We start from the raw sequence: 72,089 nt of genomic DNA, 5'->3' as shown, positions 1-72,089 counted from the left end.
GCGCACACCCAAAACATGCGTCTACACTACCGCAGGCCATTTTCAGCGCGCCTTTGTAAATGGGTCCCCTTAGAGGGTAGTTTTAGATCTTCACACCAAAATGGATTTATCATCCCCTCTTTCAGACAGATTGTATTATTAGACACCATTCGAAGTTCAATTTGACCAGCTCTCTGGAATATGCACCCTATACATCTTAGACTGCAGACATCCCTTCAAACATTCAAAGTCGATTTCAAAACATTTCTGTTCTTAGATGCCTCTACCTGATCTCCTTCTTTCTTTCTTTCTTTCTTTCTTATTTATTTGTTACATTTGTACCCCACATTTTCCCACCTATTTGCAGGCTCAATGTGGCTTACATAGTACCGTAAAGGCGTTCGCCAGTCAGTTGATAACAAATACAAGGTTATATTGAGGTCGTATGAGGTAGGTATGTATCAGGCCCCATGAGGGTCGAAGGGAATGAAGATTGTATATTGTCCAGTACTATCATTGGTTATGTTGTGTTGCTGGGTGTGGGGATTTACATTGGATTGGTGGGGTAAGCCTTTTTGAAGAGGGTGGTTTTTAGTGATTTCCTGAAATGTAGATGGTCTTGGATTATTTTTACAGCTTTTGGGAGACCATTCCAAAGTTGTGCGCTTATGTAGGAGAAGCTGGATGCATAAGTTGTTTTGTATTTAAGTCCTTTGCAATTTGGGTAATGTAAGTTTAGGTAAGATCGTGATGATCCGATTCTGTTTCTGGTTGGTAGATCTATGAGGTCTGTCATGTATCCTGGGACTACGCCGTAGATAATTTTATGGGCCAAAGTGCAGATTTTGAAGATGATCCGTTCTTTGATTGGGAGCCAGTGCAGCTTTTCTCGGAGGGGTTTAGCTCTTTCAAAGCGAGCCAATTGTGAAACCTAACACGCAGTATGTCCCTATTGTTTTTTCCTTCCCTAATATTGCAGTTCTACCTCCTCTACTGCTAATTCTAGACTCCGTTCCTTTTATCTTGCTGCACCTCACGCCTGGAATAGACTTCCCAAGCCTGGGCGTCTAGCCCCGTCTTTGGCCGTTTTCAAGTCCAAACTTAAATCCCACCTCTTTACCACTGCTTTTGACCCCTAACCACTACTAACTTGCCCTGTCCTTTATCCTCACCTATTATTCCCCTACCCTTAATTGTTCTGTCTGTTTACCTGTCTTATCTAGATTGTAAGCTCTTTGAGCAGGGACTCTCTTGTTTTGTATGGTGTACAGCGCTGCGTATGCCTTGTAGCGCTACAGAAATTATAAATAGTAGTAGTAGTAGTTGTGCCTCACTGATGATGTTGTGTGCACTTCTTCCCTTTTCTTCCTGTTTTTAGATTGTCAGCCGCTCGGACGTCTTTCTTTGATGGGAGGGATAGGAGGTTCTTTAATAAACTTGGAAACTTAGGGGCCCTTTTACTAAACCTCAGTAAAAAGTGGCCTGCGGCAGTGGAGGTACACGTATTAGGCGCGCACCGGGCCAGTTTTTACCGCGTCTGCAAAAAGGTTTTTTGGTTTTTTTTAATGTGACAGGAAAAGGGCATGCAGTAAAACTGAAACCAGCGTGCGTCTAAAACCAGCCTGAGCTCTTAACACCACCCATTGATCTAGCGGTAAGGGATCACGCGCTACATGTGCGGTGACCGGTCTGTGCATGCCAACTGCCGATTACCGCCAGTAACGGCGTGCGTTGGAGGAAATAAATAATTCATCCAGGCATTATGGGCGCATGCCGAATCCGAAATTACTGCTGGGGGCACGCCGGCCTGGTGGTAGTCTCATTTGGGTGCGCGCTGCATGCGCGTAGAGCCTACCATGGTTTAGTAAAAGGGCCCCTTAGTTATATAAAGCATTTTCCATGTGTAAAACATGTTTCCAGCCTTTGATAGCAGACACCTTACCGAGCACTTGCCGGCATTGCAGGTTTTGCTGTTTTGTGCTGCTCATGCTGGTTTTTTTGTAAAGAGAATTCCTTTTATCCTTGTCCTGACATGCAATTTATGACCGTTCTTATTTAAGAAAGATACAGATTAGCCCCTGACGCAGGCCTATTGTTGGGCGAAACACGGCCTGTGTCGGGCAATTATCTTACATACGGTATCTTCAATAAAGTTTCCTGGATATTATATCGATCTGCTGGTTTGTGTTCCACGTTGGATTTTGCAGATCGTCTGCCTTGTTGTTTTAAGGGTATGGATGCACAGAAACATAGAGGGCAGTGAGGTAAAATAGATGTAAACATTTGCATCCTAAATACAATTAGAATAATGGCTTTATAAGGTTACACCTACAGTGGGCGCACTTTAACACTATTGCTCAACGCTGGAATGTCCTTGAGAATTGTAAGAATTAATTGCTTCAATTCTCAAGGATATTTCAGCATTGAACAATAATTGGAATAATGGCATACACATGCGTATATATTCACATAAGCATGCAAATGCCAGAAACCTGCCTAAGCATTATTCTCTAACTACACTCGTAACATTACCCTGGATTCCATAAAGGTCATCCAAATTACTCGCCAAAATTTGGGCACAATCACAGAGCTACCGAGAGACAAAGCTGTGCCCAGGACAAACAATCTTCAGGGCCCCGCCGCCACTTCCGCCGCCATAGCCCCCCACCACCACCGCTGCTACCCTCTGCTGCTCTCTCCCCACGCAGCGAATGAGAGAGTGCTCTGCTACAGGTCCTTATGAGAGCGTGCTCTGCTACAGGTCCTACTTCCTGCCACATCCCGCCTTCTGTGAAGTAACTTCCTGTTTCTGCATAGGCAGCACGTGGCAGGAAGAAGGACTTGTGGCCAGCAGAGCAGTCTCTTTTGATCACTAGCGCTGGGCCCCCCTTGGAGGCCGGGCCTGGGGAATCTTGCCCTCTGCTCCCTCCTCCCCACCTCTGTGGTACTGCATGATCCTGAGATGCATCCACAACTTAATTAGTTAACGAGCCTAGTAATGGCAATAACTGTGCACTGACAATCAATTATTTTATCTATTTATTGCATTTGTATCCCACATTTTCCCACCTTTTTGCAGGCTCAATGTGGCTTACAATGTATCGTTATTGGTGGATAGTAGATTAGGAGATAACAGTGTTACATAAAGAATAGCATAATCGAAATTCAAACAAGCAGATATAAGCAAAAACAGTGCTGATAATAGGTAGGGTGGCGACGTATTACATTTATAGTTGCTGATCTTATTGCTTTACCTTGTTGAAGAGGTGGGTCTTCAGGGATTTGCGGAAGTTAGTTAGTTCATAAGTAGTTTTTAAGTTGCGCGGCAATGCGTTCCATAACTGTGTGCTCAGGTGTGAAGTTCATTGGCACCAATTAAGATTTATGCATGCAACTGTCCTATGTGCGATTCTATAAAGCACCATGCCTACGTTCTCTCGTGCACAACCCAAAAGGGGGTGTGGCCACAGGAGGGGAATGGTTGGGTCATGGGTGTTCCCAAAAGATATGCTCAGTCAGTGGCGGCCCTACCACTATGCCAACTGAGGCGGGGGCCTCAGGTGGCACTCTCCAGGAGCAGCACACTCCCCTTCCCTCCTCAAACCTCTTCCACACATTCACCTTCATTTTTTAATTTCCAAAAGATGCCAGTGGCAGCGATTCCCATAGGTTGCCCTACTGCCGGCACCAGCCTCTTCTCCCTACTGCAGCCCGCCTCTTGATGTAACTTCCTGTTTCCTGAGAGGCAGGACACAGTAGAGCGAAGAGGCCGGCGCTGGCAGCACCATGGCAGGGCAGCCTATGGGAATCACTGCATAAAATCATAAGTACATAAGTAATGCCACACTGGGAAAAGACCAAGGGTCCATCGAGCCCAGCACCCTAGCCACTACAGCGGCCAATCCAGGCCAAGGGCACCTGGCGAGCTTCCCAAACGTACAAACATTCTATACATGTTATTCCTGGAATTGTGGATTTTTCCCAAGTCCATTTAGTAGTGGTTTATGGACTTGTCCTTTAGGAAACCATCCAACCCCTTTTTAAACTCTGCTAAGCTAACCACCTTCACCACGTTCTCCGGCAACGAATTCCAGAGTTTAATTACGCATTGGGTGAAGAAAAATTTTCTCCAATTTGTTTTAAATTTACTACACTGTAGTAAATGCCCCCTAGTCCTAGTATTTTTGGAAAGCGTAAACAGACGCTTCACATCCACCTGTTCCACTCCACTCAATATTTTATAAACCTCTATCATGTCTCCCCTCAGCCTTCTCTTCTCCAAGCTGAAAAGCTCTAGCCTCCTTAGTCTTTCTTCATAGGGAAGTCGTCCCATCCCCGCTATCATTTTAGTCGCCCTTCGCTGCACCTTTTCCAATTCTACGATATCTTTCTTGAGATGCGGCGACCAGAATTTAACACAGTACTCAAGGTGCGGTCGCACCATGGAGCGATACAATGGCATTATAACATCCTCACACCTTTTTTCCATACCTTTCCTAATGATACCCAACATTCTATTTGCTTTCCTAGCCGCAGCAGCACACTGAGCAGAAGGTTTCAGTGTATTATCGATGACACCCATCCCTTTCTTGGTCCGTAACTCCTAACGTGGAACCTTGCATGACGTAGCTATAATTCGGGTTCTTTTTTCCCACATGCATCACCTTGCGCTTGCTCACATTAAATGTCATCTGCCATTTAGCCGCCCAGTCTCCCAGTCTCGTAAGGTCCTTCTGTAATTTTTCACAATCCTGTCACAAGTTAACGACTTTGAATAACTTTGTGTCATCAGCAAATTTAATTACCTCGCTAGTTACTCCCATCTCTAAATCATTTATAAATATATTAAAAATCAGCGGTCCTAGCACTGACCCCTGAGGAACCCCACTAACTACCCTTCTCCATTGTGAATACTGCCCATTTAACCCCACTCTCTGTTTCCTATCCTTCAACCAGTTTTTAATCCACAATAGGACATTTCCTCCTATCCCATGACCCTCCAATTTCCTGTGTAGCCTTTCATGAGGTACCTTGTCACGTCTTTTGAAAATCCAGATACACAATATCAACCGGCTCCCCTTTGTCCACATGTTTGTTTACTTCTTCAAAGAATTGAAGTAAATTGGTCAGGCAAGATATCCCCACACAAAAGCCATGCTGATTTGGTCTCAGTAATCCATGTCCTTGGATGTGTTCTGTAATTTGTTTTTGATAATAGCCTCTACCATTTTCCCCAGTACCGACGTCAGACTCACAGGTCTATAATTTCCCGGATCTCCTCTGGAACCTTTTTTAAAAATCGGCGTTACATTGGCCACCCTCCAATCTTCCGGTACCACGCTCGACTTTAAGGATAAATTGCATATCACTAACAGTAGCTCCGCAAGCTCATTTTTCAGTTCTATCAGTACTCTAGGATGAATACCATCCGGTCCAGGAGATTTGCTACTCTTCAGTTTGCTGAACTGCCCCATTACGTCCTCCAGGTTTACCGTGAAGTCAGTAAGTTTCTCCGACTCGTTCTGCTGTTCTGGGATCTTGCCTGATTTGGCCACTGTTGGAGACAGGATACTGGGCTTGATGGACCTTTGGTCTGTCCCAGTATGGCAATGCTTATGTTCTTATGCCGCCTTTTGGAAAATAAAAAAATAAGGTAAATGAGGGGAAGAGGTTTGAGGAGGGAAAGGGGAGATGCCAGACATGGGCATGGGCGGCGTCTCATCCCTGCCTTGGGCAGCAGATTGCCTTGGGACACCCCTGCGCACAGTGTTACAAAATTGGGGTGATGTGTACCCAACTTGTGCAGCAGGATTTACACCTGCTTTCAGCAGGCATAAGTGGAGGAGTGGCCTAGTGGTTAGAGCACCAGTCTTGCAATCCAGAGGTGGCCAGTTCAAATCCCACTGCTACTCCTTGTGATCTTGGGCAAGTCACTTAACCCTCCATTGCCTCAGGTACAAACTTAGATTGTGAGCCCTCCTGGGACAGAGAAATATCCAGTGTACCTGAATGTAACTCACCTTGAGCTACTACTGAAAAAGGTGTGCACAAATTCTAAATAAATAAGTCCTGGTGCCTTATTTTAGTTGTGGGAATTGGTGCTCAATGCTTTCATAGATGCCTGGCATTTGCAGCCTATCCCGTTTCTTACCAGTTTGGCAGTCCCAATCTGGAATAATCCACTGCTGAAAATAGACAATAGATTGATTTTTTTGGAAAGTTTGGGTTAGCAGGGGCATATGGTCCATTGATCAAATATTCCACTCCAGATCACACCCTCCCTATCTCAGACAACCTGAAAATTCTCAGAGTTACAATCAACCAAAATCTCACACTAGAGAGTCAAGTGAAAGCTACAACAAAGAAAATGTTACACTCAATGTGGAAGCTCAAACGAGTGAAACCTTTTTTCCCCGAGGGAAATATTTCGCAACTTGGTACAATCCATGGTACTAAGCCATCTAGATGACTGTAATGGAATCTATGCGGGATGTAAAGAACAAATCATAAAGAAACTCCAAACTGCTCAAAACAAAGCAGCCAGGCTTATACTCGGAAAAACAAGATTTGAAAGCGCCAAACCTCTACGAGAAAAATTACACTGGCTCCCAATCAAAGAACGTATCGCGTTCAAAATCTGCACCCTGGTTCATAAAATCATCTACGGCAAAGCCCCGGGATACATGACAGACCTCATAGACCTACCAACCAGAAACACAAGATCAACACGAACATACCTAAATCTCCACTACCCAAGCTGCAAAGGACTCAAATTCAGATCAACCTATGCATCCAGCTTCTCTTATATAAGCACGCAACTATGGAACGCGCTACCAATCGTCGTGAAAACAACATACGACCACCTAAACTTCCGGAAACTCCTAAAGACTAACCTGTTCGAAAAGGCATACCCTAACGATCCAGGTTACTTCTCTTGCAGAGGCAAGACAGAAGTGAACATTAGTAAGTTAAGGAGATTGGTGATGTATTAGAGCAATTAAGGAGTCCTTTCACGAAGCTGTGGCAAAAGGGGGCCTGCGTTGGCGTCGGCATGTGTTTTTGACGCATGCCGAGGCCCCCTTTTTCTGCAGTGGGTATCACCCATTTCGGGTGGGAGCACTTACCAGCACCCATTGAGGTGGAAGTAAGGCCTCCTGCACTACCCCGGCGGTAACTGGGCAGCCCACGGCACTGCCCAATTACCACCAGGTGGGTGGGAACTAGTGCCAGGCTGCTGCGGTAGCCCAGCAGTACTTCCGCTTTGTAAAAGGGCACGAGGGAGCCGTTTATTGGCTTGGTTTACTGAAACATAAGCTCTGCTGCAGTTGCAGGCTATACTGAATCCTACTATACTCCTTTCATAAATTTATGACATTTGTCAGTACTTGAGCTTGCCTTAAGATATATTAGGATTGGTTTGTTTTTTTGTTTGGTTCAGGGCCGCTGAGGGAGGGGGAGCATTGAGGCAAGATTCCCCTAGGTTCAACCTCCAAGGGGGGCCCGGCCCCAGAGTCTGTCTCTCTGCTGCTCCTGACAGGATCCAATCACCTGGGGATTTGGGGCCCCTGGTTTGGCTGGCAGGGGTCCCCAAGCCCCGCCAGTAGAAGCCATCCTTCAGCGCTGTTCTGTGCCGCATTGCCCGCCCTGCTTCCCCTCATGTCGTGCATGCTTGCCTTGGATGAAATTGAGTGTTCATAAAGTGAGGGGAAACACCAAACAGAGCAGGCAATGCGGCAGAGAACAGTGCTGGAGGAAGATTTCTGCTGTCGGAGCTTGGGAACCCCCGCCAGCCACGGTATATGGAGTTACGGCAGGGGCAGAGAGGTGGGGGAAAATGTGCACTCCCCCAAATCTTTCAAGTCTGGCTATGCGTATGGCAGGCAGGGGCGACCCAAATAAGCAAGCGAGAGAGGGGCGGCAAATGCGACTGCATCCTTGGGGGGGGGGGGGCGCAACGGTGGCAGTTCTGTCTCTTGGCAGCCCTAGTTTGGTTTTGACTATTAGTGCACAGTCATTCAAAAAAAAAAAAAGAAATTACCACACGAGCCCTTACTTCTTATTTTGTAGACAGTAGGGGCTCCCACATTATTTGTGTGCTAATCAGTTAGCACGTAGCAATGTAGATGTGCTAACACCCACTCTCTGCCCCTGACATACCCACTACAAAAATTCCCAAAAATATTTACCACACGGTTAGCACAAGCACGTGCAAAAACTAACTTGTGATACTCTAGTGTGTCCCACATTAGGCCAAAATAGCTGAGTAAAATGACCCCTTTTAGTTATGCTCATAAACTGACCTCTTTGAAAATTACCGGGGCCGAGTGCATACATTTATACTCAAAATGTCATTAAAATCTTAGGGGGTCTTTTACTAAGCCGTGCCAGTGTTTTTAGGGGCCCTTTTACAAAGAAACATAAGAGCCTACATGCGTGCATTACCGCCTGGCTAGTGCATGAACCTGGCGGCAAGTCCGAGTTTGGTGCACACCAAAAACAGACAGTAGAAAATAATTTTCTATTTTTTACCCCAGCGGTAATCGGAAGTTGGTGCATGCTGGACGATTACCACGTTGGTAACGTGTGAGCCCTTACCACTAGTCAATGGGTGGCGTTAAGGGCTAAGGATGTAAATAGACACACACTACATAAGTACATAAGTACATAAGTAGTGCCATACTGGGAAAGACCAAAGGTCCATCTAGCCCAGCATCCTGTCACCGACAGTGGCCAATCCAGGTCAAGGGCACCTGGCACGCTCCCCAAACGTAAAAACATTCCAGACAAGTTATACCTAAAAATGCGGAATTTTTCCAAGTCCATTTAATAGCGGTCTATGGACTTGTCCTTTAGGAATCTATCTAACCCCTTTTTAAACTCCGTCAAGCTAACCGCCCGTACCACGTTCTCCGGCAACGAATTCCAGAGTCTAATTACACGTTGGGTGAAGAAAAATTTTCTCCGATTCGTTTTAAATTTACCACACTGTAGCTTCAACTCATGCCCTCTAGTCCTATTATTTTTGGATAGCGTGAACAGTCGCTTCACATCCACCCGATCCATTCCACTCATTATTTTATACACTTCTATCATATCTCCCCTCAGCCGTCTCTTCTCCAAGCTGAAAAGCCCTAGCCTTCTCAGCCTCTCTTCATAGGAAAGTCGTCCCATCCCCACTATCATTTTCGTCGCCCTTCGCTGTACCTTTTCCAATTCTACTATATCTTTTTTGAGATACGGAGACCAGTACTGAACACAATACTCCAGGTGCGGTCGCACCATGGAGCGATACAACGGCATTATAACATCCGCACACCTGGACTCCATACCCTTCCTAATAACACCCAACATTCTATTCGCTTTCCTAGCCGCAGCAGCACACTGAGCAGAAGGTTTCAGCGTATCATCGACGACGACACCCAGATCCCTTTCTTGATCCGTAACTCCTAACGCGGAACCTTGCAAGACGTAGCTATAATTCGGGTTCCTCTTACCCACATGCATCACTTTGCACTTGTCAACATTGAACTTCATCTGCCACTTGCACGCCCATTCTCCCAGTCTCGCAAGGTCCTCCTGTAATCGTTCACATTCCTCCTGCGACTTGACGACCCTGAATAATTTTGTGTCATCGGCGAATTTAATTACCTCACTAGTTATTCCCATCTCTAGGTCATTTATAAATACATTAAAAAGCAACGGACCCAGCACAGACCCCTGCGGGACCCCACTAACTACCCTCCTCCACTGAGAATACTGGCCACGCAATCCTACTCTCTGCTTCCTATCTTTCAACCAGTTCTTAATCCATAATAATACCCTACCTCTGATTCCATGACTCTGCAATTTCTTCAGGAGTCTTTCGTGCGGCACTTTGTCAAACGCCTTCTGAAAATCCAGATATACAATGTCAACCGGCTCCCCATTGTCCATATGTTTGCTTACCCCCTCAAAAAAATGCATTAGATTGGTGAGGCAAGACTTCCCTTCACTAAATCCGTGCTGACTTTGTCTCATCAGTCCATGTTTTTGTATATGCTCTCCAATTTTATTCTTAATAATAGCCTCCACCATCTTGCCCGGCACCGACGTCAGACTCACTGGTTTTCATTTTGCCGCACATCTATTTCCCGGCTCCAACCCCCCCCCCCCCCCCCCCCACACACACACTTTTTTCCCCAGACGTGCTGGAGAAATGATCCAGCGCGCGTCCAGTACACGCGCCCACACTACCGCAGCCCACCTTTTTTGGCATGTCTTAGTAAAAGGGCCCCCTTAGTTTGCGGTAGAAATCATCTGGCGGTAAATGCTGAGATGCCCCTTATATTCCTATGGGCATCTCGGCGTTTACGGCCTGCTGATTTCTACCACGAGCTAAAAACGCTAGCAGGGATTAGTAAAAGATCCCCATAATTTATTTTAAACTTGCTTGTTTGGTTTTTAAGAGTTTATTTGGGCTGAAATCAGATAATGTGAGTCAGCTCTTGATTATTGCAAGTGGTAGATTTCATTCAAGAAGCAATGATTAAAGTTAGATTTTCTATCTTTGAAGAAAGTTAATCATAAACTTATTACAGAACGCTCTATTGATTTTCAAAGCATTAGGCAAGTGGTTCCCAAACGTTTTCAGTTCACAGCACCCTTTGTGTCCAAGCAATTTTCACGGCACAACCCCCGATCTTTCCCCCAACCTGGCCACACAGGTCTCCCCCTCTTTCCCCCCCCCCCCCCAGCCACATAGGTCTCCATCAGTGTTGCCAGGTGGGCGGTTTTCCCGCCCAATTGGGCGGTTTTCTGCGACCCGCCGCGGGAAATTTTTGCCCGCGGTGGGTTGCTGTTTTTTGGGCTTGTTTTGGGTCTTTCAGGCGGTTTTTTGAGTGGTTTTTTGGGCCGCGGGGGGCGGGCTAGTGACGTTTTGGGCGGGGTTAGTGACGTTTCGGGCGGGGTTAGTGACATTCTGGGTGGGGCCGATGACGAGGAGGCGGGGCCTGTGATGGAAGAGGCGGGGCCGATGATGATGGGGGCGGGGTTGATGGCGGGGGTGGGGTGTCAGGGGCGGGGTTTGACTTTGGGCGGGTTTTGGGCTGATTTGGGTGGGGAAAAAATTTTCCACCTGGCAACCCTGGCCATCTTTTTCTCTGCACAAATACAACAGTGCTAGGGTGTCCCTGTAACCAGCCCCTCTAAATGACACACTACAAATTACTACTCTACCCATGAAAAGTTATTCCGTTATTATACTTCTTCTTTGTACATCTGTATGCTGCACAAGTCAGCATGTTTAAAAATATATGTGAGATTAAATTTAAAAAATGCTACCAATAATAAAGAATGACAACTCAGATGCAGCACCTCACAGGTTTGCTTGCTTTTGGGAAACAGAGACGGGCCTATTGGCTTCAACTTTTTGACTTCATCCCGTCTCCTGTTTTCATCCAACCTCCTTGGCAGTCGCCTCTGCGAGTCCCAAACACCGTCTGATCCCTGTCCCCAGTGGCTGCAAAAAACAAACAAGTGCGGAGCTGCACCAGCCTTCAGGCATGTGCTGTCGGCTGCTGGTCCTCTGCCCCCGTTGATGTCAACTTCCAGTTCCGGGGGCAGAGGACTGGCAGAACTGACAGCACGTGCTTGAAGCTGCAGCCCTGTGCTTGCTTTTTGTTTTGTTTTGGTTGTTTTTCTGCTGCTGCTGTCTGCAGTAGCGGTTCGGGTGGGAGAGAGGTCGGCATTTTCCGCGGCACCCCAGAGAATTCACTGCGGTGCACCAGGGTGCGATAGCGCACAGTTTGGGGAATGCTGCATTAGATTTTGGAAAAGGATTCCAGTTATTCTGCGTCAGATTGATTCCTATTTCTATTCAGATTTCTTCCTATTTCCTAGGCAGAATTTGTAATTTTTATCTAATTGCGATTATGTATCTTTTATAGACTACGTGTTTGGTTGTAAATTCCTTCTAAATTTAGAAGTTTTCAGATCCACTTTGTAACATATGTTATAGGCGGGATAGACGTACATAAATACAATTTAACAGCATAAAAAGTGGGTGGCAAAGGGGCAGGTTTAAGGCAGGGAAATGCAATTAGGAGCTTACCACTGATTTTCAGCACTATCCCCCGTATTCTGTATAGCACAACCAAAATTGCATGCATAAATCTGGTCATATGCTGGATTTGCGCACGCAATTTAATTACTTAACAAGCCAAGCAGCACCGATAATTGCCACTTAACAAGCAATTATTGATACTAATTGGCATTAATTAGAATTTACACACAAACTTGCTAGGCATATTCTATAAAATGGTGCATGTAAATTCTAATGTGTGCTGGCAAAAAGGGGGCGTAGTCATGGAATGGGTGGGACGAGGGCACTCCAAAAATCTATGCGCATGGTTATAGAATACACTTGCTCCACACCTAACTTAGGCGCTGGTTTTTACACCAAGTTTTACTTGGCGTCAATGATCGTGCCTAGAATTAGGCACAAAGGAAATAAGAACAGTGAGAAGTAAACCAGGCACTCCGGGGACAGATTGAGGAAACTTCAAATTTTTCAATGAAACAATATTTATCGATAGAAGACTCGACACAGCACTGTGTTTTGGCCAAAGGTATGCCTCAGGAGTCTTTCCATATTATCTGAAGAGTGTAACCAGTGGTGATCCTAGTTTGCACAGTATCCGGGGAGGGTTGCTGCTGCGCCCCCCCCCCCCCCCCCGGCATGTCACCCCCACCAAAGGCGTGACTTCACACTAGGTTCCATAACAGGTGTATTACTTATTTAGTGTAGCATTAAAGTAAGTATCTTTTCCTTGGTTTTGGGATGTGACATCTTGCCTCAACATTCACAGGCATGTGGCAGAGATCCTCTCCTCTGGCCCTCTTAGACCTGCTTCTTCTTAGGGGTCTATGCCCCAAGGTTTACAACCTGTTCCAACCAGTCTCTCAGGTTACCAGGTGCTCTGCATGCGTCCTTCCTCTTCAGGTCCCCTTTTCTTCCTCAATAGCTCCTCCTGGAAGGTGCCTTTTTTTATAGCGCTGGTAATAACCCACCACACCCCTGCTGGGCCCCTCCTCCTGGTTCCAGAAGGGTCCAGTACTTTCTCCAGAGTACTTCCTTCTTAAAGGAAATCCACTGCTATGGGCCCTCGCTGGCTCCTATGTTCCTGGCCTTTGGTGGAGCTCCCTCTAGTGGCCCCTTTACAGCATTTTACAGGGTTTTCACCATGAGAGCCCCCTCTGGTGGCCTCTTCAGAGTAGGGCATGTCCTGTGTTTCTCACAGTACACCCCTCCCCCCCTTTCAGCTGTATGCTAAGGACCAAATTCTATAAATAGCACAGAGAAAACCACACTGCACACTATTTTATAAACAGCATTGAAAGTCAGGTGCCATTTATAGAATACGCTTAGTGCCAGGATCGGTGCCTAACTTTAGATGTGAGGATTTGCACCAAGTAACCCCTGATGGAAATCCTTGCATCTAACTTAGGACCGGACCCCCCCCCCCCCCCTTAGTTTATAACAGTGCACATAAATTCTAGGCAAGCCCCTGATCCGCCCATGACTCTCCTATGGCCGCATCGCATTTTTTGAGCCATGCGGAACCCCATGACTGCATGTGGAAATTTCAATTAATGCCAATTTGTGCCAATAATTGATTATTGGCACCCAGTTATCAGTGCTAATTGACTCGCTATTCAATTAAATTGCATGCACACAATGGATGCGTGCCCAAATTTGCACACACAATTTTAACATAGTAACATAGTAGGTGACGGCAGAAAAAGACCTGCATAGTCCATCCAGTCTGCCCAACAAGATAAACTCATATGTGCTACTTTATATGTATACCTGACCTTGATTTGTATCTACCATTTTCAGGGCACAGACCGTAGAAGTCCCCCCAGTACTAGCCCTGCCTCCCAACCACTAGCCCCGCCTCCCAACCACTGGTGCTGCCACCCAATCTCCACTAAGCTTCTGAGGATCTATTCCTTCTGAACAGGATTCCTTTATGTTTATCCCACGCATTTTTGAATTCCGTTACCATTTTCATCTCCACCACCTCCCACGGGAGCGTATTCCAAGTATCCACCACTCTCTCTGTGAAAAAATACTTCCTGACATTTTTCTTGAGTCTGCCCCCCTTCAATCTCATTTCATGTCCTCTAGTTCTACCGCCTTCTCGTCTCCAGAAAAGGTTCGTGTCACGGTCCCAGGCTTTAAACAAACAGTGATGGACTCTGGAACAACGCGAGCCCTTGGCCTACTGTCATTGAGCGGCAGCAGGAAGCAAACCCCCCCAAGCAGGACTGGACTAACAAGCTTGGCTTGGCTGGATCCGGATGCTGGGACAGACTTGGCTTGACAGGAACCGGATTAAGTGACCAGCAGAAGAAGAGAGGTTTTAATACCCCTATATAAGACGTTGGTGAGGCCCCACCTGGAATATTGTGTTCAGTTTTGGAGGCCGTATCTTGCGAAGGATGTTAAAAAAATGGAAGCGGTGCAAAGAAAAGCTACGAGAATGGTATGGGATTTGCGTTACAAGACGTATGAGGAGAGACTTGTTGACCTGAACATGTATACCCTGGAGGAAAGGAGAAACAGGGGTGATATGATACAGACGTTCAAATATTTGAAAGGTATGACTCTCTTCCTAGAGAAGGAATCACTGTTCCACTTCATACAAATGTGAAGAATACTCTGACCAAAAACTGGGAGACTCCACTGACAGTTCAAGTTGCTCCAAAGAAAATACAGAAATGCACTGGGTTTGAGAAAACTCAGTCAGCTCATCATTCCTTAGTTGTAGACTCTGCTTTAAAGCACACTAATAAGAACATAAGGGTAGCCATACTGGGTCAGACCAATGGTCCATCTAGCCCAGTATCCTGTTTCCCACAGTGGCCAACCAGTTCACAAGTTTTAAAGGAGGCATATACTTACATACCTATCCTCCCTGCCCAAAGAAAGTTCCTGCGCTTCTGTTGTGGGATTCTGCATCATCAGTACAAGGTCTTACCATTCGGCTTGGCTTCAGCTCCTCAAGTCTTCACAAAATGCCTGATAGTTGTAGCTGCAATGCTGTGCAAGTGAGGCATGCACATCTTCCCCTACCTTAATGACTGGTTAATCAAAACAGCCTCCCGAGAGGTGGGACAGACTTCAATTCTGTCTGCCATAAGACTCCTAGAACTCCTCAGTTTTGTAATAAATTATCCTAAAACACTTCTTCAACCTGTTCAGACCATAGAATTCATCAGGGGTCTCCTGGACACTACTCAGGGTCGACTGCTCCTCCCTCAACCAAGAGCAAACAACATAATGCATTTTTCGGTTAAAGTTTCCAAATCTACCCAAGTATCTGCTTGTCAGATGCTCCGCCTACTCGGTCACATGTCTTCAACAGTCCATGTAACACCATTGGCTCTAATCTATTTCCAAATTACTCAGTGGGCACTCTCCTCTCAGTGGTCCCAAGTCACGGGATTACTCTTGGCCCATATTCAAGTTACTCCAAAGCTACGCCGCTCTCTACAGTGGTGGTGTCCCACAATCTAACCAGTGAACTTCCATTTCAGACCCTTCCACATCACAAAATTCTTACCACTGATGCCACCATGGTAGGTTGGGTTGCTCTCCTCAATGGTCTCCACTCACAGAGTTCTTGGTCCCCGTGGAAGAAATGACATATCATATCAATCTGGAATTGCAAGCAGTCTGGAATGCCCTCAAAACTTTCCAGGAGTGCATACTCGAGCAGATCACACTTGTTCAAACAGACAACCAGGTTGTGATGTATTTCCTGAACAAACAAGGAGGAACAGGTTCTTACCACCTCTGTCGACAAGCAGTTCAGATATGAACTTGGGCAGCTTCTCAAAACATCTCTATGAGCTATTTAGCTGATAGACAAATTGAACAGAGTCCTTCAACCTCACGAATGGTCCCACTGCATAACTGTATTTCATTGAGTATTCCATCAGTGGGGAACCCCAGGATAAACCTACTGCTACTTATCATTTCTATATCGCTACTAGATGTACGCAGTGCTGTACACTGAACATGTAAGAGACAGTCCCTGCTCGACACAGCTTACAATCTAATCAAGACAAATAAGGGATAAGGGAATTATGTAAGGTGGAGATTACAAAATAGACATAGGTAATGAACTAGTGAATAAGAAATAGGAGTTAAAAGCAGACCAAAAAAGGTGGGCTTTTAGCATGATTTGAAGACGGCCACAGCTGGAGCTCGACGTACTGATTCAGGAAGTCTATTCCAGGTGTATGTTACAGCAAGATAAAAGGAACAGAGTCTGGAGTTAGCAGTGGAGGAGAAGGGTACAGATGAGAGATTTACCCAATGAATGGAGTTCCTGGGGAGGAGTCTAGGGTGAGATGAGTGGAGAGGTACCGAGGAGCTGCATAGTGAATGTGCAGTAAGAGGAGTATGAATTGTATGTGGAAACAGATAGGGAGCCAATGAAGTGACTTGAGGAGAGGGCTAATATGAACATACTGACACTGGCGGAATATAATAAACTTCTTCGCTTCTCCTCAAAACAAGCTTCCATGCTTTTGTTCCAGACTCTATGCTCCCAGCAGTATAGCCCTCATGGCTTCTTCATTCATGTCAATCCAGTTTCCATTCTATTTATTCCACTGAAACCATTATGGTGTCTCTCTTAAAATACCTCCACTTTGCAATAGACAGGGGTGACAGTATTATTTCAATCTACATCGACCTCCTCCTTTGATATTTCTGGTACCATCCTTAAGTGGTTCTCCTCTTATCTTTCTGGACATTTCTTTCAGGTTGCTCTGCCCTCCCCCTCCTTTATAGAGTTCCTCAGGGATCTATATTATCACCTTTACTTTTTAACATATTCCTCATTCCTCTGGCCACTCTCATTCAATCCCACAATGTACGATTTTACATGTATGCAGATGATATTCTACTTGTCTTTCCTCACAATTCTGCTACCCCTGATCTCTCGCTGCTTCAAAAATGCCTTGATGCAATAGATTCCTGGCTTACTTTGCATAACCTGATTCTCAACCCCTCAAAAACTACCTTGGATCCACAGCTTTCCTTTACGTCTCACATTTCCTCTGTTGTGTGGTCCTATTTGTTTCTCTCTGTGAGTTATTCATTTTCTACACTATTACCTTGATGATATCTCTTGTGCTATGTTGCTCTATGCCCTTGTTTCCTCATGGTTGGATTATTGCAATATTGTCCTTTCTGGACTTCTGTTGTCCTTCCTTAAATGACTACAAACAGGTCAGAACACTGCCATTCAACTACTGACACATGTCATTGCTTTTACTGTGTTACCCCCCTCCCCCCCCCCCCCCAATTCATTAAATACCATTGGGTACCCCATCCAGTTTCATATCCGGCACAAAATCCTGACCATGGCCCACAAGGTTCTTCATCAAGATTTCCCCTCTTATCTTTCTTCAGATATTACTCCCTATACTCCCACTTGTCCACTCCGTCCTGCTTTTTCTAACCAGCTTTCCACATCACCCCTCTACTGCTCTTGTCTGGACTCTACCAGGCAATAGCATTCTTCTGCCAGGCTCCATCCCACTGAAATCAGATCTGAGCACTTGTACTTTAAGTTTTGCTCGGTTCTGAAGACTCATTTCTTTTCCATTGCCTTCCCTACCTGTTCCTAGCCATATGGGACGGTGCCTGGTCTGCCTGTAGAGCAGCTCCTTTGGGTTTTTTTTTCTCTTTCTCATGCTTTTCTATCCTTTCCTATACCTATAGTAGTTCCTTTATTTCCTATTTTGTTTAGTTATATCGCTTTGATTTTTTTTAAAGAAAGGCAGTATATCAAACATTCTTGCTCCATTGGGAAACAGACCTTCTATAAGCCTTTTCCCCTACAGCCTCTCATAGGGAAAACTCTTCTCAAACTATGTTGAGACCAAAGGACCATGATTCTAATTGCTCCCTATGGTCAAGTCAAATCTGGTTTCCTCTTCTCCTAGAGTTACTATCCAAGGATCTATTGAGTTTAGATCCCTTTCCAACCCTAATAACAAGGAATGAAGGGTACCTCCTCCATCCAGACCCTCACTCTCTGGCCCTAATGGCTTGGTGCCTGACAACATAGAATTATGTTTACGAAACCTTCCAGACTGAGTCTCTAGGATACTCCTAGCCTCTATGAAACCTTCTACACAGAAATGTTACCATATGAAGTAGAAACGATTTTCCCTCTGGTGTGCAGCCAGAGCATTTGATCCTGCTAGGTGCTGTCTTCCTACCCTTATGGAGTGCTTCCTCCATCTTTCTGAAGCTGGCCTCAAAATTAACTCATTCAGGGTACACTTGAGTGACATTAGCGCTTTTCACTCTAGGGTTGATAATAAACCAGTTTCTATTCATCCCTTTATAGTATATTCACAAAAGGTTTATTTCACACCAAACCTATCAAGCCACCTCTGGTGCTTTCCCATAGTCTGTCTCAATAGAAGACTATGGACTTTTCCTCCAGGAACTTGTCTAAACCTTTTTTAAACCCAGATTCGCTAACCGCTGTTATTACATCCTCCGGCAAAGAGTTCCAGAACATAACTATTCGTTGCTCTCTGTATCCTCAACCCATTCAGCATTTGCCCTCTCTCACGCCACACAGACTTACTGTATGTTAACTGCTAGCAGTGATCTAACCTAATTTTATGATTAAAAAAAAAACTAAACAGACTTTAAATGCTAAAATGTATTCTAAACTGTCTTTGTTAAATAATCAGAATAATTTAGAAAAAAGACACTGAAATTACCTATTTAACCCCATGTCTACCTTTTCTCAAGGTTAAAAAAACAATTTTTCAACAGGTTAATACTCATCAGTGCAGTTTTCCTCCTCACAGCTCCAGGTCCCGTCTTACATGGCTCCTCTTGAGTCTCATAGTAATCTTTGGCCAACTTATATCTCTTGGTCGATCAGCATCTAATCTCTTTCAACCTATTGCTCCCAATGCAAACCAGTAGATAAGGTATCAAAGTTCTCTTGCCTGCTTCACAAGGTTGACCTAGCTCTCTATCATCCCTCATTCATCCTACTCTGGAAGGTTTGGAATCTCTTGCCCTAGTAAACCAGACAGAAACTCTGTCCTTGGTTCACTCTTAGAAACCTACAAAAATCTGCCTTGTGGTCTTCGAGGGATGCCCACATTTCAATGTAGTTATCATCTCCACAAGCACCATGGACATCATACTTAATGTCAGTGGTGAAGGAACAAACCCCCATGAATAAACACATTTTCAGACTGCTTAAACAGTTATAAAGCTGCAACGAAAAATTACTTCTATTCTCGACTCTTACATAAACATTCCAATTGTCCAAAGAAACTCTTCTCCATGGTATCTAGGATAAATCCCCATTCCCAGGACCCTGTAGAGAACCTTCATATTTCTCTTTCCACTGACACCATTACCTCCTTTGCTTCCAAAATTCAGAAAATACAGAGTTTTCTCTTCCTCCCAAATTCCTTCACAGATATTACTCGATGGAGAAAATAACACCTCTAATGCATCCTCTCTTAATTCCTCCATGATTGCCTTTCTGCTGGGTACTAATGGAGCCTGTATGATTATAGACTCTATCTACATTTTTTGGCTGTTAGAAAGTCCATAGGTAAATAGGTAACAGATTTAGTAGTTTTTAGGGTGACAGATGTTCTTCCTGTTATTAACTGTTGTTGTGTTCAAGTGAATTGATTTTTACGAGATCTTAAATGTTTACGTCGAAAGTTGCACGCTGGAGCTGGGTCAGGTCTCTTTCCATTTGAATCCTTTGAAATATTCTCAAATGGAATTTTCTAATAGAAACTGTCATCACGCTCAGTAGAGCTAAACGATCTCTATTTTTGTTGATCTCTTTAAATTATTCATTATTGATTCCTACCTAAATTTACAAGTACACATTTCTAAAATCCTTTTTTTTATCTTTCCCAAATCCATCAGCCTTTTTTTTTTTTAAGTAAGGACCTTCAAATGTCCCTGCATGCCTTGCTCTCAATAGACTTGACTATGGCGATATGCTGTTGGCTGATGTAGCAAGAACTTCAGTAAAGCCTCTTCAGCTAGTTCAAAACAGAGTTGTGAACCTCCATTGCTCTGCAACTTGCAATGCTGTACAACAAATTAAAAAAACAAAAACAGATAGAACACAATCCATAAAATAAACTTTATACATAAATACCAAAGCGATAGTATTTTGAGTGCAACCCTAAGGAACAAATGTATAAACAATCGTAATCTAATGCAGAAGTCAAAAATTAAATGAACAGACCAACAATTCAGCAGAAATTATACATAAAGGGTATTCCAAAATATGCCAAACATAACAACATATATCTACAGGATTAAAAGCATTTCATTAAATATTTTTTCCATGTCATTTCTGGAACACCAAATTGTCACAAAGATGATCTGATGGAGGCTAAGGGTCTTCCCAGAATTCAAGTGGGTCAAAGTCTGAAAGCCAGCCTATAATTATGCCTGTGGTTTATAAATCAAGGCAGCCTGGAACTAGCAATACCCTGCTAACAAACAAAAAAATTTCAGAAGTGCATTCCTCAGTTTCAGGCCGAGACCAGAAAACGCCCTCTCACTGGTTTCCTTTAACTTCATGACAGAGTAGTAGAAGTGACAAAAAATGTTTGCTATAGGATAGAAGGGATGTGTTAGCTTAAACCAGAAACATGTTCCAATGGAAAAACTGAGGCAGGGTACTTCAATATTTTTAAAACACAGGGCTAGATTTATTAGTGTTAGCATGCACTAAGGCTGTTAAGACGCTTGGCATGGTATTTTAGAATGGAAGTCCAAGTCAGTGCGTTGCTGATGACACTGAGTTCATCCAGAATGAACAACCATTTTACAAACCGGGGGATCCCTTTACCAAGCTGTGGGGAAAAGGGCCCTGTGGTAACGGTGGGGGGCCAAAGGCCAAAAAAAAAAGCCATTCAGCAAGATAACTCTTACCACGTTGCCATGCGATGGGGAGCATTTACCATCACCCACTGAAGTGGCGGTAAGGACTCCCGCAGTAACCCAGCGGTAACAGGACAGTGTGCGGCTATGCCTGATTACTGCAGGGTTAGCACTGTGCTAGAAAACAATTTTGCTGATGCAGTGAAAATGGCGCACGCTCGAGCCGGAACTACCACCAGTGGCCACGTTGGACCAGCGGTAGTTCCGATTTAGCTTGAGGTAAGCCCACGTTGGACTTGTCAACGCTTTGTAAAGGGGTCCCCAGGTTATCCAAACTATGTATGTAGCTAAACCAGAATTTGGTCAGCAACACGCATGACCATGTTCTAAAACGGGAAACAAAAACATCCAGGCGCTGCAACATGAACATTCATATCCACCATTTTAGTGCCAATGAATGTCCGGCATTTTCAGAGATTGAATATTGCCCCGTTTTTTTTGCTAGTTTAGTATTCAGGGAGAACAGCAACCACCGTTTGGCTCATCCCCCAAATCCCTCCAGTAAAGCACTGCTCAATCCAAGCTCCTTTCCATGACCTGGACGTTTCAGGAGCAGGTGTAAATACTAACATCCAGGTTTGTGGACGTGAGCATCATTTGCCCTTCTGAAATCAGCAACAGTTGGGGCATGGATATCGAAGTGTCAGCCACTCCCCAATCCCACCCAAAATATGCCTAGAACAATCCCCCTTGAGTTTTGGGCATTCTGTGGGTTTGGACGGCCACAACCCAGCATTATAAAATCGGCATTTGCACATCCCTGCACATCCCTGCATTATGGACATCTAAAACATGATAGGAATTCTAAAATAAACAACTTTATTAGTAAACAGGTGCCACAATACATAAATAGGATGTATGGTGATAATCCATAGTATTGCAGTACTGTCTTTTAGTAAAGGAATTTAACAGGGATGTAGAAACAGCTGCTGAAGGACAGTGTCCACTATTGGTTTTAATGGCTGGGATGTCTGCCCATGGGCACTGCTTGGCTTGTGAAAGAAATTAAGCATGGCTCCAGAGCCCGAGGTAAGGGGGCACATTTTAGCCCCCCCCCCCCCCCCATTTTGACCTCCCCACCGTCACCACCACCTTTGACCCCCTCCCACCAACCCTTTCGACCCCCTCTTCCCGCCGCCGCCAACCCTCCGCCGCCATCGAGTACCTTTGCTGGAGGGGGTCCCCAACCCCCGCCAGCCGAAGTCCTCTTCTCCGGCGTGGCTGCATTGCTGATCAGCAAGGGCAGGCTTCTGTTTCTGTGAGTCTGACATCCCACACGCACAAGGGCAGGCTTCTGTTTCTATGAGTCTGACGTCCTGCACGTCAGACTCACAGAAACAGAAGCCTGCCCTTGTACGTGCAGGACATCAGACTCACAGAAGCCTGCCCTTGCAGATCAGCAATGCGGCCGCGCAGGCTTCTGTTTCTGTGAGTCTGACGTCCTGCATATCAGACTCACAGAAACAGAAGCCTGCCCTTGTACATGCAGGACACCAGACTCACAGAAACAGAAGCCTGCCCTTGCAGATCAGCAACGCGGCCGCACTGGAGAAGAGGACTTCAGCTGACGGGGGTTGGGGACCCCCGTCAGCAAAGGTACCCGATGGTGGTGGCGGCGGGGGGGGGGGGGGTCGAAGGGGTTGGCGGCGGGGGGGGGGGGGGTCCAGGGCCAAATCTACGGGGTCCAAGCCCCCGTGGCCCCACGTAGCTACGCCCCTGGTGCACGCTAATTTGACCACATGGCCAAACTGCGCACACAACTTAATTAACAAGCCTATCAGCGCCGATAATTGGTACTTAACAAATTAGCGGTACTAATTGGCTTTAATTAGAATTTACGCAACTTTCTAGGCATATTCTACAACATGGTGCATGTAAATTCTAATGTGCGCCGCCCAAAAGGGACTGTGGCCATGGGCGCGTAGAATGGGCGGGTTGTAGACATTTCAAAAAAATTACGTGCACTATTACGGAATGCACCTGCTCTATGACTAAGTTAGGTGCAGGTATTTAGGCCTGGTTTTAGGTGGCCTAAATTTTAGTTGAAAGAACGGCGCATGAGCATATTCTATAAACTACGCCTAAATTTAGGCGTAGTTTATAGCAACGATTTTTAAGGTGCCATTTATAAAATCTGGCACTGTATGCGCCACTTGGACCACTACTTCCCCAAACACTTCTACATGTGGGTTAAATAAAAATACGCATCTTCCCGTCACAGTGTGTACTTTTTTGAGAGGCCTATCACATATGAAAAATCCATTATACAATTATCCTCATAGTGTACACACAATTTACAGTGGAGCTACCTTGCTACGTTTTTCTGTAACCAGGCCTTCAGCCATCTGCACACAGGAACAGAACGTGTAGCAGTCTATTGTTTCGTGCTACCCAATCCACAATCATCTGCTTTGCCCTTTTGTCTAAGCTGGCTATGCAGTTATCAATCTCTCATCTCTAGGGTTAAGTTCTTCTTGCTTTAGCTATTTGTATGTCAAGTTTCGATCTACATGTGGTTGCTGAACTTGTAGCGGGAAATGCAAAAAAAATGAGTTCAACTAAGATGTCTGACTGCAGCTTCTACTACCCTCAGTATCTCTCCTTGTGGACCCCTTGGTATATTCTAAACTGTAATTTTTTCCCTTTGGTTTAGTATCGCCAACGAGTCTTATTTTGCTGATACCATAACAGAAATGAACCTATATATGGGTCACATTTTCCTTCCATATGGCTCTCCTCATGTCGTCTTAGAGATAAAAAGTCAAAAAAGCATTTACAACACTCAGTACATAAAAACCGGTGATCTTTTGGGTGACTTTCCACTGACAAACGTGCGATCTCTTCCTGTTTCTCCACACTTGTTAGGACCACGGAGCTTTTATTACACTCAGTAGATAACATTTTTTTCTCTTCTGAGAGGCTGTCTATATCTTTTTTCAAGTGTGAGTTTTCTTTGTGTCTTTTAAGCGATGATAACCAAACAAAGTTTCTATTACACTCAGTACAAGTAAATGGTTTTTTTCCAACATACATCCGTTGATGCATTACTAACTGTATTTTCTTATTAAACGCTTTATTGTATTTGCTGCACGTAAACGTTCTTTCCCCATTGCATCTTGGATGGGGCAACGTAGCAGGGTCTTTCTGTGAAAAGGTTGTGCCACGCTCGGTGCACAGGTATAGTTTTTGGTTTCCTAGGTTTGCCTGAGGTTTGCTGGTGTTTGTCTCATTTATGTAAGTGAAGTTTTCTTCAGAGCTTCTCCTTCCGTTATGTGATTCAAATTCACACCCGCCTTCCACTCCAGCAACTAATCCATGGGAAAATGTTTCTTTGTCTGGAAGCATCTCATGGGGTTCTTCTTCTTCCTCTTCCTCCTCCTCTTCTTCTTCAAAACCTTCATCTAGGTTTATAACTGTACTTTTGCGTTCATTATCTGTTTAAGAAAAAAAAAGTCCAGAGGTTATTTCATACTTTGCGGTTACGGAAAAAGGCCTAAGTTCAACAGCCAAAGCCTCATTCTCGTGTATGCAGCAAGTGTTTAACCAGGCTCTCTGTTGTACAAGGGACATTTCACACAATTGTTATAACCACAGACCCCATTTCTTGCAGTAACTTAAGGGTGGATTCTGTTGCAAAAGTTAGAAAATTCTATGGCATAATAAACATTCAAATATCTATATAAATAATTCTCACCTCAAACATTCTGAAGCTCACTCTGTGGCAGGGAAACACTGAAGCCCTGCACTGTTGGTAGGCTAGGTTGTCAGCACCACTCACTGTCACTCATGCACCACTCACTGTCACTCATAGACCCGCCCTCAGCCACGCCCCCTCCGCACATAATTCGCAACCCCAACGTTCTAATGAAGCTGCAACTTCCGAGGTGGCATAGGTCGGAATTTTTCCCCATGAGTGTCTGCCCCACCCTCGCGTCACAACGTGATGACGTCGAGGGTGGGGCTATGACACTCAGCGAATCGCATCGCAGCACCCACTACTCAACCCTCCAGCACAGATCGCCGCGCTCCCCCCTTCCTCCGTCCGACGTCAGCTGTTTTGTTTTTCAACAGACATGCGGAGGGGGTAGTTTTCCTTCCTCTGGCGGACGGCCGTTAAATGGAAACTGCAACTATCTGGAGGACCAGGTGAGATTGGGTGCTGTGAGAACTCACGCTGCCCCACCCCCATTTCTATTTTTCTCTTGCCTGCGTTTGGCGCTCATACAGCAACAAAATGGCCGACAACATCCGAGCCCTATGACGTCGCTGTCACACCGAGCCAGCCCGTAGCGAGGACTGATCCCTCAGTCAAAGGGCACGAATTCTCTAGCCTGCCCTGAACGTTACCTGCCAGGACCAGCGCAGAAAACCTTGCTTTCGCCCGTTTCATTTCTGTCTGAAACGGGCCTTTTGTATTAGTATGTATATAAATAAAGTGGTTCTATGACCTTTCTTCTGTGCCCAGATCACTTATTGTTCTTTTTTAGGGGACAGCAGATCTAATGATCAGTACTGGGATAGAGAACAGGGGTAGGAGAGAAGACTTGGGGGAGGGGGGAGGGAGAAGAAAAGAAAAAGCAAATGTGATGAGGAAACAGCAAATGTGCTAAACAAATACTTCTGTTCAGTGTTCACAGAATAAAATCTAGGAGAAGAACCAAGATTGGCTGGCAAAGGTACATATGAGCATGGAGTGGATTTTCCACCATTCTCAGAAGAGGGTATTTATGAACAACTTGAAAATTTGATGGTAGGTAAAGCCATGGGACCAGATGGGATCCATCCCAGGATATTGAGGGAGCCCAGAGAGGTTTTGGCGGTTCCTCTTAAAAATTTGTTTAATAGATCTCTGGAGATGGGAGAGGTTCCAAGGAATTGCAGAAGAGCAGATATGGTTCCTCTTCAAAGAGAAGAAGCTGGAAATTACGGACTGGTAAGCCTCACTTCGGTTACTAGAAAAGTAATGGAAGCGATGCTGAAGGAAAGGATAGTGAATTTCCTGGAATCCAATAAGTTACAAGATCCGAAACAACATGGTTTTACCAAAGGTAAATTGAGCTAAACGAATCTGATTGAATTCTTTGACTGGGTGACCAGAGAACTAACTGGATCGAGGATGTGCCCTAGCTATAATCTACTTAGATTTCAGCAAAGCCTTTGACACCCCCAAATCACTAATGTTGAAACACATACCAAGAATTATAGATGGAAAGCGATGGCCACAAATGCTCGTAGTCTAGGCAATAAAGATCATGACCTTCAAGCCCTGATGTTGAAGGCAGACTTATATGTTGTTGCAATCACGAAGACGTGGCTCAACGGTTCCCACGAATGGGATGCAAGCATACCAGGCTATAATCTATTTAGGAAGGATAGAAAGGGTCGTAAAGGTGGAAGAGTAGCTCTGTATGTGAGGAATGATATGGCGACTGACCTGGGGAAAGGAAGAAGCGATATGGATCACCTTAAAAAGAGATCATAGAACCTCTGTCCACGTGGGTGTTATCTACAGACCCCCAACACAATTAGAGGAACTAGATAAAGATCTGATCGCAGATATTCAAAAATTAGGAAAGAAAAAAGAGGTTCTCTTGTTGGGAGATTTCAATCTGCCGGATGTAGATTGGAAGGTTCCGTCTGCCAAATCAGAAAGAAGTAGAGAGATCGTGGATGCTTTCCAAAGTGCTCTGCTCAGACAAATGGTGATGGAACCCACGAGGGAGGGAGCGATGCTGGATCTGGTGCTCACAAATGGGGATAGTGTGTCAAATGTCCGAGTGGGTGCACACCTGGGAAGCAGTAACCATCAAACGGTTTGGTTTGATATAACAGCTGAAGTGGAGGGCAGCCACTCTAAACTCAAAGTCCTGGATTTCAAGCATGCTGACTTTAGTAAAATGGGGGAATACCTGAGGAAAGAGCTGATGGGCTGGGAGGACGTACAAGAAGTGGAAGGACAGTGGTCCAGGCTGAAAGAAGTAATAAATAGGGCCACAGACTTTTATGTAAGGAGAGTAAATAAAAGCAAGAGAAAAAGGAAACCGATATGGTTCTCCAAGCAAGTGGCTGAGAAAATAAAGGCTAAAGAGTTAGTGTTCCAGAAATATAGAAAATCTCAAGAAGAGGAACACGGGGAGGAATACCGGATGAAACTGAAAGAAGCCAAGAGAGAGGTACGTCTGGCGAAGGCGCAAGCGGAAGAACAAATGGTTAGAAATATAAGGAGGGGCGACAAAAATTTCTTCAGGTATATTAGTGAAAGGAAAATGACTAAAAAGGGAATTGTGAGACTAAAAGATACAGCGAACCACTATGTAGATAATGATGAAGAAGGTAAAATTATGTATAATCATACCTGATAATTTTCTTTCCATTAATCATAGCTGATCAATCCATAGACTGGTGGGTTGTGTCCATCTACCAGCAGGTGGAGATAGAGAGCAAACTTTTGCCTCCCTATATGTGGTCATATGCTGCCGGAAACTCCTCAGTATGTCGATATCAAAGCTCCATCCGCAGGACTCAGCACTTAGAGAATTACACCCACGAAGGGACACTCTGCCCAGCTCACCACCGCCGAAACGGGGGAGGGGAATTAACCCAGCTCATCCCCACACAAGTGGGGGAGGGGAATCCGTCCAGCTCATCCCCGCGGAGCGGGGGAGGGACACCACACCCGCCGATGCGGGGGGATCTGGCTTATCCTGCAACCGCAACCGCGGGAGGAGCTGACTGACCCTAACACCGCCGAAGCGGGAGGGGTACAAAGCTGCCCTACAGCCGCACGAAGCGGGAGGGAGTGCCGGCAGAATTTTAAGTCTCAATCCAGCCCCGTAAAACGGAGGGGAGAGGAATGCAGCAGCTCACTGTAACACAAACTCGTCTTAACTCTTGAAGAATCCAAGTGAAAAAACTTGAACACGAAGTCTTTCTGAAGTAACTGAAGACTAAACTTGAACCTGAAATGCAACCAGAATAAAAACAGTACAGATATCTGGGAGGGGCTATGGATTGATCAGCTATGATTAATGGAAAGAAAATTATCAGGTATGATTATACATAATTTTACCTTCCATATCATCATGCTGATCAATCCATAGACTGGTGGGATGTACCGAAGCAGTACTCACCCAGGGCGGGACATTGAAGTCCCTGACCTCAATACTGAAGCTCCAAACCGGGCCTCCGCCCGTGCAGCCACAGTCAAACGGTAATGCTTGGAGAATGTATGAGCCGAAGCCCAAGTTGCCGCCTTGCATATCTCTTCCAAGGAGACGGATCCGGCCTCTGCCATCGAGGCCGCCTGAGCTCTCGTGGAGTGAGCCTTCAGCTGGATAGGCGGCACCTTCCCCGCGGCCACATAAGCCGCTGCAATGGCTTCCTTGACCCATCTTGCCACTGTAGGCTTAGCAGCCTGCAGACCCTTACGAGGACCTGCAAACAGGACAAACAGATGATCCGATTTCCGGAAATCATTGGTCACTTCCAAGTATCTGATGATGACTCGTCTCACATCCAGATATTTAAGAGCAGAGTACTCCTCTGGGTAGTCCTCCCTACGAAAGGAAGGGAGACAGAGCTGCTGATTCACATGGAAGCGAGAAACAATCTTGGGCAGGAAGGAAGGCACTGTGCGAATAGACACTCCTGCCTCAGTGAACTGCAGAAAAGGCTCTCGACATGAGAGCGCCTGGAGCTCGGAAACTCTTCTGGCTGAAGTGATAGCCACCAAAAAGACTGCTTTCAACGTCAGGTCTTTCAGAGATGCCCTCGACAAGGGTTCAAAAGGCGGCTTCTGCAATGCTCTTAGTACCAGATTGAGATTCCACGCAGGCACCACTGAGTGCAGAGGAGGGCGCAGGTGATTAACTCCCTTGAGAAAGCGCACCACATCTGGCTGTGAAGCCAGGGAAGCACCCTTCAGGCGGCCCCTGAAGCAAGCCAGAGCCGCTACCTGGACTTTAAGGGAACTGAGCGACAGGCCTTTCTCCAGACCTTCTTGCAGGAACGCCAACACTGAAGAAATTGGAGCAGTGAAGGGAGAAAGTGAGCCTGCTTCACACCACGCTGCAAAGATACGCCAAACCCTGGCGTAAGCAGTAGAAGTAGAGCGCTTCCTCGCTCTCAGCATAGTGGCGATGACCTTGTCTGAGAAGCCCTTCTTCCTCAGACGCTGCCGCTCAATAGCCAGGCCGTAAGACCAAAGGGGGAGGGATCCTCCATCACCACGGGACCCTGATGTAACAGGCCCTGCTCCACTGGCAGCCGCAGAGGATCGTCGACTGAGAGCCTGATCAAGTCCGCATACCAGGGACGCCTGGGCCAATCCGGACCCACCAGGATTACCCTGCCGGGATGCTTTGCCACCCGGTCTAGCACCCTGCCCAACATGGGCCAGGGCGGGAACACATAGAGAAGCTCTTGTGTCGGCCACTGTTGGAGAAGAGCATCTACTCCCAGGGATCGAGGGTCCCATCCTCTGCTGAAAAAGCGCGGCACTTGGCAATTGGCCGATGACGCCATCAGATCTAGGCTCGGCTGGCCCCAGCGCTTCGTGATGTCCAAGAACGCCTGAGCAGATAGCTGCCACTCTCCGGGCTCCAAGGTATGGCGACTGAGAAAGTCCGCCTTGACATTCATGACTCCGGCAATGTGGGCCGCTGAAAGCTGCTCCAGGTTCGCTTCCGCCCACTGGCAAAGATTCATAGCCTCCTTGGCTAGAGGGGCGCTCTTGGTACCTCCCTGGCGGTTGACATAGGCCACAGCCGTGGCATTGTCCGACAGGACCCGTACAGGCTTCAACACCAGTGCCGGGATGAACTCCAAAAGCGCCAACCGAATGGCTCTGAGTTCCAGGAGGTTGATAGACCACTTTGCCTCTGCAGGAGACCAGAGCCCCTGCGCTGTCCTTCCCAAGCAGTGGGCTCCCCAGCCCGACAACGAGGCGTCCGTCGTGACGACAATCCACTCTGGGGTCACCAGAGGCATTCCCGCAGACAACTTGTCTGTCTGCATCCACCAGCTCAGCGCCCTGCACACTGCTGGGTCCAAGGGAAGGCGCACAGCATAATCCTCCGACATCGGAGTCCAGCGCTGCAGTAAAGAGTGTTGAAGTGGTCTCATATGAGCCCTGGCCCAGGGCACAACTTCAATCGTGGCCGTCATAGAGCCCAACAGCTGCACATAGTCCCAAGCCCGAAGGGGAGAGGCTACTAGGAACTGGTCCACCTGAGCCTGAAGTTTGACAATCCGATTGTCTGGCAGGAACACTCTGCCCACTTGGGTGTCGAATCGAACTCCCAGGTACTCCAGGGACTGAGTCGGGCGCAGCTGGCTCTTCTCCCAGTTGATGATCCATCCCAGGGAGCTCAAAAGAGCAACTACCCGGTCCACAGCTTTGCCGCACTCTGCATAAGAGGGGGCTCGGATCAACCAGTCGTCCAGATAAGGATGGACTTGTACCCCTTCCTTTCGTAGGAAGGCCGCGATGACCACCATTACTTTGGAAAAGGTCCGCGGAGCAGTAGCCAACCCGAAAGGGAGGGCTCTGAACTGGAAGTGTCGTCCCAGGACTGCAAAACGCAGAAAGCGTTGATGAGGAGGCCAGATGGGAATATGCAGGTACGCTTCCTTGATGTCCAAGGATGCCAGGAACTCTCCTGCCTTCACTGCCGCTATAACAGAGCGGAGAGTCTCCATGCGAAAGTGCCGCACTTTCAAGGCCCGATTGACCCCTTTGAGGTCGAGGATAGGCCGGACAGAACCTCCTTTCTTTGGTACCACAAAGTAAATGGAGTAACGTCCCTTGCCAAGCTGACTTTCTGGCACCGGAACGACCGCGCCCAGGCGGATCAGATTGTCCAAGGTCTGCTGCACTGCCACAGCTTTGACCGGAGACTTGCAGGGAGAGAGTACAAACCCGTCTTTTAAGGGTCGGCAGAACTCTAGTTTGTAGCCGTCTCTGATGACTTCCAGCACCCACGCGTCTGAAGTTATTGTGGTCCACTCGCCCAGAAATGAGGACAGCCGTCCTCCAATCTGCACTGGGGCGTGGACCAAGACCCCGTCATTGGGTACGAGACCCTGGGGGAGGACCGGAGGGAGCACCTCCGGGACGGCGGTCTCTGCGAAAGGAATGCTGCTTGGGGGAGAAATTCCTCTTGAAGGAAGAGGGGGCAGAGAAACCCGACCTGCCCGGGCGGTACCGACGGGCTTCCTGCAACCGTCCTCTGGAGGTACCGGGACGAGTACTAGCCCGAGCCCTGACCTCTGGTAATTTCTTGCCCTTAGACGTGCCGAGATCGGTCACGATTTTGTCCAGCTCGACCCCAAAGAGCAGCTTGCCTTTAAAAGGCAACCTAGCCAGGCGGGATTTAGAGGCGTGGTCAGCAGACCAATGTTTCAGCCAAAGCCACCGCCGCGCAGAGATTGTCTGAGCCATGCCTTTCGCTGAGGCCCTCAAGACATCATACAGCAAGTCTGCCAAATAGGCTAAGCCCGATTCCAGGGCCGGCCAATCAGCCCTCAAGGAATGATCCAAGGGGGAAGCCCGCTGCACCATAGTCAGGCACGCCCTGGCCACATAGGAGCCGCAAACTGAGGCCTGCAAACTTAAAGCAGCCGCCTCAAAGGACGACCTTAAGGCCGCCTCCAATCTTCTGTCTTGGGCGTCCTTTAGGGCCGTGCCACCTTCCACCGGCAACGCCGTTTTCTTAGTCACCGCAGTGATTAAAGAATCCACGGTAGGCCACAGATAGGCCTCATGTTCACTCACAGCCAAAGGATAGAGGCGGGACATAGCCCTAGCCACTTTAAGGCTCGCTTCTGGGACATCCCATTGAGCCGAAATTAAGGTGTGCATGGCATCATGCACGTGGAAGGTTCTAAGCGGGCGCTTCGTCCCCAGCATAATGGCAGAGCCAACAGGGGCTGAGGGAGAGACGTCCTCCGGAGAGGAAATCTTCAAAGTGTCCATGGCCTGTAACAACAGGTTGGGCAAATCCTCTGGGCTAAAAAGCTGCGCTGCAGAGGGGTCATCCGCTCCATCCAAGCGGGGATCCGTCTCCTCCAAGGAATCCGCAAAGGACCGTTGGGAGACCTCAGACACGCTGCCCTCATCTACATCGGAGGAGACAAATTCCTCCAAGGCCTGGGAATCAACCCGAGGGCGTTTACCTCTGGGAACCTCAACCTCTTTACCAGACGAGGGAGCAGGGGCAGCGTTGTGCATGAGGAAGGCCTGATGCAGCAGCAAAACAAACTCGGGGGAGAAACCCCCCAGACTGTGCACTTCCGCAGCCTGGGCAACAGCCCTAGACGCACCCTCAACCGGCGCTCGCAATAGCGGGGGAGAGACATGCTGCGCATCCAAAATGGCGTCCGGCGCGAAACTCCGCGAAGGAGCCGCGCGGGAAGAACGGCTCTTAACTTTAGCCGCTTCTGTGCCGTCGCCCAAATTAAGGGCGTTCATGGCATTAATGTCTCCAACCTCAAGGGCGGCCCAAGAAGAAGCCGTCCGAGCCGCGTGGCCGGCCAAGATGGCGGAGGCGAGGAGCGGGGGATGGGCGTTTATGGCGGGGAAAAACCGCCACGCCGGAGGAAGGACCGGGACATTCATCGGTCACGAAACTGTCACCCAACAAGGGCGAATCAGGCTTTAAGACCCCCGCATCCCCTCTAGAAGCGCTCAAGCGACCCGGGGAGTGACCCTTTGCGCCCTCGCCCTCCGACGCCATATGCCACGAGGAGAAGAATCGGGGAACCCCCTGCCCGCTATAAAAAGGTAAAAATTACCTGCTGTCCGCTCCGAGTTGTAACGACCTGGTGTCCCAGTGAGTAGCTGCAATAGACGCTTAAATAAACGTCGAAATAAACGCCTTTAAGGATGTTCAAAATTTTTTTTTTTTTTTTTTCAACGGAGCCAGCGGGAGGGGGGAGAAAAGGAGGGACCTGGCACCACCAGGTTTGCACTTGCTCAAAAGAGCCCTCAACCCCAGGCACTCAACAAAACCTAAAGATTAGGCTTGGAGGCCTAGCCAGAGCTGCTGCTGTGTGTGACCACCACCTGCTGAGATAGAGAACATACTGAGGAGTTTCCGGCAGCACATGACCACATATAGGGAGGCAAAAGTTTGCTCTCTATCTCCACCTGCTGGTAGATGGACACAACCCACCAGTCTATGGATTGATCAGCATGATGATATGGAAAAAGTCAATTTGCTAAATAGATACTTTTGTTCTGTTTTCACTGAAGAAAATCCTGGAGAAGGACCGCGAGGGACTGGCAAAAGTACACCTGAGAATAGAATGGATATAGCACCGTTCACGGAAGAGAGTGTGTATCAACAACTTGGAAAGCTAAAGGTGGACAAAGCCACGGGACCGGACAAGATCCACCCCAGAATATTGAGGGAGTTCAGAGATGTTCTGGCGGGTCCTCTTAAAGATTTGTTTAATAAATCCTTGGAGACGGGAGAGGTTCCGAGGGATTGGAGAATGGCGGAGGTGGTCCCTCTTCACAAAAGTGGTGATAGGGAAGAAGCTGGAAACTACAGGCCGGTAAGCCTCACTTCAGTTATTGGAAAAGTAATGGAAGCGATGCTGAAGGAAAGGATAGTGAATTTCCTGGAAGCCAATAAGTTGCAAGATCCGAGACAACATGGTTTTACCAGAGGGAAATCGTGCCAAACGAATCTCATTGAATTCTTTGATTGGGTAACTGGAGAATTGAATCATCGACATGCTATAGATGTAATCTATTACATTTTAGCAAAGCTTTTGACACAGTTCCCCACAGGAGGCTCTTAAATAAACTAGATGGGCTGAAGATAGGTCCCGAAGTGGTGAACTGGATTAGGAACTGGTTGACGGACAGACGACAGAGGGTGGTGGTAAATGGAGTTCGCTCGGAGGAGGGAAAGGTGAGTAATGGAGTGCCTCAGGGATCGGTGCTGGGGCCGATTCTGTTCAATATATTTGTGAGTGACATTGCCAAAGGGTTAGAAGGTAAAGTTTGCCTATTTGCTGATGATACTAAGATTTGCAACAGAGTGGACACCCAGGAGGGAGTGGAAAGCATGACAAAAGAACCGATTGAGGAAGCTAGAAGAATGGTCTAAGGTTTGACAATTAAAATTCAATGCGAAGAAATGCAAAGTGATGCATTTAGGGAGTAGAAACCCACGAGAGACTTATGTGTTAGGCGGTAAGAGTCTGATAGGTACTGAGGGGGAGAGGGATCTTGTTAGTTAGTTAGTTAGTTAGTTAGTGGGTTGTTAGTATCCGAGGATCTGAAGGCGACGAAACAGTGTGACAAGGCGGTGGCCGTAGCAAGAAGGTTGCTAGGCTGTATAGAGAGAGGTGTGATCAGCAGAAGAAAGGAAGTGTTGATGCCCCTGTACAAGTCGTTGGTCAGGCCCCACCTGGAGTATTGTGTTCAGTTTTGGAGGCCGTACCTTGCGAAGGATGTTAAAAAAATGGAAGCGGTGCAAAGAAAAGCTACGAGAATGGTATGGGATTTGCATTCCAAGACGTATGAGCAGAGACTTGCTGACCTGAACATGTATACCCTGGAGGAAAGGAGGAACAGGGGTGATATGATACAGACGTTCAAATACTTGAAAGGTATTAATCTGCAAACAAATCTTTTCCGGAGATGGGAAGGCGGTAGAACGAGAGGACATGAAATGAGATTGAAGGGGGGCAGACTCAGGAAAGATGTCAGAAAGTATTTTTTCACGGAGAGGGTGGTGGATGCTTGCAATGCCCTCCCGCGGGAGGTGGTGGAGATGAAAACGGTAACGGAATTCAAACATGCGTGGGATATGCATAAAGGAATCCTGTGCAGTAGGAATGGATCCTCAGAAGCTTAGCCGAAATTGGATGGCGGTGCAGGTGGGGGAAGAGGGGTTGGTGGTTGGGAGGCGAGGATAGTGGATTGCAGACTTATACGGTCTGTGCCAGAGCCAGTGATGGGAGGCGGGACTGGTGGTTGGGAGGCGGGAAATACTGCTGGGCAGACTTGTACGGTCTGTGCCCTGAAAAAGGCAGGTACAAATCAAGGTAAGGTATACACATAAGAGTTTATCTTGTTGGGCAGACTGGATGGACCATGCAGGTCTTTTTCTGCCGTCATCTACTATGTTACTTTGACACGGTTCCTCATAGGAGGCTCTTGAATAAACTTGACAGGATGCAGTTAGGATCCAAAGTGGTGAACTGGATTAGGAACTGATTGATAGACAGACACCAGTGGGTGGTGGTTAATGGAATGTAATGGGAGGAAAGAAAGGTGAGTAGTGGAGTGCCTCAAGGATCGGTGCTGGGGCCAATTCTGTTCAATATATTTGTGAGCGACATTGCCAAAGGGTTAGAAGGTAAAATTTGCTTTTTTACGGATGATACCAAAACTTGTAACAGAGTGGACACCCCAGAGGGAGTGGAAAACATGAAAAAAGATCTGCAAAAGTTAGAAGAATGGTCTGGCAATTAAAATTCAATACAAAGAAATGCAGAGTGATGCTCTAAGGGAGCTGTTTGTGCTAGGAGGTGAGAGGCTGATATGCACAGATTTTTTGTGTATGGTGTACAGCGCTGCGTATGCCTTGTAGCGCTATAGAAATGATAAGTAGTAGTAGTAGTAGTTAGGGAGAGGGACCTTGTGGTGATAGTATCTGATGATCTGAAGGTGAGGAAGCAGTTTGACAAGGCAGTGGCCTTAGCCAGAAGAATGTAACATAGTAACAAAGTAGATGACGGCAGAAAAAGACCTGCACGGTCCATCCAGTCTGCCCATCGAGATAAACTCATATGTGCTACTTTTTGTGTATACCTTACCTTGTATCTGCCATTTTCAGGGCACAGACTGTAGAAATCTTGCCCAGCACTAGCCCCACCTCCCAAACACCAGCCCCGCCTCCCAATCTCGGCTAAGCTTCTGAGGATCCATTCCTTCTGAACAGGATTCCTTTATGTTTATCCCACGCATGTTTGAATTCCGTTACCGTTTTCATCTCCACCACCTCCCGCGGGAGGGCATTCCAAGTATCCATCACTCTCTCTGTGAAAAAACACTTCCTGACATTTTTCTTGAGTCTGCCCCCCTTCAATCTCATTTCATGTCCTCTAGTTTTACCGCCTCCCCATCTACGGAAAAGGTTCATTTGCGGATTAATACCTTTCAAATATTTGAATGTCTGTATCATATCATCCCTGTTTCTCCTTTCCTCCAGGGTATACATGTTCAGGTCAGCAAGCCTCTCCTCATACGTCTTGTAACACAAATTCCGTAGCTTTTCTTTGCATCGCTTCAATTCTTTTTACATCCTTAGCAAGATACGGCCTCCAAAACTGAACACAATTCTCCAGGTGGGGCCTCACCAACCACATTAAAACCTCTTTTCTTCTGCTGGTCACACCTCTCTCTATACAGCCTAGCAACCTTCTAGCTACGGCCACTGCCTTGTCACACTGTTTTGCCGCCTTCAGATCCTCAGATACTATCACCCCAAGATCCCTCTCCCCGTCCGTACCTATCAGACTCTCCCCGCCTAACACATATGTCTCCCGTGGATTTCTACTAAGCTGCTAGGCTGTATAGGGAGGTGTAAACAGCAGAAGACAGGAGGTGTTGATGCCCTGTACAAGTCGTTGGTGAGGCCCCACCTGGAGTATTATGTTCAGTTTTGGAGCCCGTATCTTGCTAAGAACATAAAAAGACTTGAAGTAGTCCAGAGGAAGGTGACAAAAATGGTATGGGGCTTGCGCCAAAAGATGTATAAGAAGAGATTGGAAGACCTGAATATGTATACCCTAGAGGCAGTGGTGTGCTGGAGCAGGCTCTCACAGGCTCTCGAGAGCCGTTTGTTAAGTTTTTAAGAATTTTGGGAGCCGGTTCTCCATGGCTACTTTAACAAATGGATCCCAAAATGTGGGCTTGGGCCCCTCGTGAATTCTCTTTTACTTTGCTGGCGAGAGAGAGCCCCCTGTTAACAATTTACCAGCACACCCCTGCCTAGAGGAGAGGAGGGACAGGTGAGATATGATACAGACATTTAGATACTTGAAAGGTATTAATATAGAAACAAATACTTTCCAGAGACGGGAAACTGGTAAGACTCGAGGTTGCGGGATGGTAGACTTCGGAATAATGTCAGGAAATTCTTTTTCACAGAGAGAGTGGTTGATGCCTAGAATACCCTCCTGAGGGAGGTAGTAGAGAAACAAACATTGACAGAATTCAAAAAGACGTAGGATAAACACAGAGGACCTTTAATTAGAAAATGAATGGTACAAAAAAACTCCAAAACCTAAATGGCTGCATGTGTGTTTGAATGCAGAGTGGCACTTTAGATGGTTAATCTGGCTGTGAAAAACTAAGACCAGTGCTGGGCAGGTTTGTATGGTCTGGGTCCTGTATATGGCAATCCAGTTTAGGATGGCCTGGAGAGGGCTTCGACAAACTCCAGTAATTCTGAACATGAGGACAGTGCTGGGCAGACTTTTCCAGTCTGTGTCCCGCAATTGACAAGACAGATTTGGATAGGCTTAAGTGGGCTTCAACAGCAACGTCAGTAGTTGGAAACTGGCTGGGTGGACTTCAACGGTCTACGTCCAAGAAATACCAAAGAGAAACATTTATACCACATTTACTGTTGGTCTAATCATGACTATCATGATTTGTGTCTGTTGGGCAGACTGGATGGACCGTTCATGTCTTTATCTACCGTCATTTACTATGTTACTATGTAAGAAATTAGAAGAGAGGTGGACAAATGATTTCAGAGGAGAGGGAAAGAAGGATAGAAGATAGTGGTGATGAGGGATCAAGAGTAAAGGAATCAAGAATGGAGGGGAGAATGAGTAAAGGTAGGTTGAGGATCAGAACTAAAAACATAAGTGTTGCCATACTGGGACAGACGGAAGGTCCATCAAGCTCAGTATCCTGTTTCCAACAGTGGCCAATCCAGGTCACAAGTACCTGCAAGATCCCAAAACAGTACAATTCATTTTATGCTGCTTATCCTAGAAATATACACAACACGCTGCTAGTGGAACAAATGGTGCTTAGTGCTGAACATTTGTTATTTTGTAAGGGGACGTCTCATAAAATGACTCAGGCACTATGTATCGCTCAACTGGTGAGCCTGTAGTACGTGCCGCTTTATAATCGACTGCCCCCAACCACCGTGTGTGCACAAACCAACTATGTCTTGTGTGCTATCCTTAATATTATTTCAACACTTTTTTTTTTTTAACTTATATCTTACTAATGTCTACTCGTGTGCACTACGCTGCCAGTTCAATAACTGCGTTTAAATTACAGCACTTTTTGTTAAAACTAGAAGGATCAAACAGGTCACAGGAAGTAGCTGGTCTCCTTCCTCAGAGAGAACAGTGAGACCCAAAGACTACAATTCCCAGCAGGCCTTGAGGGAGACACAGGATAGAGCCGGGAGAAGTTCTCCACGCTACCAGTCCCAGAATGCTAAGGGGAGGGAGGAGGATCTAAAGAGGATTAATCGGGTGGATGAGGGGCAGCTGGAGGAGGGGATTGTAGAAACGCCTATGGATTGGCAACCGGTGGAGAGTGGGGGTGGAGAGAGAACAGAGATCATGGAAGAGGAGCCTATGGATATTTCTGCTCTGGCTCGAGTCAAAGGTAGAGGGCTAAAAGGGCTGATGGTAGCTTGGTTCTCGGGTCTAATGAAGGTAGGGAAAAGGTGGCTTACGTCAGTAGTGACTTAATAAAGGAAGGTTTCAACCTGGGTCAACTGGGGGTGGAGTGAAGAAAGGGGTTGAAGCTCAACAAGCCGTATAGTATAGATTTGGGCTGTGTTAAAAGAAAATAAGGGAAAACCAGAGAACTAGAATTAGATTGTAAGCTCCTTGGAGCAGGGACTGTCCTTTTTTGTTAATCTGTACAGCGCTGCGTAACCCTAGTAGTGCTCTAGAAATGTTAAGTAGTAGTAGTAGTAGTTGTTTAATCTGTGTTGGAAATAAGTGTGCTCTCTTTAACTGGACCAAGGTTAAGAAACTGGGGAGAAGGGGGGTGGGAGAGTACGGCTACCCTGCTACCCTCTCGGGAGGGGTGGGGGAAGAGGAGAAAAGAGAAAGACAGGCTGGGAGAAGGGACTGTCCCAGTCTGGAAGCTGGATATAATTTGGGATGTAGTATGAACTCTGTGAAATGCTGAGAGACTCGCCCCACTGTGGAACTACTGTCTCAGGCAGTGGGGTAAAAACTAGGGGAGAGCAACTGGGGAGGGTCCCAGGGAGAGACCAATGCCTGGACAGCAAGACCAGGCAGCGGCCTAGGTTGGGCTGGGCGTTGAAATGGGACTAAAGCCAAGGAAGGAGAATAGGCATATCTAACAACCCCGGGGCTTGGCCGAGGAAAAGACTGCAAGTCACATGGGATTTGGGGAAGAATTACAGAGCATTGTGGAATACAACCCGCCCTGTACCCTGTGGATTACAGCTGGTATACATTTCTTCAAACATACAATACACAAACCATGTGTTAACTGCATTCAAATATCATGATACAGTTAGCTGTGCATTATCTCCATGTAAACATAAAGGGACCCTTTTACCAAAATGCGGCAAAAGGAGGCCTGCGCTGGCGTCAGAGCGTGTTTTTGATGCGTGCCGAGGCCCCCTTTTACCACAGCAAGTAAAAGGCAGGTCTTTCCTTTTTTTTTTTTTTTTAAGAAATTTGCCGCGTAGCCATTTCGGGGGGGGGGGGGGGGGGAGGGGAGCCCTTGCTGCCACCCACTGAGGTGGTGGTAAGGGCTCCCGCACTAACCCGGCGGAAACTGGGCAGCGTGCAGCACCGCTCGATTACCGCCGGGTACACACCAGCGCTACAAAAATTAATATATTTCCGTAGCGCCGGATATGAGGGCGCGCTAGGGGTGGGAAGTACCGCCGGGCCGCTGCGGTAGCCCGGCAGTATTTACTTTTTAGCGAGCGGTAAGCCCGCGTCGGGCTTAAGGCTGTTTTTTAAAAAGGGGTCCCCAATGCAGGAATTAACATGCGCTAATTGTCAGTGTCCCACGTTAATTGATTAGCACAGCTTAATAGATAGGCCCCTTTATGTAAAATAAATCCCAAATGCAATGTGCCTTCATTGGACAACCATTATTCTGCTACCATAAGTGTCCAACTGTAATTGCTTCTCATCGCCTACCTGGTACAGGACTCTCTCTTCTTGCCCAATCAGGATGTGCCACAACACGCAGTTCTTTCTCCGGTTCAAGACCAAAGGAAAACACAGATGTGATAACTGGAAGATCTGCGCTTGAATCAGGATCATTTTCCTGCATTTCAGAGCTAAACTGACCGTTGCAACTTTGCGGCTCATCCTCTCCCTTACCGAGGAATGAAAATAAGGATGCTATAACTGGAAGGTCCGCGTCTAGATTGGGGTTATTTTCCTGTGCCTCGCAGACAAATTGATCGCTGCACTGTGGTTCACCTTCTTCTTGTTCAAGGAATGAAAATACAGAGGTGATAACTGGAAGATCTAAGCTGGGACTGGGGCTACTTTCCCTGGCCTCGGAGGCGGACGGATCACTGCAGTACACCTCATCCTCTTCCTTACCGTGGATTGAAAATACCGATGTGATAACTGGAAAGTCAGGGCAAGGACTACGGCTATTTTCTATGGCCTCAGGGACAGACGGATCACTGCAGTGCACCTCATCTTGCTCTTTACCGTGGATTGAAAATACCGATGTGATAACTGGCAGATCTATGCCGGGGCTGGGACTGGAACTATTTTCCCAGGCCTCAGGGTCACATCGATCCCTGCAGCTTTGCAGCTCATCCTCTTTATTCTGGATTGAAAACACAGATGTGATAACGGGAAAGTCTGTGCTAGGACTGGCGGTACTTTCCCTTGTCTCAGAGACGAACTGATCACTGCAGCTCTGCACCTTGTTCTCTTCTTTAATCCTCGATAAAACATCAGGAGTAGCAGCTGTGCAGCCTGGTATACAAAAATGCAAAGACGTTGTTAATTCAAAATGCAAATTTTTTACTATTGGCAATGCATAATGTAAAAATCAACATTAAAAACAATCCATCTACAACATGACTGAATGGAATCTGACTTTTACCCAGTTAGCATGGCCAGCCACAGTCTGGGGGGACCCTTTTACCAAGACGCGTAAGCATTTATGCGCGCAAAATGGAGTTACTGCCCGGCTACCGTGTGGCTTTTGCGGTAATTTAATTTTTGGCGAGCGTCCAATACAAGCGTCAGAAAAATAACTTTTAGTTTGGGACGCGCGCCAAGTGGCATTTGACGTGCGTAGCTCATTACTGCCCGGTTACCGCGTGAAACTTTACCACAAGGTCAATGGCTGGCGGTAAGGTCTCAGACCCAAAATGGACGCACGGCAATTTTCATTTTGCTGCACGTCCATTTTCAGCAGAAATTTTTAAAAGGCATTTTTTACAGGTGCACTGAAAAATGATTCTGCGTGCGCCCAAAATACGCGTTTATGTTACCGCAGGCCATTTTTCAGCGCGCCTTTGTAAAAGGGCCCCTGAATGCAGATTCTAAGATTTTCTATCGTTAAGCTTGTCACGAAGTCCAAAACAAACCATTTTTCCTCGAAACACACAGCTTTACAGTAGTTCTTTACAGATGATATAATGTTAACAGCAAGAAATGCTATTGTTTTTCGAGGACACTACAAAAACCCCCCAGGGGACATTGGGGAACTCACATTGAATGAGCGGGGTCTGGTAACAGGATCCAGATAAGTGGGCTCATGTCTGTTTCCTTCACTTTGCGGTGGATAAGAGTTAATGAAGTAACCAAAAGTTGTGCTTCACTCGTTATTAAAAGTTTATCTGATGCCTCCTTGAGGCTTTCGGTTGAACCAGAACAGTAGTGGTAATCCCACAGGAAGTTTTTGTAGTGTTTAGTTAGATATTGGCACCTATTTACCTTTTTGATAAATTGAAAAATTTGGATGAGTGTGCAATGAGGTGGGAGGCAGGGATAGTGCTGGGCAGACTTATACGGTCTGTGCCAGAGCTGGTGGTTGGGAGGCGGGGATAGGGCTGGGCAGACTTATACGGTCTGTGCCAGAGTCGGTGGTGGGGAGGCGGGGATAGGGCTGGGCAGACTTATACGGTCTGTGCCAGAGTCGGTGGTGGGAGGCAGGGTTGGTGGTTGGGAGGCGGGGATAGGGCTGGGCAGACTTATACGGTCTGTGCCAGAGTTGGTGGTGGGAGGCAGGGTTGGTGGTTGGGAGGCGGGGATAGGGCTGGCCAGACTTATACGGTCTGTGCCCTGAAGAGGACAGTACAAATAAAAAAGTAGCACATATGAATTTATCTTCTTGGGCAGACTGGATGGACCGTGCAGGTCTTTTTCTGCCATCATCTACTATGTTACTATGATAGAGCTTCTCATGTGAGCCGCTTTTATGACAGTGTGACTCACTGAAGTAGTGCTCGGCTGAAGGTTCAGCCTATACTGAACTCCCCTTTTTTCACCCCTTATAAATTATCAATTATAAATGATAAAATAAAAAAAATAATAAACCACAAAACAATTGAGTTTCTACTACTGTTCTGTCAGAAGTTTATCGAGGCCTTATACATATTTGGGGATTGACTCCTTTGCTTGTTGCATTGTTTTTCAAGGGCCAGGCAAGAGTTTTGGGATCAGAAGTAGCTGTCACTCTAGTCCAGGGGTTCTCAACTACTACTACTTATCATTTCTATAGCGCTACAAGGCTCAGTCCTCCAGACACACCTAGCCAGTCAAAACTACACTGGCTTCCTCTCAAAGAACGTATCACGTTCAAGATATGCACCCTAGTTCATAAAATCATTCACAGAGACGCCCCGGCCTACATGTCAGACCTTATCGATCTGCCACCCAGGAACACTAAAAGATCAGCTCGCACATGCGTCCAACTTTTCCTACACGAGTACGCAGTTGTGGAATGCACTGCCACTCAACTTAAAAACAATCTTTGAACGAACCCAACTTTCGTAAATCTCTAAAGACACATCTCTTCAACAAGGCTTACACCAACGATCAATAACTAAAACTGTAACATATCACCACTCTACCCCTATTCTGAATGATTTCTCACTAGATCTGTCTGCTTAATTCAATTATGACATCCATGTTTCTATGTAATACCTGTTGTATCCTTACCAGGGGCATATCTGAGGTTCAGCGGTAGGGGGGGCAGGGGCTAGAGTGAGGGGGCACATTACAGCACCCCCCGGCCGCCGCCGCCGCCCCCCCCACCGCCGTCAACCCTCCCCCCTACCGCCGTTAACCCTCCCTCCCTCCCCCGCCTACCGCCGTCACCTACCCCCGAGGTCCGCTTCCTCCTGCCGGCTTTTTAAAATATTGCTTCAGCTGGCGGGGGACCCCAACCCCCCGCCAGCCCAGCCGCGGTCTTCTTTAACTTCTTCATCCTCGTCGTGCTGTGAAAGCTGCATGCATCCTTAGTTCCAGTTGGACGGAGTCTGACATCGACATCAGACTTCGTCCAACTGGAACTAAGGATGCATGCAGCTTTCACAGCATGACGAGGATGAAGAAGTTAAAGAAGACCACGGCTGGGCTGGCGGGGGGGGGGGGGGGGGGGGGTTGGGGTCCCCCGCCAGCTGAAGCAATATTTTAAAAAGCCGGCAGGAGGAAGCGGACCTCGGGGGTAGGTGACGACGGTAGGCGGGGGAGGGAGGGTTAACAGCGATAGGGGAGTCTGGGGCGAAATCTGCGGGGGCTCAGGCCCCTGTGGCCCCACGCAGATACGCCCCTGATCCTTACCCTGGAATGGCGAATGCCATAACAGAACATTGTAAGCCACATCGAGCCTGCAAATAGGTGGGAAAATGTGGGATACAAATGCAACAAATAAATAAATACATCTGCTTTGCCCAGATGCACTCTATGCAAATTTATCTCATATATATTCATTGTTCACTTAGGGGCCCATTTACTAAGCTGCGTCGGCTCGTCAAATTTGACTTACCGCCCGGCTACCACGTGGCCCTTGCGGTAATTTCATTTTTGACGCGCGTCCACAACGCGTGCCGGAAAATAATTTTTATTTTCTGGCGCGCGGCAGAAATCGGGCAGTAGTCGTCATTCTACACCAATTTTTATTTTGCCGCACATCCATTTTTGGTAAAAAATGTTAAAAAGGCCTTTTTTATAGGTGCGCTGAAAAATGGATCTGTGCGCGCGCCCCCCAAAACACGCACTTACACTAGTGTAGCCCATTTTTCAGCAAACCTTAGTAAAAGGGCCCCTAAATTAGGTAAAATTATTCCACTGTGGTTATACCCACTAAATATTATAATTCACTATAACCATATAATTCCTAAAAATTCTTTATTCGATAACAAACGTATTCAAATAAATATTTAAAAGATGAAAACCATCTCATCTCTTTTCTCTGTCATCACAAAATACTCATTCATCATTCTTTCATTCTACCTGTATCCTTCACACAATACCACACAATCTACTTATTGGAATTATATACTCTTGATTATAAGTATGAGTTGAAATACCAGGAGTGGAGGAGTGGCCTAGTGGTTAGAGTGGTGGACTTTGGTCCTGGGGAACTGAGGAACTGAGTTCGATTCCCACTTCAGGCACAGGCAGCTCCTTGTGACTCTGGGCAAGTCACTTAACCCTCCATTGCCCCATGTAAGCCGCATCGAGCCTGCCATGAGTGGGAAAGCACGGGGTACAAATATAACAAAAATAAATATCCTTTTAACTATCCTTTAGCAATGACAATATTATTAACAATTGGCAGTCTTTTGTACCGACAGCGTTTTTCTGAGCGAATAGACACTGCCTACGCTAGAAGCATTGTATCCTGACTGTTTTGGTCAAAGCTATATCTCTAGGAAAGTCACAATCAGGATTTTCTGACCCCTGTAGGCCGAAATACGGCCCGTGTCTTGTCAATCTCATAATAAAAAGGACATTGTTTATCTCAATCCTAAAGGCCCAGTGTTGCTTCTTTTTTGTTTCTAACAATAATGTTAACAATAATAGGAGTGGCCTAATGGTTAGCGCAGGGGGCTTTGATCCTGGCAACCTGGGTTCAATTCCCACTGCAGCTCCTTGTGACCTTGGGCAGTCACTTAGGAGTCCTTTTACTAAGCCACGTAAGCGTTTACGCGCGCCAGACGCGTGCCAAAATGGAGTTACCACCTGACTACTGCGCAGCTCTTGTGGTAATTTCATTTTTGGCGCGCATCCGAAAAATATTTTTTATTTTCCGGCGCACGTAATGGACGCGTGCCAAGTGGTATTTGGTGCATGTAGGTCATTACTGCTCGGTTACTGCGTCAGTCTTTACCGCCAGGTCAATGGCTGGCGGTAGACACAAAATGGACACGTGGCACTTTTCGGCAAAAAAAAAAAAGCCTTTTTTACAGGCACACTAAAAAATGGATCGGCATGCACCCATAACCCGCACCTACACTACCGCAAGCCATTTTTCAGCGCGCCTTTGTAAAAGGACCTCTTAATCCTCCATTACCCCAGATACAAAAAAAATTTAGGTGCCCTAGGTTAAGGCGCAGAATTGTACTTTTTAGATGCTAATTTGTCGTCTTTGTGAAACTGGCAGCCTACTTTTGAAGACTATAAATTGTAACGCTGTACACTGGCGAGAAAACTATGCGAGACATTATCATCTGAGTACATAAGTGTTGCCATACTGGAACAGACCAAAGGTCCATCAAGTCCAGCATCCTGTTTCCAACAGTGGCCAATCCAGGTCACAAATACCTGGCAAGATCCCAAAAAAGTACAAAACATTCTATACTGCTTATCCCAGAAATAGTGGATTTTCACCAAGTCCATTTAATAATGGTCTACGGACTTTTCCCTTAGGAAGCTGTCCAAGCCTTTTTTAAACTCCGCTAAGCTAACTGCCTTTACCACATTCTCTGGTAACGAATTCCAGAGCAAGTGCTGCCAGTTTCACACAGAAAACAAATTAGCGTCTTAAGTACACTCTCTTTTTATTTTTATGACTTTTAGCACATCATATGTTTGATAGTTTATGTTCATGTATATTAGGAGCCCTTTTACTAAGTCACGTAAGCGTCTACACGCGCCCAACGCATGCCAAAATGGAGTTACTGCCCGACTACCGAATGGCTCTTGCAGTAATTTCATTTTTGGCGCGCGTCCGATAAATATTTCTTATTTTCAGGTGTGCGTAACGGATGCGCGCCAAGTGGAATTTGATGCGAACAGGTCATTACCGCCCGGATTCTTTACCGCTAGGTCAATGGCTGGCGGTAAGGTCTCAGACCCAAAGTGGACGCGTGGCAATTTTGATTTTGCCGCATGCCCATTTTCAGCAAAAAAAAAAAAAAGAGGCCTTTTTTACAGGCGTGCTAAAAAATGGTTCCGCCCGCGCGCCCAAAACCCGCACCTACACTACCGTAAGCCATTTTTCAGCGCGCCTTTGTAAAAGGACCCCTTAAAGTTTTGATGTTTTTGTAACTATCGAACATTTTTGGAGGCTGAAGGTTTTTTGACCTATGATTATAGTCTGACCGTATACAATGCTAAATGGATATATACTTAAATCTGAGCCTTAGCATCATTGATAACGGTTATTTACTACTACTACTACTACTACTACTTATCACTTCTACAGCGCTACAAGGCATATGCAGCGCTGTACACCATACATGAAAAGACAGTCCCTGCTCAAAGAGCTCACAATCTAAATAGGACAGGCAAACAGACAGAACAATTAAGAGGTAAGGAAAATAAAGAGGTGGGGATGAAAAGGGTACAGGGCAAGTGAGTAGGTCTTTTCCTCCTTAGTTTTGTGAGAAACATTGTAAGACAAGTCAATATAAGGATAATAAATGAATTCAATAATTCCTGCAATTCTCCATGAGTACACCAGTGTGCATTTTAGATAATCGTTATTACCAGCAACATCTACATAAGTACATAAGTGTTGCCATACTGGGACATACTGCCTGCTTTTGACACTGTTGATCACAGCCTACTCCTTGATACGCTGTCCTCACTTGGATTTCAGGGCTCTGTTCTTTCCTGGTTTTCTTCTTCTCTCTCCCAGCGTACCTTTAGTGTATACTCTAGTGGATCCTCCTCCACTTCTATCCCACTGTCAGTTGGTGTATCTCAGGGATCTGTCCTGGGACCTCTTCTTTTCTCCATCTATACTTCTTCCCTTGGTACTCTGATCTCATCCCATGGTTTTCAGTATCATCTCTATGCTGATGACTCCCAGATCTACCTCTCCACACCCGAAATCTCAGCAGGAATCCAGGCCAAAGTATCAGCCTGCCTGTCTGACATTGCTGCCTGGATGTCTCAGCGCCATCTGAAACTAAACATGACCAAGACTGAGCTTCTCATCTTTTCCCCTAAACCAACCTCTCCTCCTCCCCCATTCTCTATTTCTGTGGATAACACTCTCATCCTTCCTGTCTCATAAGCTCGTAACCTTGGGGTCATCTTCAACTCTTCCCTCTCCTTCTCTGCACATATTCAGCAGACTGCTAAAACCTGTCGTTTCTTTCTCTATAATATCAGCAAAATTCGCCCTTTCCTTTCTGAGCACACTACCAGAACCCTCATCCACACTCTTATCACCTCTCGCTTAGACTATTGCAACTTGCTTCTCACAGGTCTCCCATTTAGCCATCTCTCTCCTCTTCAATCTGTTCAAAATTCTGCTGCACGACTAATATTCCGCCAGGGTCGTTACGCTCATATTAGCCCTCTCCTCAAGTCACTTCACTGGCTTCCTATCCGTTCCCGTATACAGTTCAAACTCCTCTTATTGACCTATAAGTGCATTCACTCTGCAGCTCCTCAGTAACTCTCCACTCTCATCTCTCCCTACATTCCTCCCAGGGAACTCCGTTCACTGGGTAAATCTCTCTTATCTGCACCCTTCTCCTCCACTGCTAACTCCAGACTCTGTTCCTTTTATCTTGCTGCACCATATGCCTGGAATAGACTTCCTGAGCCGGTACGTCAAGCTCCATCTCTGGCAGTCTTCAAATCTAAGCTAAAAGCCCACCTTTTTGTTGCAGATTTAACTCCTAACCCTTATTCACTTGTTCAGAACCCTTATTTTATCATCCTCACTTTAATATTCCCTTATCTCTTGTTTGTTCTGTCTGTCTGTCCTAATTAGATTGTAAGCTCTGTCGAGCAGGGACTGTCTCTTCATGTTCAAGTGTACAGCGCTGCGTACGTCTAGTAGTGCTTTAGAAATGATAAGTAGTAGTAGTAGGGATAGACCAAAGGTCCATCAAGCCCAGCATCCTGTTTCCAACAGTGGCCAATCCAGGTCACAAATACCTGGCAAGATCCCCAAAAAGTACAAAACATTTTATACTGCTTATTCCAGAAATAGTGGATTTTCCCCAAGTCCATTTAATAATGGTCTATAGACTTTTCTTTTAGGAAGCCGTCCAAACCTTTTTAAAACTCCGCTAAGCTAACCGCCTTTACCACATTCTCTGGTAACGAATTTCAAAGTTTAATTACACATTGAGTGAAGAAAGATTTGCCAGATTTCGAGCTCACAATGAAAAGCTCCAGGACTGTTGCTGCCATGACCAGACTGGGAAGCGGGGGAGGGCCTAATAAAACAGGCAGAAAAATGTTGTGAGTACAGTATCCAAACTCCAATTATCCGGGTGTCCAATTATCCAGACTGCTTCTGTTTCTTATCTTTTCCATTTTTTTTATCATAACCTCTGTATCATAGTTATCACATTATGCCCTTATGCCTGATATACAGTACCAAAAAAATGTTAAAACATCACAAATAGCTTGATATTTTTTCTTGTTTATAAATGAAAACAAAAATAATGCTCAACATGTAACTCTCATTGTTTAATTATCCGGATTTATGATTATTTATTTATTTATTTATTTATTTGTTGCTTATATCCCACATTTTCCCACTTATATAATTTATATAATTTATGATTATCCGGACCACCCCCTGCAGAGGATAGTTCGGATTCCAGTTGACCTGGAACACGAAGGAGAAAGAATGAACAACCCAATCCTAAAGGAAGCTAACCTATTTTGGATATAATCTTTCAATAAGGTTTACCAGTTACACCAAGAGAATAGAAAACTTCTCTTTACCCAGTGAGATCAATGAGTCGTAATTTTCATAATTATCCCTCATCGTGCCAATGTTCAGTTTCCTCTGTCCTTCTTCTAACCCTTTCCACTCCTCTTCCAGTTTCATCTGCACCTGAAAAACAAACAATGGTTAGGTAGAAATAGCACACACACCATGCTCTGCAGCTTCTTAGACCCTTAGGGGTTCCTTTTACTAAGGTGCACTGAAAAATGGCTTGCGGTAGCGTAGGCCCTGGTTTTTGGCGCACGTCGATCCATTTTTCAGCGCGCCTGTAAAACATTTGCCAAAAATGGACGTGCGGCAAAATCAAAATTGCCGCAAATCCACTTTGGGTCTGCGACCTTACCACCAGCCATTGACCTAGCGGTAAAGTCTCACGCGGTAACCGGGCGGTAATGACCTACGCGCATAAAATGCCACTTGGCGCGTGTCCGAAAATAAAAATTATTTTTTGGCCACGTGTATCGGACCAGCGCCAAAAATGAAATTACCGTAAGAGCCAAGCGGTAGCAGGACGGTAACTCCATTTTGGCGTGCGTTGGGCGCGCATAAACTTTTACGCAGCTTAGTAAAAGGACCCCTTAATTGGGTTTTTGTAGATCCTATGGGGGGGAGGGGGTGTGTGGATTAAGCAGAGGTGAGATGTGTGACGATAAAGTAAAACCCTGGCAATGGTAACAGATATTCATCCTAATCAAACTGTAGTAATTCTGTGTAACATCTCATACCAAATTCTGCATTATTATCTTGCCAACTATATCCGTATGCAAGTTTACTTAAGATGGAATTCCAAAGAGAATGAGATTTTTACACGGGAAAAATGCCTCTGAACGTCAGCGGTCTTCAGAGAAAGAGACAGAAGGAAACCGGGGTTTTTTTGCCAGTGAAGAGAGGTGGTTCAGCGAATCTGTTAAGATAAAAATATTCAGACCGCTGACGTTCAGAGGCATTTTTCCCGTGTAAAAATCTCATTCTCTTTGGAATTCCATCTTAAGTAAACTTGCACACGGATATAGTTGGCAAGATAATGATGCAGAATTTGGTATGAGATGTTACACAGAATTACTACAGTTTACCACTTCTGATTAGGATGAATATTCACAAATGAGTGGTTAAAGTTCTACTATTTTGGGAAGTAATTTTAAGAGTAACAGATATCCTGAGCAGGAACTCAATGGCAGGGCCGCCTGGTGGCAAAGTGGTAGGTATATGCATCTGGATATTCAAATGTTTGGCAATGTTCTCCATGAGATAACGTTATTGGTTAGAAGGCAATGACTCCAAAGGCACATTAGAACATCTAATCAACAAAAGCTGAAATACAAATCCCTTCTTATTGCACTAGTAACTCAAAATTTAAAATAATGAGGAAAAAGGCCTCAAAGGTCTGTTGTGCTCACTGACTAATGGCAGGAAATTTTTTTAGCACTGACACAGATCATCCTTCATCATAGGCCTAAAAAAGAAAAACCTCCTAAAGCAAAAAATTCATTTTATTTTTTTGCTTTTTATTCTTTACTTTTCATTTCATTTCTTAATCTTCATATATTCAATGGACTGGATAAAATCACATAACTCACACATGGTTAGCCGTCATAGCATTATTATCAGATAAGTGCCGACGGATTCAATGTGTACTACTACTACTATTTAACATTTCTAAAACGCTACCAGGGTTACGCAGCGCTGTACAATTCAACATAGAAGGACAGTCCCTGCTCAAAGAGCTTACAATCTAAAGGACAAATGTACAGGTACTTATTTGTACCTGGGGCAATGGAAGGTTAAGTGACTTGCCCAGAGTCGCAAGGAGCTGCAGTGGGAATCGAACCCAGTTCCCTAGGATCAAAGTCCGTTGCACAAACCAGGTAAGGGGCTTGCTTCCTGTCTATTTGCTGAACATCAGACAGGAGAAGAAAGCATAAAGACAGATAGAGTAGTATCTGTAAAAGTAATATGCTATGACTAGTAAAACAGGCCCGTTTCTGACACAAAAGAAATGGGTGCTAGCAAGGTTTTTCTCAGAGTGTGCATGTTTGAGAGAGTGTGTGAGAGTGACTGTGTGTGAGAGAGAGTGAATGTGTGAGTGTGTGTGTGTGACAGAGAGAGCATGAGACTGCTAGATGCGAGTGTGTCTCCTCTGTCCCCTGCCCCCCCCCTCCAGCCACCCAGCGATTCTCCTGTCTCCCCTGCTCCCCCCTCCATCCACCCAGCGATTCTCCTCTGTCCCCTGCCCCCCCTCCAGCCACCCAGCAAGTCTCCTCTGTCCCCTGCTCCCCCTCCAGCCACCCAGTGATTCTCCTCTGTCCCCTACTCCCCCTCCAGCCACCCAGTGATTCTCCTCGCTCCCCTGCCCCCCCCCAGCCACCCAGCGATTCTTTTTCCCTTGCCCCCCCCTCCAGCCACCCAGTGTTTCTCCTCTCTCCCCTGCCCCCCCTTCAGCCACCCAGCAAGTCTCGTCTCTCCCCTGCCCCCCCTCCAGCCACCCAGCAAGTCTCCCCTGCTCCCCCTCCAGCCACCCATCGATTCTCCTCGCTCCCCTATTTACCTCCGTCGAAGCGGCCGCGTCTTTGAAAGCCCTGCCCATCTGTAGCCTTCCCTTCGACTTCGTTCCCTCCGGAGTCCCGCCTGTGATGTCATTTCCTCTTTCCGCAAGGGCAGGACTCTGAGGGAACGAACTCGAAGGGAAGGCTATAGATGTTGAGGTTGTGCCTCATGCTGCTATCCTGTGGTTGGTCAGTGCTGTTTGTGATGAACCCGGAAGTACGTGACGTCAGTTCAGGAGATGGATACAGCGTTACAGACAGCACGAACCCTTCAAACCTTCACTGCCACGGAGTCAGTTCAGAACGTTGGAGGTGCTTTTTATTATATAGGATGGTTAACCATGTGTGAATTATGTGAAATGGATCATTTTATGCAATTTGGTGAATATATGAAGATCATTGATCCAATGTAATAAAGCACAGCAATTTGGCATGCTTTTTAAACTCTGGTTTTAGTGTGTATTTTTCCATACTCATTTTCCTCCTGTATATAATATGGGTCTTAGTACAGAAAAAATATGTATATAAGTGTTGCCATACTGGGACAGACTGAAGGTCCATAAAGCCCAGCATCCTGTTTCCAACAGTGGCCAATCCAGGTCACAAGTACCTGCAAGATCCCAAAACAATACAATTCATTTTATGCTGCTTATCCTAGAAATAAGCAGTGGATTTTCCTGGCTTATGGACTTTTCTTTTAGGAAGCTATCCAAACCTTTTTTAAACCCCATTAAGCTAACTGCTTTTACCACAATCTCTGGCAAAGAATTCCAGAGTTTTGATTACACGTTGAATGAAGAAATATGTCCTCTGATTCGTTTTAAATTTACTACTTTTTAGCTTTATTATGTGCCCCCTAGTCTTAGTATTTTTGGAAAGAGTAAACAAGTGATTCACGTCTACCCATTCCACTTCACTCGTTATTTTATAGATCTCTATCATATCTCCCCTCAGCCGTCTTTTCTCCAAGTTGAAGAGCCCTAGCCATTTCAGCCTTTCCTCATAGGGAAGTCTTCCCATCCCCTTTATCATTTTCGTCACCCTTCTCTGTACCTTTTCTAATTCCACTATATATTTTTTTTGAGATGCGGCAACCAGAAATGCACACAGTATTCAAGGTGCAGTCGCACCATGGACCGATACAAAGGCATTATAACATCCTCGTTTTATTTTCCATTCCTTCCTAATAATACCTAACATTCTATTTGCTTTCTTAGCCGATGCCGCACACTGAGTAGAGGGTTTCAACGTATCATCAACGACGAAGCCTAAATCCCTTTCCTGGTTGGTGACTCCTAATGTGGAACCTTGCATCACGTAGCTATAATTCGGGTTCCTCTTTCCCACATGCATCACTTTGCACTTGCTCACATTAAACGTCATCTTCCATTCAGATACCCAGTCTCCCGGTCTCATAAGGTCCCCTTGTAATTTTTCACAATCCTCTCGTGATTTAACAACTTTGAATAACTTTGTGTCTATAATCTGTCTAGACTCCGCTCGTACCTCTGCCATCAGCTACACTGGTCCAAAACTTTGGAACAATCTGCCTTCCCCCCTCCAGTCTGAACTCTCCTGTCTCAAATTCAAAACAACTTTGAAAACCTATCTTTACACTCTTGCCTACATTGGTCATCCTTAGCAGGGTCGGTCTTAGCAATTGCGAAGCACTGTGCAGACCAGCTCTGTGCCCCTAGCCCTGCCCCGTGTTGACAAGATGTGTGTTTAACATTTTTTTTTATTTCAAATAAAGACAAATCAAGCAAAACTAATTCAAATAAGCACAGTGCTATCACAGGAAACCTTTGGGATTAAAAAGAAAAACCATGTGCATGTAAGGACTGGATAAATGAATTAAAACAAATGCCTTAACATGTAATACTTGGAATAATGAAACAAGGATGGAATATTCACATAGCAAGCAGCCTGAGCCAACAGATTTATTTTCCACTGAACATAATTAACTTTGTATGAACTTGACAGCTAACAGTGTGCTGAACTGGACAATGTTGGCACATTTAGACTGACTCTGGACAGTTCTGCACGAAGGAAACCCTTCCCTCATTATTCAATACCTTCTCTGTGAAAGAAACTCTGTAAACAGGAGACGGCAATAGCAGGGAACGGAAGGGAGATGCCAAGGCCACCGTAGGGCCCCTGGGAGCCCCTGTCACCCCTGCCTAAGACTGGCCCTGAAACTTAACTCTCCTCTCCTCTCTCTACAGCAGTCATAATTCTGTTTCCATGTAAACCGTATTGAAGCCAGTCCCTGGCAAATGCAGTATATCAAGTAAATAAAATTTTAAAATAAATAAATAAGCCATCAAAAATAAAACATACTATTCTGTATTATTTGTTTCTTCTTTTGCGCGGAGTCATTTTATTACCAAGCAGCCAATTGGTGGAATAAATTACCAAAATGTATTAGCCATCAGTTTAATTATTCTATACTATTCTGAGTATTTATATCCCGCTACAATCAGTAAAGAATCTAAGCAGGTTACATAAAGTTCAAAACACACAATTAAAGATACTGACAGCTCTACTATGGGGCCCTTTTACTAAGCTGCGTAAGCGTCTACGTGCACCCAACGGGAACCAAAAGGGAGTTACTGCCTGACTACTGCGTGGCTCCTTGCGGTAATTTCATTTTTGGGGTGCGTCTGAAAAATATTTTTTTTTTCGGGCGCACGTAACAGACGCACGCCAAGTGGCATTTGACGCGCACAGGTTTTTGTTACATTTGTACCCCGCGCTTTCCCACTCATGACAGGCTCAATGCGGCTTACATGGGGCAATGGAGGGTTAAGTGACTTGCCCAGAGTCACAAGGAGCTGCCTGTGCCTGAAGTGGGAATCGAACTCAGTTCCTCAGTTCCCCAGGACCAAAGTCCACCACCCTAACCACTAGGCCACTCCTCATTTACCTGTGGAAGAAGAGAAGAAAAATTCCCCTGTAAGATTTTAAATACAGTACAAGCAATCTTAAAATCAATTCGAGCAGAAACTAGTAGCTAGTATAGGCTTTTGAGTAAATGCATCACATCATCATAACGGGAACGTCCATAAATCATTTTAGCTGCAGGTCTTAAATTTAATACAACATACAGGACACTGCAGTGGTCCAACTGAGATAAAACAATAGCCTGTACCAGCATATGAAAATGTTCCGTATCAAAGGCTTTGCAGAAATCCAGCTCAAAGCCTTTGATATGGTCCCCCACAGAAGACTCGTGAATAAGCTGAAAGGGCTGAACTTAGGACCAAAAGTGGCGAACTGGATAGGAAACTAGTTGATCGATAGGTGGCAGAGGGTGGTGGTAAATGGAATCTGCTTGGAGGAAAGGAAGGTGAGTGGTGGAGTTCCTCAGGGGTTGGTGATGGGGCCTATTCCATTTAATATATTTGTGGGAGATATTGTCGAATGGTTGGAAGGAAAGGTTTGCCTTTTTGCGGATGACACGAAGATAGCCAGTACAGTGGATACCCTGGAGGGAGTAGAAACAATGAGAAGGGATCTCCGAAAGCTAGAAGAATGGTCGAGGGTCTGCAAAAATGAGGATACCAACCCTGTAATCAGCAATCGTTGTCTAGGGTTGGTCCCGGGTCCAGTTCACAGAGGCAGTGGGTTCCCAAAGAATACACAATCCACGAGTTTGGGTGTATAAAGTATATTATATTTGCAGATATGTATATGCTCACAACAGGACAGGTAACGAGTGCAAGGCTGTCTCTGGGTGTGTGTTTGGAGAGAGAAAGAAAGGATAGGGTGTTTGTCCAGAGGAAGAGAGAAGCCTTGGGGTTGTGCTGAAAGAGGTAAATGTGTGCAAAGAGAAAGGAAGAGAGAGAAGGGCCTAAGAATATAATATAATATAATATGATATAATATAATATAATAAGTATGTCCAGCAATAATTTTGACCTCCAACAATCCTGACAGAGGTGACACCGGGGGAATTATACAGCATGATTTTCAGAAAGCTTTTGACAAATGCCCCTCATGAGAAAATTAGAAAGACATGGGAAAAGAGAAAATGTCCTTCTGTGGATTAGGAATTGGTTATTGGACAGAAAAAAAGAGGGCAGGATTAAATGGCCATTTTTTCTCAATGGAAGAAGGGGAATAGTGGAGTGCCATAAAGATCTGTACCACGACCGGTACGATTTAACATATTCATAAATGATCTGGAAAACATAATGATGAGCGAGGCGATTAAATCTGCAGATGACGCAAAATTATTTAAATTTGTCACACGCATGCAGATTGTGAAAAACCGGGCAACCAAATGGCAGATGAAACGTAATGTGGACAAATGCAAAGTGATGCACATTGGGAAGAATAATCCAAACCATAGTTACCTAACGCTAGGGTCCACCTTAGGAGTCAGCACCCAAGAAAAAAGATCTAGGTGTCATTGTAGACAATACGTTGAAATCTTCTGCCCAGTGTGCACTGGCCAAAAAATGCAAACAGGATGCTAGGAATTATTAGGAAAGGGATGCACAATAAGAACAAGAATATTATAGTGCCTCTGTATCACTCCACGGTGCGACCTCACCCTGAGTATTGTGTTCAACTCTGGTCGCTGTATCTCAAAAAAGAAATAGCGGAATTAGAAAAGGTTCAAAGAAGAGCAACCAAAATGATAAAGGGCATGGAACTCCTAAACGTTCACAATAACACCAGTGAATGCAAAGTTCTACGGTCATATGACCTGTATTTTCTTTTAGCTTTTTGAATTATTTCTTTATTTAAAAAAAAAAGAATTTGTAAAAAAGGAGAAAGAGACCTCAGAGACCCAGTCCATAGTCTGTTATTGAGATGGACATGGGGGAAGCCACTGCTTGCCCCGGGATCGGTAACATGGAATGTTGCTACTAATTGGGATTCCGGAATCTTGTTACTCTTTGGGATTCCGGAATGTTGCTACTAATTGGGTTTCTGCCAGGTACTTGTGACTTGGATTGGCCACTGTTAGAAGCAGGATACTGGGCTAGATGGACCATTGGTCTGACCCAATATGGCTATTCATACGTTCTTATGATTAGTAAAGCAACCAGGCCCTGCAGCCAAGGCAGAAAATGAGCTGCCAATAGACGAGATGTGGAGAAGGAAGGAAAGAAAGAGTAGGAGGTAAGGGGTAGGTAACAGGTGGGAAAGGACCAAGCTAGGAAGGAAAGTTTGGAGAATGAAGGGAAGATAAAGATGTGATGGATGCGACTAGAGGAGAGCACATGGGACGAGACTATTGATAAGTGACATGTGCAAGGGATAAAGAGAGGACCATAACCTCTCACCCTGCTTATCTCCCCACTCACCTCAACCACATATGCACACACTCACTTGTAAACACTGTCCCCAATCAGTTGCTCACACTATTATACTCATCCCTATATACACCCCACCTGGGCCATGATCCATCTCACATCCATCTCCTGTACAGAAGTAACTCGCTCCACATACACACACTTGATACACCCACCTCCCAAAATTACAACTCATAGGCCGCATCTCAAGAAATATATAGTAGAACTGGAAAAGGTGCAGCGAAGGGCGACTAAAATGATAGTGGGGATGGGACGACTTCCCTATGAAGAAAGACTAAGGAGGCTAGGGCTTTTCGGCTTGGAGAAGAGACGGCTGAGGGGAGACATGATAGAGGTATATAAAATAATGAGTGGAGTGGAACAGGTGGATGTGAAGCGTCTGTTCACACTTTCCAAAAATACTAGGACTAGGGGGCATGCGATGAAACTACAGTGTAGTAAATTTAAAACAAATCGGAGTACGTCAGGCTCAGTCTCTGGCTGTCTTCAAGTCTAGGCTTAAAGCCCACCTATTTGCTACTGCTTTCGACTCCTAACCATGACTCTCTTACTCAACACCCTCACTTATCACCCCTGCCACTGCAATTTCCCCACCCCTAGCTGTCTGTTCATCTGTCCAATTTAGATTGTAAGCTCTGTTGAGCAGGGACTGTCTTTTCATGTTAATTTGTACAGCGCTGCGTAAGTCTAGTAGCGCTATAGAAATGTTTAGTAGTAGTAGTAGAAAATGTTTCTTCACCCAACACATAATTAAACTCTGGAATTCGTTGCCAGAGAATGTGGTGAAGGCGGTTAGCTTGGCAGAGTTTAAAAGGGGTTAGACTGTTTCCTAAAGGACAAGTCCATAAACCACTACTAAATGGACTTGGGAAAAATCCACAATTCCAGGAATAACATGCATAGAATGTTTGTACGTTTGGGAAGCTTGCTAGGTGCCCTTGGCCTGGATTGGCCGCTGTCGTGGACAGGATGCTGGGCTTGATGGACCCTTGGTCTTTTCCCAGTGTGGCATTACTTACGTACTTATGTACTTCTGCAAGTATCAAGGATTGGATTCCTTAAAATTCCTTCTGTGGGTGAGTGCACTGAGGGGAGGGGTGGAGTTTCTACATCAGGGGTTCTCAGCCCGGTCCTCGGGACACACCTAGCCACTCAGGTTTTCAGGATATCCACAATGAATATGCATGAGAGAAGTCTGCATAGAATGGATCTCATGTATATTCATTGTGGATATCCTGAAAACCTGACTGGCTAGGTGTGTCCCCCTGTTCTACATGATAAGGTGAGTAGGGAGATGTTTGAAGGGGGCAGAAAGAGATGGAGGTGCCTGCAGAGAAACAGCAGAAAACCCCAGAAATTAAGCAGCATGTTTATCCCATGCTGCCTAATTTCAATTTGGTATACAGTTTTCACTCAGAGCAACATAAAAAAAATCATTCTTGTGTTGCCATGATAGAAACAATAAAGCAGCACAAAGCTGGATCCAGCCATGCCCACTAGTGCCTTTGTGTGCTGTGTGAGAGAGATGAACAGGGAATAAGGGATCTGAGATGTCTGGTCCCAGCAGTATTCTTTGTTCACTGGAATGATTATTAACATGATTGTTGTTATAAGACGCTTAACAGCACTTGCTTATATTTTTAGCAACGTTTATATATTATGCAGTTTAATATATTATATAAAATGACAAGCAATTACTGTTGCATAATTTTGATGTTTTTTTACTTAATTTCCTGGCGTCTAATTAGCCATGTAGATGTGAGACTTAGAAATAAGAAATGAATCTGCCCTTTAGGATCCTACTGTACTTATGACCTAGATTTGCCACTGCTGGAGATAAGATGCAGGGCTGATGGACCTTTGATCTGACCCACTATGGCCCATCTTCTGATATTTTTAAGATGCATTATGCAGATTTCACTCACAGGCAGAAGGCTCCTTTGATTCCAAATGCTGCACTTTTTTTTCTACTCACTTATGCAGTTTAACAGGATCAGCTACCTCCTGCCTGCCTCACAGCCTTCCGGTCTTCCTCAAAACACCCTGCCTGTCCTGACAACAAAGCTCACTGAAAACCTAGCAAGATCCTGGGCAGAATTCTATCTGAGCACTACATGGGCAGGGAGATATGCGCAAGAAACTGTAATTAAGGATCTGGATAGGAACTAAAAAGCCTGTGGTTTGTACACATAGAATATCACTTTCTATGTTCAAGTCTCGTTAGAATTATCAGAGGACATTATACAAGCAAGTTGTAGGGCTGCTCATATTAATCTGCGATCTTTGGACAAGGAACTCGTACAAGGGGGGTAGGGAAGCTCAAACACACTAGCGGAACCAGGAAGTGGAAATAAGGAGCCAACTTCAGCTTCTGTCCCCCTGGCAAGTCTCCCCAGGCTCGTTTCCTGCAAACTCCTACCTGATCAGCGGCATCTGCAGGCATTTCCTGCCCTGCTTTCCCCGGGATTTAGCAGCTGATCGCAGACTGAGCTCCAGGGGCTCGAGCTAAAGCTACAACTTCACAGAAATCCTCAGGTCACAGCTCTCCCACTCCTCATGGCTGCTGCCTCTCAGGAAGGATGGTGGGGCTGGGGCGGCAGAAAGCATATTGGGACTTGGAGTCCTTCTCGGACAGCTTCACCTTCCCTAGTTCGGAAACTACAACTCCCAGCAGCACCGCGAACATCCATCTTTCACTTTCAGTAATACTAGCGATACTTAGTCTGTGCGCATGCGTTTTAAGACCTTCACTTCCCTCTCATCTGACCAGCTGCTGTACATTTCTCTCTTCACTTGGAATTTCCACGACATTTGTTTTAGAAAAAGTTCAGTTATAGCCTTTTTTCCTATATAATCTTTATCACAGGCCTGCTGTGATACATATCTCCAATCAGAGCTGCTGTAGACTGTAGTACATAATGCAAGCACACTGCCAGTTTTTCATATGCAGCTCCCAAAGTAGAGGGACTGGAGTGGTCACCTTTGTTCACAGGGATAGCACAATACACCCCCCCCCCCCCCCACACACACACACACACACACACACAGTACACCCTCTCATATTCAAATACAGCCTAATACCATGCCTTTCTCCCCAGAAACTGCCTCTCACACATACAGAACATACTGCATTGACCCAAGCCACTTGAATACATATACACTCACCCACAGCCTCTTACATACATATGTACTTATACTTATGCACTCTTATTTGTAACAACTGTAAAATTATTATTCCGTTAATATGTTTGCTATGATATTCTATGTACCCATCTGTATCCATATTCTGAAATTCTTATCCTATAATGTGTATACGTTGTTGTAACATTTTGTAAGCCACATTGAGCCTGCAAATAGGTGGGAAAACGGGGGATAAAAGTGCAGCAAATAAGTAAATAAATAAATGTAGAAGTAGACCAAATTTCAGTTTCAGTTAGGGCACTGAACCCAGCCTGAAATCCTTTTCAGCCTGATATCAGTTTCGGTTGAAAATGTATTTGAATTAATAATAATAACAATAAAACTTTATTTATAATCCGCTATATCTATAAAAGTCAAAGCGGGCATGCTCGAAAGACATGCTTTCAGTTCTGACGGAAAATGACCCTGTTTTTGGTAGAATCCAACAATTTGTGCCTTGTTGTCCTATTGCTTCCCTCCCCCCTCGGTAACAGGAGTTGCCTAACTCCCGATTCCCCCCCCCCCTCCGAGTGCCTACCCCCCCAGGTCCCCTTAGCTGTCTTCTGTGTGTGCGGCTATTTTGCTTGGACATAAAATACAGTCTTTCATTATTTAAATTATTATATTAATCCTGACTTGGATGCTATTTGGATGATTCTAAAAAATTTCCAGGCTCTGTTGGGTAGGATGACGATGCAGCATTTTAATTAAACTTGTGGCAAGCAGAAACTTGATTCTATGAGACAGCAACCTGCAGTGATTGTTTTCAGGCACAAGTAGTGGTCAGCTTATAGTGTTAGTAGGGAAATGATAGTACAATAAAGTGAACTTTATATATTAGAAAATAATTTGAGAAATATATTGCTCTTGATTGTAATTTTTCAGAGCATATAGTCCTCACATTCAATAATATCAATATGCTTTGTTATTCTGGATTGTGCATCAGGCCTGGTATAATGCTCACAGCGTAGACCAGTGTCTGAACTCCTTTAATCTATCGGTTTTATAACTAAATACAAAATGGGAAACATCTAAGTGCTACTTTTTCTTGTTATTCATGCACAGTTTGGGTAAGAATAAAAATATGGTAATAATGATGGGTTTTTTTCACACATTCTCAAAACGTTCCTTTCTCAGAGGATATGTAACTACATCTATACTGACTTAAGAACCTAAACATGGCAGACTTGGGAAATTCTTGTTAAAATGGCTTTCCCAGTTGTCAGTCTATGCTTGCAGTTCCTGGGACTGTGGGGTAATAATCTCCTTTGGGTTTAGCAGAGGGCTGTGGACTGTAAGCTCTGACAAACCTCCAGTGGCCCTCACTGGTTCACATTCACACAACCAAACTTTGGTTTTTGATTTCAGCTTTGGCTAAAACCAGGCAATGAGTTTCAGCTGCAGTTTCGATTTCGGCCAAAAAACATTTAGAGTGGACAATGTCAGTCAGCCTCTATACACATACATACACAGCTACCCATAAGTGACCTCTTATACATAATCCACACTTACAAACATCTCTAATGCATATAAACACATCCACATCTACCCACAGGCAGCCTCCAATAGATACATGCAGCCTGTCAGATGCACACATACAGACCAGTGTTGCAAGGTGGGCGGTTTTCCGCGACCCGCCGCGGGAAATTTTTGCCCACGGCGGGTTGCGGTTTTTTGGGCTGTTTTTTGGGCTTCCGGGCGGTTTTTTGTGCGGCTATTTCGGCCGCGGGGGGCGGGGTTAGTGATGTTTTTGGGCGGGGTTAGTGACGTGGGAGGCGGGGCCGATGACGTGGGAGGCGGGGCCGATGATGTGGGAGGCGGGGCCGGTGACGGCGGGGTTAATGACGGCGGGGGCGGGGGTGATGACGCGGGGGTGGGGGTGTCAGGGGCGGGGTTTGAGTTTGGGCGGGTTTTGGGCGGGTTTTGTGCTGGATTGGGTGGAAAAAAAATTTTCCACCTGGCAACACTGATACAGACCTACCCACATATACACATACACCTTCAAACAGCCCCTCTAATACATATGCACACCTACACACTTATCCACAAACAGCCTCTAATACACTTATATACTCACAAAAAGCCCCTTCTAATAAGGGAAAGGTTATAGGACTTGATATACCACCTTTCTATGGTTACAATCAAAGCGGTTTACATATATACAGGTTCTTATTTTGTACCTGGGGCAATGGAGAGTTAAGGGGCCATTTTCCTAAGCCATGTAAGCATCTATGCATGCCCAACGAGCGCCAAAATGGAGTTATCACCCGGCTACTGCATGGCTCTTGCAGTAATTTCATTTTTGGCGTGCATCCAATAAATATTTTTTATTTTCGGACGCGTACCAAGTGGCATTTGATACACACAGGTCATTACCACCCGGTTACCTTGTGAGACTTTACCGCTAGGTCAATGGCTGGCAGTAAGGTTTCAGACCGAAAATGGTCGCTCAGCAATTTTCATTTTGCTGCACGTCCATTTTCGGCAAAAAAAAAATAATAATTTTTTATTTATAACCTTTTAAATTTTACAAGTGATAAAACAACTTGCTAGAAATACAGAAAAAGTAATATATAGGAATTATTTCAGTCAGGTAATTCTATTCTCTTCCTTAGACCACTAAATAGGGAGAGTGAAACAAGACAAGGAGATCAATTAAACAGTAAACAGAAAAAAAAATGTGGTATTAACCTGTTTATCCCCAGATATTATTCATCTAATTCATTATTCCACATTGATCGTCTGGTTGGCTTCTTCAAGCCCAATATGGTGTGTAGTAAAATCATTTCATTGAAAACATACTTATTGTCCAATGTTAGAAATAATACATCTGATTACATTCTCTCTCTTTTAAAAACCAGAAGTTAACAATACATGTACTTAAGTCTCTAATTCAAATCCCACTGATTAAAGTAATTCCAGTTTTCACAGGCTTCACTCCTTCTAAAGTAGTAATTGAGGAAATATTTCTGAGGAAAAGCAAAATGATTCTGTGCACGCCCAAAACACGTCTACACTACTGCAGGCCATTTTTCAGCGTACCTTTGTAAAAGGGCCCCTAAGTGACAAGAGGCATATTTTCAAAGCACTTAGGAAGGCTAAGTGCTTTGAAAATATGCCTCTTGCCCAGTCACAAGGAGCTACAGTGGGAATTGAACCCAGTAAGATTCTCTGACCTGCTGCACTAGCTATTGGGCTACACTTAATACATACACATATCCACCCACAGCCTCACATACACACCTGCTCACAAACAGCTTTTCATATCCATACCAACCCAGAAACAGCCCCTCTAATACATATACACGCAAAACAGCCTTTTACACAGACACCATGCACTCAGTGCCGTAGTGAGGGCGGCTAACACCCGGGGCGGGTCGCCGCTGCGCACCCCCCGGGTGCAGCACGGTGCACCCCCTCCCCCGGAGCGCATTCTTACTGCCATACAAAAGCAGGGGGCGAGCGGGAAGGCCAATCCGCCCCGAGTTCACGTCGCTGGGAGCTGCGTCGGCTCCGCTGTTTCCCTGCTCTCTCTGCCCCGGAACAGGGAACGGGGCAGAGGAAGCAGGGAACCAGCGGAGCCGACACCCCCCAGCAGCGTGCACCCGGGGCAGACCGCCCCACTGCCCCCCCCCCCCATTCCTACGCCACTACATCCACTGTCTTTATAATGCATATAAACACATACAAACCCACAGCCTCTCTATTATATATACAAATATACACAGAGGTGTGTTTTCAAAGACTTACAAAGTTACATAGATTAATATGGGGCTCATTTTCGAAAGATATAAAAACGTGCAAAAACTGTCATAAAGCACCATTTGGATGGATTTCTGCTCAGAACATCCAAACCGGTATTTTCGAAACCTGTTTTGCAGACGTCTATCTATGCATTTTGTCTGCAGTGTGACTAAATCACAAAGAGGCGTGTTGGGGGCGTTTCAAGGGTGGGCTTGAGGCACGCCTGACACTGGGATGTTTTACAGCATAATGGAACAAAACCAAAACGTCTAGGGCAAAAACTTCAATGTTTTGGTCTTGACCTATTTTCAGAAAAAATAAGGCACAGAAAAGTGCTCTAAGAGACCAGATGACCACTGGAGGGAATCAGGGACACTCCCCTCAGTCCCCCAGTGGTCACTGACCCCCCTCCCACCCCCACCCCCCCAAATGTGAATAAAAATAGCATTCACCAGCTTTTATGACAGCTTCAGATGCTACAGTCAGGTCAGGTCCATTAAAGCAGCATGCAGGTCGCTGGAGTAGTCTAGTTGAGGGGAAGTGCACGGTAGACAGGTGGACCAGGCCCACACTCCCCTCCCCCCCCCCCCCCCCCCCCCCCCCGTTACATTTGTGATGGAAGTTGTGAGCCCTCCAAAACTCACCAGAAACCCACTATACCCACATATAGGTGCCCCCTTCACCCATAAGGGCTGTTGTAGTGGTGTACAGTTGGGAGTAGTGGGATTTGGGTGGGTTTTGAAGGGCTCAGCAGACAACATAAGGGAGCAATGGTGAGATGTGTACCTGGGAGTATTTATTTGAAGCCCACAGCAGTGCCCCATAGGGTGTCCCACTGCTCTCCTGGGTTGTTTGGGGGATCAGTCTGCTAAAAATGCTGGCCCCTTCTACATCTCCATAACTTGATTTTCTACATTTTTCACTTGTACTTTTTTTTTTTAATAGCCTGAAAAGATAAACGCACAAGAGCACAAAACCTTGTAACAAACGGTATTTTGGGGGGAAAAAAGATAGATGCTGTTTATTCACAGCTCGCTTGTTGGAGCTTGGAGCGTGGGGGAAGGCTTATGGAGTAGGGAAGAAGTGTATTTTCAACGATTGATTACAAGATTGACCTCCTACATTCTGGTATTGCAACAATAAAGTTCATACCCTCATGTTATGGGAATTGTATGGAATTAAATGCCATCCTAAATGGCAATGTTGATTTTTATCTATCTGGTACTATATCATAAGTACATAAGTATTGCCATACTGGGAAAGACCAAAGGTCCATCAAGCCCAGAATCCTGTTTCAAACAGTGGCCAACTCAGGTCACAGATACCTGGCAAGATCCCAAAAATGTACAACACATTGTATACTGCTTATCCCAGAAATAGTGGATTTTCCCCAAGTTCATGTAATAACGGTCTATGGACTTTTCCTTTAGGAAGCCGTCCAAACCTTTTTAAAACTCCGCTAAGCTCACTGTCTTTACCACATTCTCTGGCAACGAATTCCAGAGTTTAATTATACGTTGAGTGAAGAAAAATTTTCTCCGATTCATTTTAAATTTACTACATTGTAGATTCATCGCATGCCCCCTAGTCCTAGTATTTTTGGAAAGTGTGAACAGACGCTTCACATCTACCCGTTCAACTCCACTCATTATTTTATAGGCCTCTATCATGTCTCTCCTCAGCCGTCTCTTCTCCAAGCTGAAAAGCCCTAGCCTCCTTAGTCTTTCTTCATAGGGAAGTCGTCCCATCCCCGCTATCATTTTAAGTCGCCCTTCGCAGCACCTTTTCCAATTCTACTATATCTTTCTTGAGATGCGGCGACCAGAATTTAACACAGTACTCAAGGTGCGGTCGTACCATGGAGCGATACAAAGGCATAATAACATCCTCATTTTTGTTTTCCATTCCTTTCCTAATAATACTTAACATTCTATTTGCTTTCTTAGCCGCAGCAGCACACTGAGCAGGAGGTTTCAACGTATCATCAACGACGACATCTAGAACCCTTTCTTTGTCCGTGACTCCTAACGTGGAACCTTGCATGACATAGCTATAATTTGGGTTCCTCTTTCCCACATGCATCACTTTGCACTTGCTCACATTAAACATCATCTGCCATTTAGACACCCAGTCTCCCAGTCTCGTAAGGTCCTCTTGGAATTTTTCACAATCCTCCCGTGATTTAACGACTTTGAATAACTTTGTGTTGTCAGCAAATTTAATTACCTCACTAGTTACTCCCATCTCTAGGTCATTTATAAATATGTTAAAAAGCAGCGGTCCCTGCACAGACCCCTGGGGAACCCCACTAATGACCATTTAACCCTACTCTCTGTTTTCTATCTGTTAACCAGTTTTTAATCCACAATAGAACACTACCTCCTATTGCATGACTCTCTAATTTCCTATGGAGTCTTTCATGAGGTACTTTGTCAAACGCCTTTTGAAAATCCAGATACACAATATCAACCGGCTCCCCTTTATCCACGTTTATTCACCCCTTCAAAGAAATGTAGTAGATTGGTGAGGCAAGATTTCCCTTCACTAAATCCATGTTGACTTTGTCTCATTAATCCATGCTTTTGAATATGCTCTGGAATTTTGTTCTTAATAGTCTCTACCATTTTGCCCAGCACCGACGTCAGACTCACCGGTCTATAATTTCCCGGATCTCCTCTGGAACCTTTTTAAAAAATCGGCGTTACATTGTCCAACCTCCAGTCTTCCGTTACCACACTCGATTTTAAGGATAAATTACATATTTCTAACAATAGCTCTGCAAGCTCATTTTTCAATTCTATCAGTACTCTGGGATGAATGCCATCCGGTCCAGATTTGCTACTCTTCAGTTTGTAGAACTGCCCCATTACATCCTCCAGGTTTACAGAAAATTCCTTAATTTTCTCTGACTTGTCAGCTTCGAATACCATTTCCAGTACCAGTATCCCACCCAAATCTTCCTCGGTGAAGACCGAAGCAAAAAATTCATTTAATCTCTCCGCTACGGCTTTGTCTTCCCTGATTGACCCTTTTACTCCTCGGTCATCTAGCGGTCCAACCGATTCTTTTGCCTTTCTCTTTTAATACGCGGAATATATTTGGCCTGGGCTTCCAGTATGGTGTTTTTGAACAATATCCACGCCTGATGTAAATTTTTGACCCTTGCAGTCGCTCCTCTAAGTTTTCTTTTCACCATTCTTCTCATTTTATCATAGTCTCCTTTTTTAAAGTTAAATGCTATCGTATTTGATTTCCTATGTATTGTCGCGTGCTCGAGGACCTTGGCATACTGTCAGGCTTCTTCCCCGGGAGCACTGGGTTCGTGAGTCCTTGGGCCACTACCGTGGAGCGGCAGTGGCAGGCAAGATCACCTTCAAGGTAGAGATGAGACAAGACTGGACCGTAACCCCGGACTGGAGTTCTACACAGGAATACACGGAACTGGAACGCACCGAACGGGTGCGCACTGGAGTGGAGCCCGCTGGACTGGAACACACTGGAGTGGCCCCACTGGACTGGAACATACAGGAGTGAAACCCGCTGGACTGGAACACACTGGAGCGGAACCCACGGGACCGAAACCCGCTGGACTGGAACACACTGGACCTAGGCTTCACCTACGCTTAGCCGCCTTTCCCCGAGGGTTAAGCCCCCAGGTTCGGGCAGCCGGCAGGACTTACAGGAAAGACCAGAACTGGAACTTGCAATCAGGAACAGCAGGAATCAGGATCCAGAAGTGCCCCCAGGCACCTAGGCTAAAGCAAGGCAGACAGGCAGAGAATGTCCGGGTTCCAGCAGCAGGCAGGTTCAAAGCAATGGTCAGGTCAAGGAACAAGACTATGGCTGGAGCCTCAGTATCAAGGAGTACTGGCAACAGATTGAACAAGGGCTGAAGCTCCAGAAGCAAAAGAAAACACACACGGGAAAACCAGCAGGCTAAACACAAGAAGACTAGTAAACTGTACACAAGCTAATAGGAAAGCTATGCCCAAGCAAACCAGTCATACACAAGAAACATACACTAAGCAAACACAGGAAAGCTGTACACAGGCTGACAAAGCAAAGCTGTGCCCAAGCTAACCAGTCATACACTAGGAACATACACAGAGCAATCTCAGGAGAATTAGTAAAGCTGTACACAGGCTAACAAGCAAAGCTGTGCCCAAGCTAACAAGTCATACACTAGGAACATACACAGAGCAATCTCAGGAGAATTAGTAAAGCTGTACACAGGCTAACAAGCAAAGCTGTGCCCAAGCTAACAAGTCATACACTAGGAACATACACAGAGCAATCTCAGGAGAATTAGTAAAGCTGTACACAGGCTAACAAGCAAAGCTGTGCCCAAACTAACAAGTCATACACTAGGAACATACACAGAGCAATCTCAGGAGAACTAGTAAAGCTGTACACAGGCTAACAAGGAAAGCTGTGCCCAAGCTAACAAGTCATACACTGGAAACATACACAGAGCAAACTCAGGAGAACTAGTAAAGCTGTACACAAGCTAACAAAGCTGTGCCCAAGCTAACAAGTCATACACTGGAAACATACACAGAGCAAACAATGTAGCAGTGAACAGAGCACTCCACATACCAGGGCCCTTAGACGAAATGCAAAGGCAAGGGCTGCAGGCTCTAAGTGATTAATAAAGCCTTTCAACACCAGAGGCACAGCTGCAGCAATCTCCTTGCCTCCAAACAGAGGCTTGACACACAGAGAAGTCAGCCCACAGGAAGGAACAGCGGGAGCCATCTTGGATACTGGCATAAAGGAGTCGGCAGCCATCTTGGAAGAGGCATAGCCCACACAGGTGAGGTCCAGCAAGGCAATCAGCACACAGAGCCAGAGAGAAACTAAGACAGAGACAGACACAGAGACAAGCAGAAGCCAGCACAGCCACTGACTCCCAGAAACAGGGTAAGAATGAGGGTGGTCACGGCCACAGACGTGACATGTATACTTACTTCAAAGCTAATATCAAATCCGATCGTATTATGATCACTGTTATCAAGCGGCCCCAGCACCATTACCTCCTGCACCAGATCATGCGCTCCACTAAGGACTAGGTCTAGAATTTTTCCTTCTCTCGTCGGTTCCTGTACCAGCTGCTCCATAAAGCTGTCCTTGATTTCATCGAGGAATTTTACCTCCCTAGCATGTCCTGATGTTACATTTACCCAGTCAATATCAGGGTAATTGAAATCACCCATTATTATTGTGTTGCCCAGTTTGTTTGCGTCCCTAATTTCCTTTAACATTTCTGCATCCGTCTGTTCATCCTGGCCAGGCGGACGGTAGTACACTCCTATTACTATCCTATTCCCCTTTACACATGGAATTTCAATCCATAGTGATTCCAAGATGTGTTTTGTTTCCTGCAGAATTTTCAATCTATTTGATTCAAGGCTCTCGTTAATATACAATGCTACCCCTACACCAATTCGATCCACCCTATCACTACGATATAATTTGTACCCCGGTATGACAGTGTCCCATTGGTTATCCTCCTTCCACCAGGTCTCAGAGATGCCTATTATATCTAATTTTTCATTTAGTGCAATATATTCTAACTCTCCCATCTTATTTCTTAGGCTCCTGGCATTCGCATATAGACATTTCAAACTGTGTTTGTTGTTCCTATTTACATCATGCTTAGTACTTGACAGTACTAATTTGCTATCTTTTGTCTGATTTTTATTTTTATTTAGGGACACCTGATCTACTACGGTCTCTTTTGCAACCTCACTATCAGGATGCCCTATCTTCCCTGTTCTGGTGATATCTTTGAAAGATACCTTATCCCGAACCATGCGCTTTTGAACGACTGTCGGCCTTCCCCCAGTTTCTAGTTTAAAAGCTGCTCTATCTCCTTTTTAAATGACGATGCCAGCAGCCTGGTCCCACCCTGGTTAAGGTGGAGCCCATCCTTTCGGAATAGGCTCCCCCTTCCCCAGAATGTTGCCCAGTTCCTAACAAATCTAAAACCCTCCTCCCTGCACCATCGTCTCATCCATGCATTGAGACTCCAGAGCTCTGCCTGTCTCTTGGGCCCTGCGCGTGGAACAGGTAGCATTTCAGAAAATGCTACCCTAGAGGATCTGGATTTGAGTTTTCTACCTAAGAGCCTAAATTTGGCTTCCAGAACCTCTCTCCCACATTTTTCTATGTCTACTACTACTACTTAATATTTCTAGAGCGCTACTAGGGTTACGCAGCGCTGTACAGATTAACAAAAAAGGACAGTCCCTGCTGCAAGGAGCTTACAATCTAATGGGCGAAATGTCAAGTAGGGGCAAGACAGCCGACTCCTCCCCAGCACTATCTGAAATCCTATCTAGGTGACGCATGAGGTCCGCCACCTTCGCACCAGGCAGGCAAGTCACCAGGCGATCCTCACGTCCACCAGCCACCCAGCTATCTATATGCCTTATAATCGAATCACCAACTACAACAGCTGTCCTAAGCTTTCCCTCCCGGGCAGCACTTGGAGACAGATCCTCGATGCAAGAGGATAGTACATCCCCTGGTGGGCAGGTCCTGGCTACAGGAGTACTTCCTACTTCACCAGGGTGATGCTCTCCTTCTAGGAGACCTCCCTCCTCCAAGGTAGCACAAGGGTTACCAGACTGGAGGAGGGACTTCTCTACAACATCCCTGTAGGTCTCCTCTATGTATCTCTCTATCTTCCCCTACTGCCAGAAGCCAGGTGTTAAACTCATTTCAAGGTGCTATACGGAGGCCTTCCTAAACTGAGTGTTGTGGGGTTTGGGGTTGGTGAGGGTGGGTTGTGTTTTTTCAACATGGAGTCATAAGAGTCAAGGCCCCAGGTCAGTTTGTATTTGGATATTCTTAGTTGGGCTGGGATGGTGGTTGGGGCTGGTGGTGGGAGGGGTTCTGTTCCTGGGAGTTGGGGGTTGCAGTTGTTCTGTGATTGTTTCGTTTCCACATTGTTATTTATTTGTCTTGCTCTGTGACATTTGCTTTTTGTAATATTTGGAGTTTCAATAAACAGAATCTTTAATAATAATAAAAAAGGTTCAATGACTGATCCGGAAAATTACAGACCAGTAAGCCTGACTTCAGTGTCGGGCAAAATAGTGGAAACTATTATGAAGAATAAAATTACAGAATACACAGACAAACATGGTTTAATGGTACAGAGTCAGAATAGCTTGGATTTAGCCAGGGGAAGTCTTGCCTCACCAATTTGTTTCATTTCTTTGAAGGCGTGAATTAACATGTGGATAAAGTTGAGCCAGTTGATGTAGAGCATCTAGATTTTCAGAAAGCTTTTGACAAAGTTCCTCATAAGACACTCCTAAGAAAATTAAAAACGCATGGAATAGGAGATAATGTTCTGTGGTGGATTAGGAATTGGTAGAGTGAAATGGCCATTTTTCTCAATGCAGGAGGGTGAATAGTGGAGTGCCACAGAGATCCGTACTGGGATCGGTGCTATTTAACATATTTATAAATGATATGGAAAACCGAATGACAAGTGAGGTAAATTTGCAGATGAAACAAAACTATTCAAAGTTATTATAACACATGCGGACTGTGAAAAATTGCAGGAAGACTGGGCATTCAAATGGCAGATGAAATTCAATGTGGACAAAATGCAAAGTAATGCACATTGGGAAGAATAATCCAAATCATAGTTACCTGCCTGATGCTAGGGTCCACCTTGTGAGTTAGCACCCAAGAAAAAGATCTAGGTGTCATTGTAGACAATATGCTGAAATCTTCTGCCCAGTGTGCAGTGGCGACCAAAAAAGCAAACAGGATACTAGGAATTATTAGGAAAGGGATGGAAAAATAAGACAAAGATTATTATAATGCCTCTGTATGGCTCCATGTGCAACCTCACCTTGAATATTGCAATCAATTCTGGACACAGTATCTCAACAAAGATATAGCGGAATTAGAAAAAGTTTGAAGAAGGACAACTAACATGATAAAAGGGATGGAATTCCTCTCATATGAGAAAAGGCTGAAGAGGTTAGGGCTCTTCAGCTTGGAAAAGAGACAGCTGGGGGGGGATAGCATTGAGATGTAGAATGGGTAAAAGTGAATCAATTTTTTACTCTCTCAAAAAGTACAAAGACTAGGGGATACTCAATGAG

The 72,089-nt window shown here is 45.5% G+C and overlaps 1 protein-coding gene across 1 annotated transcript; it reads right to left on the bottom strand.

Moving 5' to 3' along the window:
* Positions 1-23,057: 23,057 nt before the first annotated feature.
* On the bottom strand, positions 23,058-59,611 carry LOC115465488 (zinc finger protein 777-like). Its single transcript, XM_030195986.1, has 4 exons — positions 59,459-59,611; positions 49,166-49,277; positions 40,184-40,984; positions 23,058-24,429 (listed from the first exon to the last, which is right to left on the bottom strand). Exons 1-4 carry the CDS (start codon positions 59,480-59,482, stop codon positions 23,645-23,647), a joined length of 1,722 nt encoding a protein of 573 aa, XP_030051846.1. The 5' UTR covers positions 59,483-59,611; the 3' UTR covers positions 23,058-23,644.
* Positions 59,612-72,089: the final 12,478 nt, after the last annotated feature.

The sequence above is a fragment of the Microcaecilia unicolor genome, chromosome 1 (assembly GCF_901765095.1).
Source record: "Microcaecilia unicolor chromosome 1, aMicUni1.1, whole genome shotgun sequence".
Lineage (NCBI taxonomy): Eukaryota > Metazoa > Chordata > Amphibia > Gymnophiona > Siphonopidae > Microcaecilia > Microcaecilia unicolor.
This window is presented reverse-complemented; position numbering and strand designations above follow the sequence as displayed.

Excerpts from the sequence above, each read along its gene's own strand:
- LOC115465488 (XM_030195986.1), bottom strand. The coding sequence starts at position 59,482 with ATGCCTGCAGATGCCGCTGATCAG. Across the intron at positions 40,985-49,165 it reads CGACTCATTGATCTCACTGG|GCTGCACAGCTGCTACTCCT; the intron begins GTAAAGAGAAGT and ends TTTGTATACCAG. Across the intron at positions 24,430-40,183 it reads AAGAGAGAGTCCTGTACCAG|ATAATGAACGCAAAAGTACA; the intron begins GTAGGCGATGAG and ends TTTCTTAAACAG.